The sequence below is a fragment of the Mya arenaria genome, chromosome 10, assembly GCF_026914265.1.
Source record: "Mya arenaria isolate MELC-2E11 chromosome 10, ASM2691426v1".
In the NCBI taxonomy this organism is placed as follows: domain Eukaryota; kingdom Metazoa; phylum Mollusca; class Bivalvia; order Myida; family Myidae; genus Mya; species Mya arenaria.
In genome coordinates this window covers 63,979,679-64,051,767 of record NC_069131.1, presented here as the reverse complement: position 1 = coordinate 64,051,767, position 72,089 = coordinate 63,979,679, and the positions used below count along the sequence as shown (strand labels likewise).

General features: G+C 35.3%; 3 protein-coding genes and 1 long non-coding RNA gene across 5 annotated transcripts in view; all 4 read right to left on the bottom strand.

The window, feature by feature from the left end:
- LOC128206901 (angiopoietin-2-like) overlaps positions 1–2,398 on the bottom strand; it is a 4,587-nt gene extending 2,189 nt beyond the window's left edge. The window contains exons 1-2 of the mRNA XM_052909635.1: positions 2,014–2,398; positions 1–123 (exon numbers count right to left, since the gene is read on the bottom strand). The exon at positions 1–123 is cut by the window's left edge and continues 45 nt beyond it. Of these exons, the coding sequence (XP_052765595.1) occupies positions 1–123; positions 2,014–2,392 (502 nt within the window). The 5' untranslated portion in view covers positions 2,393–2,398. The remainder of the gene's footprint in view (positions 124–2,013) is intronic.
- Positions 2,399–14,066: 11,668 nt separating this feature from the next.
- LOC128205139 (microfibril-associated glycoprotein 4-like) lies at positions 14,067–24,674 on the bottom strand. 2 transcript variants are annotated; one of them, XM_052906587.1, is made up of 7 exons: positions 24,258–24,674; positions 22,231–22,398; positions 21,907–22,037; positions 20,769–20,865; positions 20,381–20,545; positions 17,276–17,306; positions 16,569–16,585 (listed from the first exon to the last, which is right to left on the bottom strand). In XM_052906587.1, the coding sequence occupies exons 1-6, from the start codon at positions 24,634–24,636 to the stop codon at positions 17,296–17,298; spliced, it is 951 nt and encodes a 316-aa protein (XP_052762547.1). In that variant the 5' UTR covers positions 24,637–24,674; the 3' UTR covers positions 16,569–16,585; positions 17,276–17,295. The 2 variants fall into 2 exon arrangements, with proteins under 2 accessions (XP_052762546.1, XP_052762547.1); XM_052906586.1 differs by lacking the exon at positions 17,276–17,306 and having other exon boundaries at positions 14,067–16,585.
- Positions 24,675–39,166: 14,492 nt separating this feature from the next.
- Positions 39,167–45,433, bottom strand: LOC128206703 (uncharacterized). Its single transcript, XR_008256549.1, has 3 exons — positions 45,151–45,433; positions 44,763–44,927; positions 39,167–41,730 (listed from the first exon to the last, which is right to left on the bottom strand). It is a non-coding gene; the product is annotated as an uncharacterized LOC128206703 (long non-coding RNA).
- Positions 45,434–46,440: 1,007 nt separating this feature from the next.
- On the bottom strand, positions 46,441–66,199 carry LOC128204913 (fibropellin-1-like). Its single transcript, XM_052906315.1, has 15 exons — positions 66,013–66,199; positions 65,222–65,490; positions 62,328–62,478; positions 61,876–61,995; positions 60,517–60,669; positions 59,688–59,780; positions 58,910–59,041; positions 57,904–58,053; positions 55,882–55,998; positions 53,413–53,544; positions 52,429–52,578; positions 50,540–50,656; positions 48,013–48,144; positions 47,006–47,158; positions 46,441–46,448 (listed from the first exon to the last, which is right to left on the bottom strand). Exons 1-15 carry the CDS (start codon positions 66,197–66,199, stop codon positions 46,441–46,443), a joined length of 2,064 nt encoding a protein of 687 aa, XP_052762275.1.
- Between the last annotated feature and the right edge of the window lie 5,890 nt (positions 66,200–72,089).

Below are 72,089 nucleotides of genomic sequence, written 5' to 3'. Positions count from 1 at the left end.
CATGGCAATATCTCCCGTGACTTGAGGGTGTTGGGTTGTCACATCTACGCACGCGTGTTTGAAATCCCTCACCACATGCTACTGAGCAGGAACCCCACGACTCCCAGTCCGACCATCCTCCCCCTGAAATAAAAATAAAGTTCAGTTACTGGCTAACATTCATTCACGGTAGCTGGAGTTAGCACACTGTACTGGGGAACTAAATTGCAAACATTAGCCGCAAAAACTTTTACTGAACGCAGGGCTGTAATGATAACGATGAAAGATTAAGTTTAAAAACTCTGGCCGACAAACTTTCTCTCATCTTTCATATCTGCTAATGCAGTATCTTTATTTTACAATACAGCTTCGTTTAATACAGTTGGGGGTATTTTGTTAATGTAAACAATAAGTGAGTAAATTGTTCGGTTGCATACAAAATAGCGAATATAAGAAATAGTACCGATTCTGGTATACACTTTTGTTGACATATTCTCGAAAATAAGTGCGTCCTGTATGTGGAGATCGGCAACACACCATAGCATGCCCATTTACTGAATACATGTTAATCTTTTTTTTATTTGTTCACTTGAATGAATTTTAATTTAAAGTTAGTCCCTTAAAGCCAATTCTATTAAGCATGTTACAGGAAAGAATCAATGAATAAAGGTATAAATATTTTCTGTGATGGTATACATTTTACTTTGTAATCACATACATAAGGAAAATGACGCAGTGTTATAGTACATAACATATCTTTCTACAACAGTTTCTGAAATATTCCAATTGATACATGAGTTTACCTTCGTTTGCCGTTGCGTGATGTAGGCACTTGTTTATAACACTTTAATGCACATTGTTGTTTTTACGTTAAATCATAATTATATGCGTTAATTTGTTATTGGTTATATTAATACTATATTGAAAATGAAGAGATTATTTTGCACAGAAAATTGCAATCCAGGTACGGTATTCTAGCATAAATAGCACAAAAATCAGTTTTGATTACTTCTACCGATAATTCCCGTTAGTCAGTTAATTAGAACTGATTTATTATGTACAATATGGTCGGTTGGAAGAATTCTTTTGAATGTAGACAGAGTTTTTCTTCTTATAAATCCACTTTTTTGTTTGCAACCGAACATTTTTCTAGCATAATATTTCCATCATACAAACTTACACCATCCCCAACCCCTTTGTTTACATTTAATGGTTAAATATGGCAACAATTTTAGTTTTTCCATCGTTCAACGCTGATGATATTAAACCACTGACGGTCACAAACACAATGGATTAATGATGAATTAACGTGTTTTTATTTATATATGTATGGTCAGTAATGATTGTACGCTGTGTGTCTCTGGTTTAGTGTGGGTTAGTTCATAACATTTTGCCTTTCTAAACAGTTAGTCTTTGTTTAATTTTTTTGCTACTGAGCTTGTCTATGCAGCCTCCATTGTATTACTCATAAATTATATACACCAATGGACACTACATGGACGATCTTGTTATAATAAACACAACGAGGCCAAGCAAACAGTTAAAGGTTTATAACAACTTTTGTTCCATAAAAATATTCTAGTTAAAAGAAAAATGAAGTAATATTCTTTCAAGAAAATTAAGTTAATATGTACTCACAAATCTTATATTCATGTTCTGCAAGAAGACGTTTAATTTCACTCTTGTTTTCTTCAGTGTTATTTAAAATTTATAATGATTTCACGTATTTGTTTGCATGAATGGTCAGTATTGTTTGTACGTTGTCTGTCACTGGTTTAGTGTATGTAAGCATTTTGCCTATTCCCCTCTGTTAGTCTTTGTTTAAATTGTTGTTTAAATTGCTGTAGTCTCCATTGTATTTCGTATGAATAATAATGCACCGATGAGATCTACATGGAAACTCTTGCTGTAAGGTAAACACATCACAGCCAAGCAAAAGGCCAAATATTGATAACATTTTCTTTTCCGTAACAAGTTATTCTAATTAAAATTAGATAGAGAATATCGGTTTAAGAAAATTAACTTCATACGTACCCACAAAATTCGAGTCATGTTCTTCCGTGTTATTTATAAGTGATTGTATCAACAGTTTGACATCTTGAACACGTTTGTAGTTGTTTTCAATTCGCGAGTCATGTTTTGCAAAAAGATTTTTTAATTCACTCTTGTTCTCTTCCGTATTATTTATAAGTAACTTTATTAACTGTTTGACATCTTGAACACTTTTGTAGTTATTTTCAATTCCCGAGTTCTCATTCATTATTTCTTTGTTGTCCTTCAAAACCATTTCCAAAACTTTCTCTTCATAATTGAATGTCAATTCTTCTTTCATGTCTTCAGAAAGAACGAAACACACAATACTTGCAACTGCGCAAAGATTTACAAGAAACTTCATTTCTGCATTTAGCCTCATCTGATGTTAAGAACAATTTAAGTTACTGCACACGCGAGTATGGCTTGAGGTCTACCGAATGGAAACCTTTGCTTAAGTTGTATTTCATTTAAATGCCGTAGAATCCTTTCAATATGCGTACCATTAAACTTCAGAGTCGACTGATGATATTGTTTTAAAACTAAATAAAGAAAAATGGGACAAAGACAAAAATCACAAAGCTGAAGGTTTTACTCTAATTGCACTATAAGATTTATCATTTAGCTTGCTGTTAGAAAGTTAATAAATTTCGACACTAAGGTTGACAGAGACAACCGGAAAAAAGGATGTGAATGAATCATTTTAACAACAGGTTTTAATTTAACTATAGTGTCCTGTTCTGTTCCTTACCTACATACCGTTTCTCTCAACACCTTATAGAGGTTTTATTGAAACTATAGTGTCCTGTTCTGTTATGTTTGTATTAAATTTTATTATTCATTGTATATTAATTGAATGAACGTTCTCGATTGATAAATCGGTCCTGGTGAATGCGAGTTGTATTAATTTTTATGTTCACAAGATGAAATATATTGCGATTATTCACTGGAACTAACAATTGCTCTTTTTATTGTATGCCCAGAAAGGATTTGATATGGCATTAAATTGTAGAGTTTAAGAAATGCGCGCAAATTGCATGCGATAATGAACTTTATCCCATCCCTGTGTTTGCTGACGTTTGAGTTTGAAGTGAGAGCGGGCTGAAATTTAAAGACAGTTAAACATACATATATTTGATTAGGACAGAACGTTTGCTGTAGTAATACTCTACAACAAACTAAAAACGCATTTTATTCTATGTTTTTTTTTGAAAACTGATCAAAGAGCTCGTTAAATATTTTCGCATCGAAAAATAGCTAACATTTGGTTGTCATGTTCTTTTATGGCCATTGACGTAAGATGATTAAAGTTACATTCCAAGAAAACATTTTGTATATATTTATCAAAGATAACACTCTAAATTGCATTTTATCTGTCGGCCTGTTAACTCAAATTACACATTTCTGATTATTGCGACATATGTTGATTGTATATCTGATATAATGAAGTGTGTTTCTAAGAGTGTAGATAGCACACGTATGATAATACACAAATTGGCATAAGCTACGATACAACTTGATAGAATACAATTTATTCCAATTAAGTTCACTTAGTTCACTCCTTTCTTCATCTTCTTTGTTGATATGGATTTACCGTATTTATACTAGTTAAAAGGCATGTTTTGATGCCCAAACTTCTCTAAGACAAAAAACAAATTTGAAAAAAAGAATGAAAATAAAGTAATATTACATTTCATTCCGTTCGAGTTATGGGCAACATGTACTCGGAAAAGCACTATTGTATTAACTGTACCCGCTAACAGAATATTTGTTTCATGGTTATGCTTCTATACACATTGCGACATTGACGATGATTATCTTGACATTTTGTTGCTTAAATACAAATGGTAAGTGTAGACAAATTTGCCTGTCAAAATGCAATTACAGTTTCTGGGCGAACGTTGATCGAACTTTAAAATCCCTGGCACGAGGCTGAACTTAAACCACACGACTTCAATACTCCCACTGAGATATCAAAAACGTTAGCTAACTAAAACATAATGTTTTGTTTTATATCCCCGTTGGACGTTGCGCATACACTGCGAGCGGGCAACCAAATCAAAACCACCTTTACTTAACGCAGGGCTGTTTTATGTACGGTGAACAATTAATGTGTTTTTTTTTTATCGAAATACAACCTGGTTACGTTCACCAAATCTCATTTTTCTAATTTGAAGCGTATATCTATTTCTAACATTTTTAACAGTTTACTTCACAAGTGAAACTCTTCGGAACATAATTCTTGACGTTTTGAGAGATTCATATTCCCTTAAAACTGTAAAAAAACCAGTCCTCCTGTACCAGGGTTATACTCGGACTTTATCACCAACTACCTCTGTCAGTGCCACCGCATCTGCTGGCCTTTGCTGTAAAATTTGTTCCATTTTGGGTCTTCGAGAAATAGACTTTCATCCCCTAAAATGCTACGATATATAAACAGTGTAATGAATGGCAGGTCTGAAAATGCCTCATCCCCCCCCGTTTTGTAAGTCATTTTATATACGCTTAATGTATACAGCAATGTTTTCACAAGCATGTGATAATAATAATGAGCTGTAAAGGTTTCCAGTACATTTAATTTCGTTTCCACAAAAAACACCAACGTCATATTAATATATGTGGACAAATCAATAATTTTTAAATGTCTGATTTGCAAAATGCCAAAATTGCATCAATGCAGTAAAATTAAGGATCTCCTACGAATTGTATACGAAAATCGTGCGTATTATATGAAAATTAAAAAAGAACACACAAATCAAATTGGAAGCCTTGGCATGGTTTTCTTAGATATATCCATTCATTTAGATATAACGCTAAGAAAATCACCGAGAAACAACAACAGTATAAATCGATAGAGAAGGTATACATTGATTGTACAAAATGTGATGATGTTTGCTCTGTTTTGTTTTATGCATTCATTCTGGATTGTGTGCGTTTTTCCCCACTTTTCGGACAATGTAATGATAAGTAATGCATATAAATAATGTCAATGTACTCAACAGTGTAAATTGAAGAATAACACAGAATGCTGCTTAAGAGATTCATCTTCATATTGCGATGTTTGCTCAGAGAGGCATAATTCTAGGCCTCATGTTTTTGAAATGTTCAATAGACAATGATAGGCATGTTCAATATTTAAAAAGGTAAACAAATATCGCTAGGATCTGCCGATGGGACATAAACATTAATTATTTTAATAATAATTATCAACTTAAAATGGCCACAGTAGTCTCTTAAACTTGTTCGAATAATAAGAGGTATAAAAATAATTAAGCAGACAAAGTCATTCAAAATTCGTTAACTTTAAAGCTAGGACGAAATTATCAACACTATAACAATCTTTATAAATGTCTATTTTGGCCATACTTTACAAAACAGTTATTTGCACCTGAATCCACACAAACCAAGATAGTGACTATTGTTAGCTTCCATGACAGCTAGATGAGAGTGGCTATTTTAGGAATGTATGTGAGTCAAATTTTAGAACAGCAACAATATTTCAACATGCAGAAGATGCTTCAAAAGATTGTTAGGCAAACTATGGGCATTTATTATATGCCTATCAATTTCCGTTTCCATATCCAACATAATATACAGAATATACAAAAAAATACAGCACGTATGTCGTTTTTTGATCCAGTATCATGTTAATACGGTGGTTAGTTTAGTAACTACTCTACTTTCGCGTCGCTAATAACGCGTGACAAACATATCTGGTTAAACCTGTCAAATGTTAGATGCATAAAATTAACTAAGTTTACTCACACCTAAAGTAGCATGTAAATATTCAGGAACATGGTATTCAAAGATAGGCACGAAGCAGAGAACAGTTCATATCTATCTAGGCAACTACAGTAGTTGTTTGCCAATTCGAATATCAGCAATTGCAACATTATCATAAACGGCAGCTCGCCAATACAAAAAAGAAGGCAAATTCGCGTGATCGATAGTAATAGCGATTGACTCACGAACTTTCTTCAGTTCTGCAAACATTTCAAACATTCACTTTTAATAAAATTGCCGCGTCCCGTGTTCAGGAAATTACGATTTGTTTATAGTAGATAAATAAGTACCAGTTATGTTTGTCATAGTTTGTGCTGTGACATTTAATAATTGTTGCAGTTATAGCAATTTTTTGTTTGCTGAGATATACATTTTCTTCTTATTTTGCTTAATAAAGCGAATTCTGTAACTTTTGACTTGTTTCGCTTAAGTAGCTTTCCATGAGTTCAGTGCACAAAAGTAAGTAACATATTCACTACCGCAAGTCATTCCATATTTGGACATTTGACAGATAGCGGAAAACTTAAATCTACTTGAAATCGAAAATTAAAAATGAATACATAGTAAGGTATAATAATAAATAGACTATTACGAAATGACGATTTTCTGGTGACCTGCATCACTTCTCGTTCGGTGAGTAAACAAATATTTACACATCATAATCGACGAAATACAGGTCACCAGAAAAGCGTCCTATCATAATATTCCCTATAAATCAGTGATGGAAGCATGACTTATAAGCCAAATACAAATACATTTAAATATTACTATTCAATTAAACATTGAAACTGCATCGCTGTGTATTGGATTATTTATCTGAGCAATCTCTGTTTTGCCCTCATTTTTATTAAACTTACAAAACTCACCGTCTAAACTGATAATACATATAATACATCAATGAGATCCATTTTTGACGTCAATATTGTAAAGTAAATATTTCAAAATAATTCTTGTTCGGTCTGGAGTTAAACTGAGTCTGAGGGTATCGTCGAGTTTATTTCTTTCATGTAGCTTGTATTGCCGTTGTTTTGGGCAACATTTTTCGGCGCGGTCGTATGTGCAAGTGACGCAAATGACGACGCTCAGCTCCGTTGTGATGTGATGGATATCACGCAATGGAAAAGATATGCAACATGATAGCTGCGGCCATTTTGGGTCTCAGGAATAAATTTGGACGATATAGGGCATGGCAGCGCTTTTGTTGAATGCTTACTGCAAAGTGTATGCAAAATGATTTTGCTGATATAAGATACAAATTGCACCAATGCACATTTTTAATAATGCGAGCAAATAACTGGTGCTACATTTTGGTAAAATTTCATAAACACATGTATTTTTTTATTCACCTAGTTAAAATATAACGCCGTTGGTTGATGCAGAAAACAACAAACACAGACAGATGATACGCAAAGATATTACTTTAAGTAGGTAGAGCAAACAATGCATACATATTCTTAAAATTAAACATAGAAAAATAGACAAACACATATAGATATTGTCCAATGTCCTTAGATCTGGTTGTTCCAGTGGTTGGTGAAATACGGGATCAGCGACACACGAACACGACACTGCCTTAATAACCCTAGAAAACATTATAGATAAGAATTTTCCACTGGGAAGAACACTATTTGTAAGTTTAGGTTTATTGGCAAAATCAGCAAGGACATGACTTTGGCCAAACACAAACATCATAGTATATTCTTAGATGACCATACAAAAGAAAAACTAAACAGATTATGTCATAACATTAATTAAAAATATTGAAAGATTCCTAAATGTCCGACTGTTAATACTAGACACAATGGATGCACATTTATTCATAGTGTTAACAGATAGATATGTACATGGGCATGGCACTAACGGTTAATACTTACCAAAACAAAATGCAATTTTGGTGTGTATATAACGCATTTAAAGACTGACAAAAGTAAAGTTTATTCATAAAAAAATATTTAATAGCTGATGTTAAACAATGATACGCGATCAATTAAATTATTATATTATTATCATATCATAATTTTATATTATAGAAGTAATCTCCGAGACAATTTTCCATGCAGTGGGTCAAGAACAAATGAAAGAATTTTGATAGCGTTGCACAATATTTTCGTACAGATTAAAATACATTATTAATGCATTAGTTGTCTTCCTATGTAACGTGTTTTCACATAGTAGACGCGTCCGTGTATGCTTATATTAGAATGGGCGGTGTACCGAAGACTGGACTGCCGCAAACCCATAGGTAAGCAGTTGAAACAGTGTGGCAATGATCCATGTAACCAAGCCTGAAACATTGATTAAGACAGGTGTCTGTACTGCCGTTGTTCTTTCAAGTACAATTCTACGTTGAAATTCACTTTAAACTTTATTTATTTTTCAACGACTGTAAAGAAAGTTATAATTACTAATGCTAAGTCATTACGGTACATATATCTTTTTGTGTTAATGTACAGTTTTGTTATTTATCATAGACTGTACTTTTTACAAAACGATGTCATTTAAATTCAAATAAACCAAGGTTGTTGTCTTTTTATGAACGGCAGATTAAAGATCTAATGTCATATTAAAATGCGTTTTACATTTCCTGTAGATATGATCCAAACTAAAATTAAATTAAGAAAACCTGTATTCTCTTTCGCATTCTGTGAATAACAACAAAAAAATATCGCGATTGTCCGAGACCTACTACTGTCCGAGAACCACTACTTGTATCTGTGGATGGCAACAGTGGATATTGTCAACCTTGAATAACATTAACAGATAAATAGTGACTTTCTTGTTCCGTTTTCGGTTATTTTAAAGGGCAGGATAAAAACAAACAAATGTTTGGATTTATTTGTAAAGATCGGTTAGAAATATTAAAACAAACGACATTTATTTCAAATAATTTTATGATCTATAAACCACAACATAATTTATAGAGCCTATACTATAAAATGATCGTATCATCTCATCAAAATATCCTTTATCTCCTCAAGTGATCGTATAATGTACCCAAACGACATAAGTATGCCAAACAAAGGTAGAATTATCTACTGAAATGCTATTTATGCATATGTTACTACTTACAGTATCAATGCGAACATCATGTGACCTTTGGAGGTATTATCCAATTTTGTTGGCACATTCTCAACATTATATTTTCACAATGGACAAGTGAATAAACGCACGTGCTATAAATAAATTTATATCAAGTACTCAACGACTGGATACTTACACCACCTGTCAACGAAGGAATCAAGCCGGAGCCACAATGCTTGCTCTTTATAGTCATTCGAAGGCAAGGTTCAGCCCTAGCTCGCATGAACAAGGATATCTTTATTTATTCTATTAATGAGAGTATCATAGTACAAACTAGGAGTGAAAAATACAATGAAAATATTGTAAAACAATAACAAATATGTAAAATGTGCTGCATCTTCAGCATTCCGTAATGAACAGCATGTGAGTGTGACCTACACCTTTTAGGTATGGTATTGGCGTTTTGCACTAGCCACATTGACTTTATCTACCGAACACATGTGCCAATTTATTTTTAAACAAATCTATCTCAGCATGACAAAAATAGAACTCAAACACGACCAACTATATTGGGTATGCGCATCTGCAGCATGTCTCTATGATAAGACATTAAGTGTGACCTTGGAATTGAGATAGGGAAGTGGACCTTGTATGTGACACGTCTTCTTTATATGTAGCATACACACACTGCATGACAAAGTAACAGCCCGAACACGGATAATCTATTTATGTGCATATATAGAACAGTTAATAATGATTAAACTCAAAGTGTGACCTTCAATTTAGATGGAGTGTTTAGGGTCTAGTAAGCGGCACGTCGTGTTTATGTACCGAATGCATGTGCCATTTCATTTCAAAATCCCTTATATTAGTGCATGACAAAGTTTTGACTCTTTATTTGCACATATGGAGCAATCCATTATGATTAAACCTTCAATGTGACCCTGAACATTCTGGTGATTTTGAAGATAATTCCAAAGAGGTTTACATCTACTTTTGCACGTATTGATAATATTCGGGCAAGTGTATAGTTGGGTGTCGTTAAACCGGTGTTAACCCCAACGAGTCCTACCTTGTTTTCATTGACTGTGCAATCGTAGTTACCCCAACATTCACCTTTTACGATATTTTTTTTATTTGTGTTTTGCTTGATGTTTAACATTTAAATCAATCTAGTTTAGAAATTAGCTTCATATATATTTCATACAAATTGACAGTCATTGTTTTTCTTTATTGCAAGAATGTCATTGTCGAATGTAAACAAAACTTACATAAATGTACATCATATGTTTTAAAAACCTTGGACTTACCAATAGCAAAGCACCCTTGTCATTCCATTTGTTACATGATTAAAAATGTATTTTGTCAACTTTATCAGTGATTGATTTTTTTTGAGATATAGTTATGGTAGGCGTGTGTGTGTTTGCATCAGGGCAATCTTGTCCGGAGCATAACTTGCAAAGTCTTTGAGGTATCGACTTCAAACTTCACAAAAATATATATCTTATTGAGAAGAAGTGCAGTGCACTGGAACTATAACTCTGGGGCATTTTTTGTTAATATTCATTATGGCTCTTTGTCAATTAGTGTCCGGAGCATAACTTGAAGTCCCTCAGATACAGTTTTCAAACTTCATAATTTATACAGGAAGATCTCATTCAGGAGAGGTGGGGTGCACAGAAACCATAACTCGTTGGCATTTGTTTGTTATGGGGTTGTGTTAATTTTAGTACTCTTTTCTCTGCATAACTTTGAAAGTCTTTAAGGTATTCACTATAAACAGCAAATACAGATATATCTCATGAAGGAAATGTGCATAACACAGGAACCATTACTCTTGGGCAGTATTAGTTATTGCCCTTTGCTAATTTAAACACATATTTTTGTCCGGAGCATAACTTTAACAGTCTTTGAGGTATTGACTTCAAACATCATATACAGATAGATCTCAATAAGGATAAGTGCAGTTCACAAGAACCATAACTCTGGATGCAGTATATTTTTAGTTATTGTACTTTTATGTTTTTCAACTTTATCCTTTGTCAGGAAGATGATACTGATCTTAATTTGAAGGGGGGGGGGAATATGGTTGTCTGTTGCTGCTTTTATATCCCAATACTTGTACATAAGTCGCTGCACACCTGATTTTACTGTTTAACTTCATCACTGTAAAATCATGATGTTACAACATTTCTTTTTTTAAATGGTGACCAATAATTTCTGATATTTTTGTATGTTTTATTCAAGCGAAGTGTAAATTGTCGTAACCCTTGAAAACCATTTAAGAAACAAACTGACACTTGGTAAATAAGACAATCACAACACCTTTACGGTAAGTAAGGCCATTCCCCTGTATTAAACTATTCCCTTATATGAACATATAGCGTTGTTATTCTTGGCGTTGCTGTTGCTCATTAAGAGTGTATGTTACAGAAAGTTCTTGATAATATAAACAGAATGACTACTTTTAAAACTACCACCATTACGTCCTACAGCCTTTTCAGTGCTTTGATTTTATAAATGATTATATCATTTGCTATATTATGTCTGAAGGTCAAAATCGCGCAATGCGACTCATATATAACCTCCTACATTAATGAGATTTTCCGATCGGTTAACAGCGGTTACATGCTCAACGTGAATGATCCATATACCCCGTATTAAATTAAATTCCAAAGAAAATAGCTGACATTCCAGTTTTTAGGAAATTACAAGTAAAATACTCAGTAGTCGTCTTAGAAATGCAAACAGTAGAAAATGAGATATCATCGTTACACTGTTAGTAGCAGATGAGTTGTGGAGAATTAGGTAGGGAGATCTTAGGTTTTTTAGATTAAAGCCATTTCCTACGGCTTTGCCGCAGCCATAAGGGAAACTAATCATACTGATGAATGCTTTTTTCATTGAAGAGTTATTTCTTGTTGATCGTTTTTGAATAGGTGATTCATTGCCTAGTACACTGTACAATCGATGCCAGCCAATCATACATTCGTATACCTGATCGAGCTATTAACGTAACAAGAAGTTTCCGAGACTATCTCGCTTGTCTAGTAAACAAAAAAAGTAGACTTGAAAGCGGAGACTTTGATAACATATTTTATTCTTTTTTGCTCAAGGTATGTGTTTATGTCAAATGATTCTAATCAACAATGTATTGTGACTTCTTAAAGGAATATTTATTTTCAAATAACATTTTCGATTAAATTCAAATGCTTTTTATGCTAAAATCTGATAAAATCCTCTTTCCTAATAAAGTTGCTTTGTTCTCAAAACATCCACAGATGCATAAAAGTACACATGCGTTATATAATTACTTTTATATTCTTAAATGGCATTTCCGTATCCTTTAAACATACTTTTGCACTATCGAAGTTCCTTTTCCTATTATAGTATTTGCACTCCCAAAATCTATATATAGACAAATCTGGAACGTGATCTTAAGAATTTTATTTTTTATGCAACCACTGTCCGCATGCTACCACATGTCTAACACTTTTGATCAAAATAATCATCGTAACGACCGTGTATGTCAACGTTTTATGACAGCTTATACCACCAATATATGATGCAATAAATGGGCCTAATAACGCTCAATGCTTCATTCCCCGATATTGACATCAACCACGTAATTCCTTAAAAAATACTACAACAGAAAACAAACAAAACGGATTTTCTATGCGAAAAACCGCTTGAGCGAATTGTCTTTATTGTTTATACAATTATGCTATCATGCGTTTGTGTATGCTTGCTTGTACAAAACTAAAATTAAAATATTTATGATTTCTATCCAAAAGCCTGGCCATATGGATTATAATCGATCTTTCCTAATTATCGTTCTCAACCACTCCCGTTTTTGTCGACATACTGGCTGGTGATGGTGCTTCGATAAACAGTGAAATTGCATGTGAAGGTCACACATTGTCTTTTTTCATTGATGAACATCTCGCTTATTGTTGCTGCAAATTCCCAGGTTAAAAAGCGCCAAAATAAAGCTTATATTTTTTAATTTGTTCAGAATTGTTATATGCTTTTTTATCATTACAGTCAAATGATTTAAACACAACCATGCATACCATTGTGTGAAAACTTGCCCCATGTCGGGAGGTGGGAAAATTTTGCCCCCAGGAGCATTGCCATTTCGGCCTGGCTTTTCAGTAAATATTAAATATTATCATGGGTAGACAATTATTTTAAATACATATCTATTTATTCTGTCCAAACTTTTGTCGATAATCCGCGATTTAACGAGGATTAAGTGCTTTGAATATTCTTCTATATGAGGACTTATTTAAGCGATATATATTGGTATTAAAATATCCATATTGAAAGAACATACATGACACTCGCTTATTGCATAGGAGATCCATATATGGGCTGAAAGGTTTAATCCAGCAAAAACCGAATCATCTCCAAAAATTAGAGTCAATAGCCCCAATTAGGGATACCTACAATTTCGTTTTTACTTGTCCACTTGATTGTGCTCAAAGATATCATCTTTTCCTTGTTAAATACTATCAGGCCCTTGTGTCTTTGAGTTCTACTGTTTCGAACAGAAGAAGCCAGACAAAAATACGTTTTTAATGTTTGTAGAATAGTGTATAATTCAAGATAAAGATCCGTTGGTATTGTAACAGCCATTTGCATACTTGATAAATAAATATGCTTTACAATTATTGAAAGATACTGTACTATGAGCTCGTTTCTTTTTAAATCTTCTTATCGAGAACAGAATAAAACACTTGCAAAATATATCATATCATAGACACGACCTCGCCGAACTGTACACGAAATCATTTTGAAGTCCTTTTGATACGTAATAAGTGCAACACAAAATATAGTCAAATAAGAAGTTTGCTTAGCTTAATCCTGTTAACGTGTAACTTTATGGAACGTTACAAAATGTGTGGGCTATATCTCAACGGTTTGTGTAAATACCGCTTTAAATCATAAAATAAGCATTCATTTCATAAGATTAATATCCCATTCGTGGTCATTCAATATGAGGTTTATATAACTATTATATATTTAAATTGATAAAAACAAGACACGATTCGTTCCTTTTAGAACACTCTTTCAATGAAGTCGGTATTGAATTAACTCTCATGTGATATAATTTATAAGCAGCATTTCCAAATAATATGATTTGCCTATTAAGCAAAACTCGCTGGCGTCACGTCGTTATCACTTTGCAGACGAGGTGTCGTTTTGCTGAACTGTTCAACTTTAAAAAAGTAGTCATAGTGATATTTATTTATTTGTACAAAGTACATCGTTACTACATAATATTACAAACGAATATAACTAGTATAGCTACAAAAGTCTGAAGTTCTAAAGCAAGACTCTTCGTCAGAAATATGAATACTATAATATAAAATACAAGAAAATCATGATCCATATATATTTTGATGTCATCCATAATTGCTATCATGCAATGCATTTGTTGATGCATGTCCCTTATTTCTCGAAACATCTTATGTACTTACAGGATTCAGAACGGAACAGAACATATATTTCATTAAAATGTGTACGTCAAATTCTTTAACCACATATATAAAATAATTGAACACATAGTGAAAACACATGTAATTAGATAATACGTCAATGCGAGTACAGTTTTATGTTCATATTCAAATTCGGTGAGAATGAACAAAAAAACAACAACAACAAAAAAACCAATAAAACATTATTATAATTCAATATTTAGAATTGTTCGTCTTATACATAACGCTTCTTTGACAATAAATACTTTGATGAGTTCTTGTCTTATGTCGTATCTAACAGTTCAGTGAATTTTAGTACAGATGGACCGGTATAATAATGACGTTTCATGTATTTCTTTCTAATAAGAACAAAGCATGGACAGTGTAAAATTAATCAGATAAAGCTCAACTCAATGCTATTTTTGGCTATAAGTTTTGCTAACGTTAGGATTTCAGGATTTTTTGGAAAAATTCATTATAATGATCACGAAAAACTTTTTTTTTTATTAAGTAAATTCAGAATTGAGTAGGAATTTTGGTTTAAAAATATAAGCAACTTAAGCTTGTTAGGCCTAAGAACTTTGACAAATTGATGCCAGATTCTCAGCAATTTTGATTTAGAGTTGTTTGTTATTTCAACACCGTACTACTTGAACATAAGTGTAGGTGTGTCAATAACAATATAATACTTATATTTAATATTTAACTGGTACAAGGCCATTTATCATATTATTTCCGATTGTTATATAAAATTACTGAAAATAAATGATATTTCACTTATTCAGACAGTAAAATAACAATTATATATTTTTCACTGTTTTGAATTTTTAGCCCGCTCTCACTTCAAAATTAAACGTAAACAAGCACATGGCTAAGACATATTATACGAATGGATGTCATATCCAAAATGACGTTACGTTCGCATACATTTTGCTCGTTTTTCTGTTAAGACTACAATTAACGTTGTATTTCCATATAACAAAAATAAAATAATATATTTGTTTCTGAGTTAACTCGCAAATCTCCTCGTGAACGCCACTTGTATAATATATATTTCTGGTGCTTACTTGGTGAATGTTTTTACGATCTTGCTCTGAAAAAACAACAACAATTATCCTCTATAAACATTCTGCATAACTCGTGCCACAAATTAAAAAAATAAATCATTTTTTCAATGAAGTATATTCTGTCACTACATATGCACTTCTAGTTCGGATGTGTCCGGGTATACAAAATATGATAGTAGGCACAATGCAAGAGCGCCATAACTCGTCCAACTAAACTTAAACCATTGTGGGTTGTTCACATGTAATTAGTGTCATCTACTAATAAAACATTTCAAAATACCACATAATTAATAAATAAATATACTTCAAGTTGTTTGTATCACCAGCGTACATTTTAAAACGGTTTGACAAAATCAATATTGCGAATTTCTGCTGCCATTTTTTTTTTCTCATATTCCCAAAACCGATTCTAATGGGCACGGTGTACAGCAACCGAATTAAGTTAAGAAACATATATGTAATAAAAATGCACATGTTTAAATCATATGTGTCTCATTGTTATTAAACTTATAGTTGAAAAAAAATTGCGATACATTGCAATAAGTTTTACCAAAAATAACCTAAATAGTACCCATCTCTACTTATTTGCTCGTCTGCTTTATGTGGATGTGAAAATGGCCAGTAGGGTTTATAGTTAAACGTTGTCTTTAGTTCAGAATTAACGAGATTAATGTATTATGTCTTAAGTAAATATACACACTAAGCTATGTGTTATCTTTCGAATGCAACTTGTATTATAATGACTTGATATTATCTTTTTTTTACATATATGTAAATGCATTACCTTGCATGTTTACCATCATCATTATGTCTTTCGTTCGTTCTCATATTTGTAATTGTATGCAAACTGGACATAAAATAATGAACGTGTTTTCAGTTGAGTTGAGCAAATCAAAACCTTCATCTGCATAAATAATAGTTTACCCATTGTTCAAGTTATGGAAGTAGTTGAACCGTTAGCCTTTCGACTCTTTCATTCAACTCTTCGCAACATCATTCTTGATGTTTTGAGTGATTCGTATTGCTTAAAACTGTAATAAACCATTCCTCCCCATCCAGAGTTGTACCCGGACCTTGTCCCTGGCGGAGCGTAGTGTCCATTGAGGTTGATGTATGCACATTCTCCGTACCACCAACCACCTTTATCTAGGTTACCACATGTGCTTCCCTTTGCTGTGAAATCCGTTCCATTTTGGGACTTTGAGAAGTAGTGGCCGAAATCCCCTGCAATGTAACAATATATGATCAGTGTGAAGAATGGCAGGTCTGATACTGCCTACTTTTCCCTCGTTTTGTAAGTCATTTCAAATTCACTGAACGTTAACATCAATGTTCTCATACACGTTTGATTATAATGACAAACTCTTAAAATATATATTATGTTTCCACAGACCTCCCCCCCACCCCAATTAACGTGAGAATAACGAGTGTCAACAAATCAATCATTTCCAAATGTCTGATCTTCTACGAATTGTATACGAACATTGTGCGTATTAAATAATATTCCAAAACTATACAAAAATGATGACTTTGGTGAAAGCAGATGTTTTTGTGAACTCCGAATAACTTGGGATTATATCGTTAACCTCTGAATTTAAAATTTTTATGGTAATTTTAATACAGTGAATCGCATATATATATATCAAAAGTTTGTTAGTGTTAATTAATGCGTATTAGCACATAATAAAATAAAAGAGCATCTCAAGTATTGCCCACCGGTAAGTTAATGTCCGTGCTATACCGCGCTGGAATTATGAATTCAAAGCGGCAAACCGCAATAAAAGAATTGAAAGAAAGGAATGGCTGAATAACGGAGCTATCAGAATGAAAGGTGACTTTTTTATGACAATTATAAACAAGCGAAACTACAGTTGATTAATACGCAAAAGGATGCAATAAATAGCTGTAACGTACATTTCTATAATGACCCTTACTCAGCAACTGCCTGTAATAAACGTTTATTTTGATGAATGGGTCGCTGAATACAAAATTCGCAAAAGAATCAGTAAACGAAATCGAACACAATAACATTACACTTCGAGAACGAAACGGAACTGCAAATGCTTTTGGGCCTTATTTTAATGCAGAAGTATTAAATTCTAAACAAACCACAAATTACGACACGAATTTCCACGAGAAACTAAACGAGGAAACAAATACAAGACTTCTTAAATTCGAGCGACTACTCACAAGATAACATTTTAACGAAAACAGTACAGCCAAATAAACTTGAAAGCGCATTACGTAACCTAAAGAAACGAAAGGCACCGGGAAAAGACAAAATATTTAATGAACACTTGATACACAGAGAGCATACTCTTAATTCATACTTACAAACATTATTTACGCTTATGATTAAAGGTCCATACGATCCAAACGGGTACAACAAATGATTTATAATACATATGTATAAGAATAGCAAACCAAATGATTTTTGTAAGAGATTCAGCCGAATTACGCTACTACCTGTTATCTACAAATTATTGGAAATAAAACATAATGAACGCCTCAAACTTTGGTCCACTAAACATAACAAACAAGTCCAAAATAAACAGCAAAGCGAATATCAAAAAGAACTAGGGTCACTTACAACATCTTTTATACTACACTAAACTATTGCATATATAAACGGATCGAAGTCATACGTTGCAACACTTGACAATTCCTGAGCTTTCGAACGGGTGGTGTATTTTCTACATGGCTCTATTCATTATTTACAGACAAACTTCTGTGTGATCTTGAAGATTCTCATCAAGGCTCATGTATCGACAATCTTAAAACAGGAAATCCGACGCTAGCTGATGATCTCACGTTAATAGCGTCAAACAAAGCCGCCCTCCTATCGCAGAAACAACAAGTCACCAACTATGCATACACTTAAGTATATAAACTTAACGAAAATAAATGTGCATTTATGATATTTGAAAAAAATATAGTGAACATGACTTTTTAAATATAAACATAACCTTGCTACATTCGACAGATTCTACGGCACATGGCGGTATAACACTTCATAGAACAATGAAGTGTTCCCATGTTGTTAGCGCAAGAATAAGAAAATGGCCCGGCATAACAATTTTCATTAATGACTATACGGGACAACTCCTATGACATTAATCCTCTTATTATGTCCAGTTTGATCAAAAAGATATCAATATCACTACAGTCTTCTATGGCGCAGAATTATGGTCATCGCTAACATTGACTGACATACTAATGATTATGTGCAAAAACGTGCTATAATCTACCCATACGATCGCGAACTGACATGGTCTTGGGTCTCCTTGGATTGGATTTCCATTCTTGCCAAAATAGACATTCGTAAACATCGAATTTTTGTACACTAGGACCGCACATTCTCGTACGACGAGTATTTAATTAAAGACTTAAACTAGATCACATATAAGGAAACTAGCACAAATTGGATTCGTACCCGACATACATACTATATTAATAAAATACACTTTAGAGCACTACCTCCGTGAATACAGAGCTACGATGTGCATCGCACCTAAGTCTACATAGAAACATATCGTGCGAACTAAAGTCACAAACTATAATAATCACAGTGGCTTGACCGCATTACCGATGACCCAGAATTCAATAGATTTATAGACTTTCATCCTGAAAGACGTCCATCCGTTCTGTGGTTGAGTGCCACAACGGGAGACCAAATCCGCGATACATAAATATACGTATAATTTATTGAAACAACACCAAATATTTCCCCACACTTTACTGTCAAAAATTGTATTTGGTCGAGACAGACTCTATTAAAGAAGCACCCTTATTGCTTGTTTTTCGTTTTTTCTTATCAAACTATCATTAAATTTAAACTTGTGCGTGTTTTACTGATCTCAACGGACTAAAGTCACAAACTATAATAAATCACAGTGGCTTGACCGCATTACCGGTGTCCCAGAATTCAATCGATTTACGACTTTCATCCTGAAATACGTCCATCCGTTCTATGGTTGAGTGCAACCGAGGGATCAAATCCGCAATGCCTCTACAGTTGTCCGAATTATCATTGATACCAGATCGTCTATCGACGACGCTTTGTGCCTACATTGTGGTGAACACAGTGATGGCATCGTGAAGCATGCATCGACGAATAGCACTGCATTTATGCATGACAGGCGACATTTGCTAGATATGTTACCCATACCGCAAAATCATGACCGCTGATAATTTGAAACTATTGCTATCTCTCATGATACAATACGTACAGTCGATCAGAATAATCTAAACAGTTTGGTATTAGCATCTTGTGACAATAATCATCAACTCGTAGCCAGCACTGTCTACTAACTCATAATTATTTTATGAAAACAATCACTTTTCATATTGCTTTGTTACAAACATAACTAAACCATACATTAATATATGTATAATTTATTGAAATAAAATAAAAAAAAATCACATACTTTACTGTCGAAAATTGTATTTGGTTGAGACAGACTATATTGAAGAAGCACCTTTATTGTTTGTTTTTCGTTTTTTCTTATCAAAACTCACTTGAATTTAAACATGTGTGTGTTTAACTAATCTCAACGTTAAAACGTAAAAAAATGAACGTTAAAATGTTACTATATATAGTAACATGTGTATTAAAACGTAATAAATGAACGTTTAGTAGAATGTTTAGATGCATCCATTTTCAGAACCTGAACCTAATTCTCGAAATTATAAATACATTTATCATGAACCAAGTGAGCACCTCGAACAACTAATATATTTGCTCGCCATTTTCTAAATAAGTGCGATTATAACAAAACGTTATTACTTATCTTTTACTTTTTTCAGAAGTTTTTCTCGATCGTTTGTATGCTACATCGCACGACGAGTGTGACAAGATTTTACGAACAGTTATAATACTGGGTCAAACCATCGTGATAAATATGGTACATATAAACTCATGCTTCGAGCTCATTGTTTTTAACTCCGGTGTTGGGTGCAGTAGCTTTTACTTATTGCTACAAATTGTCTGATAATAATGTCAAGATAAGGTAACTCTACCAGCGGTTCCCGTGCCTTTCCCTCCTACGTGCAATTTGTAACCCGGTGCCTCTCCTAACTGGAAGTCCGGCCACTCTTCGTAAGCCTCGCTTCCGTCGGCGGCACCTACCTCCATGCGAAGAGTAGTATTCCCCTGATCCGCGAGCTCTTTTATGTATCTTAACCCTTAAATAGAAACATAACACTAATAAAAGTTAGAGGAAAAGTGGGAACGATTTAAAGGCAATATGACGACAAGGAAATTAGTCCAAATATTTCAGTATTTTTTATGATTATTATTTATGAGCGAATGGCATTGGGTATAATACATGTGATGTATAGATACACGAAGCGTCTGCTATATTTGGTTAATGGTTGTCAAGTGCTTGTTGTTATTCTCGACATTTACCAAGCCAGAATTCGGCTGATGTATTTCCAAACCCTTCAGTGTAAGCCTTGAGATCTAAGTAAAACTCCTCCGATCCGTCATACCGGTTTTGGAATACCTAGAAATACAGGAAGGCTTCTATTACAAAAAAACACCTAGAGATAAGGGAAAGCTTTTACTGACCAGTATACTAAAACTATTCAAAATACAACAATGTCTTAAGAATGGACAAATGTGTAAAAATGTTGATATACTTTATACGTTAATGGTTTTATTTGTATATAAAATACTCATTTGAAAATAAGCGATGAGATAAGGCGTTCAAACTTCGTGCTAGTTGATATCATTTATGTGTCATGGATATTTGATGTGATAGGGTAGAAACTCATATTTTGTTGGTTGTATTTTTCCCTATTTGTATGTTTTGTTATTTTTGTACACGCATCATTTTCCTTGTCCTTACGATGTAATCTAATACACCTTATTACCCATAATACGGAGTCATTTGTAGTTATATACAAAAATCAGTACATGATTACTGTTTGATCAATCTTAAATATCATCCGATTATTTATGATATTCAAAAAAATAAATATGATATAATATAAATTCATTTTCACCATTTTATTCCCAGAAACTAAAAAATCAAATAAGTTTATCGAATAATATGATATGTGTTAAAATTGTTGCATGCCATATATATATGTTTTTGAATGTATATGTGTTATTGTGACGATAAGCTTGTTATGCTTAAGTCTAATAAATATTCTGTTTTGTATATGAAAAGCTCAGTTGTCGAAAGTTTAAACATAGACCCCGTTTAATGGCGCAATTGATTTCGCACAGTTACGGCATGAAATAGTTAATTTCCACTCCAATTTCTGTTAAAGACTGTAATATGTCACTTTTTCATACTGTTACATTCCGTTTTAATTATAGAATGATACGAATAAACTAAGGAAATCGAACAAATAAATAAATTCCATTTACAAAGTACACAAATCTTTTATCCCCGATATTTGGACAATTTAAACGCAATTTTATTTCAGATACAAGGTATACCGTTTAAGCGTATAAAAGCTCACATTTTAAACTAAGATATTCTCTTACTATCTTTCCACGTACAAACCCCTATCGGATAACATAACACTTAACAAACCGTCCATCCTCCGTTGCTTGACGTCATGTCGCAGTACACACTGATAGCCGTCTTGGATTTCCACAAGTTGACTCGATACACCCCGTCAGGTGAGGATGGATATTTACGATAAATATCCAGACAATCTGTCACTGAAATTTAAATGGTCGTAAGAGTAGACTGATTTGCTTGCAAAATGCAAAAATAAACAGTTTGTGGTTAAACATTATCCACCAATTGAAACTAATTAACAGTATGTACATAATACCTTCAATATATAATAAAATGACTTAACAGAAAATGTGTGATTTCCCGAGTTTAAATCCCTGATGATTAAAAGTTTACCTTTTGTTTGAGCCCCATCGCACATTCGCCATTCTTTGGCGTCACCATGGCAATATCTCCCGTGACTTGAGGGTGTTGGGTTGTCACATCTACGCACGCGTGTTTGAAATCCCTCACCACATGCTACTGAGCAGGAACCCCACGACTCCCAGTCCGACCATCCTCCCCCTGAAATAAAAATAAAGTTCAGTTACTGGCTAACATTCATTCACGGTAGCTGGAGTTAGCACACTGTACTGGGGAACTAAATTGCAAACATTAGCCGCAAAAACTTTTACGGAACGCAGGGCTGTAATGATAACGATGAAAGATTAAGTTTCTATCATCTTTCATATCTGCTAATGCAGTATCTTTATTTTACAATACAGCTTCGTTTAATAAAGTTGGGGGGGGGGGTATTTTGTTAATGTAAACAATAAGTGAGTAAATTGTTCGGTTGCATACAAAATAGCGAATATAAGAAATAGTACCGATTCTGGTATACACTTGACATATTCTCGAAAATAAGTGCGTCCTGTATGTGGAGATCGGCAACACACCATAGCATGCCCATTTACTGAATACATGTTAATCTTTTTTTTATTTGTTCACTTGAATGAATTTTAATTTAACGTTAGTCCCTTAAAGCCAATTCTATTAAGCATGTTACAGGAAAGAATCAATGAATAAAGGTATAAATATTTTCTGTGATGGTATACATTTTACTTTGTAATCACATACATAAGGAAAATGACGCAGTGTTATAGTACATAACATATCTTTCTGACACAGTTTCTGAAATATTCCAATTGAGTTTACCTTCGTTTGCCGTTGCGTGATGTAGGCACTTGTTTATAACACTTTAATGCACATTGTTGTTTTTACGTTAAATCATAATTATATGCGTTAATTTGTTATTGGTTATATTAATACTATATTGAAAATGAAGAGATTATTTTGCACAGAAAATTGCAATTCAGGTACGGTATTCTAGCATAAATAGCACAAAAATCAGTTTTGATTACTTCTACCGATAATTCCCGTTAGTCAGTTAATTAGAACTGATTTATTATGTACAATATGGTCGGTTGGAAGAATTCTTTTGAATATAGACAGAGTTTTTCTTCTTATAAATCCACTTTTTTGTTTGCAACCGAACATTTTTCTAGCATAATATTTCCATCATACAAACTTACACCATCCCCAACCCCATTGTTTACATTTAATGGTTAAATATGGCAACAGTTTTAGTTTATCCATTGTTCAACCCTGATATTAAACCACTGACGGTCACAAACACAATGGATTAATGATGAATTAACTTGTTTTTTATTTATATATGTATGGTCAGTAATGATTGTACGCTGTGTGTCTCTGGTTTAGTGTGGGTTAGTTCATAACATTATGCCTTTCTTAACAGTTAGTCTTTGTTTAATTTTTTTGCTACTGAGCTTGTCTATGCAGCCTCCATTGTATTACTCATAAATTATATACACCAATGGACACTACATGGACGATCTTGTTATAATAAACACAACGAGGCCAAGCAAACAGTTAAAGGTTTATAACAACTTTTGTTCCATAAAAATATTCTAGTTAAAAGAAAAGTGAAGTAATATTTTTTCAAGAAAATTAAGTTAATATGTACTCACAAATCTTATATTCATGTTCTGCAAGAAGACGTTTAATTTCACTCTTGTTTTCTTCAGTGTTATTTAAAATTTATAATGATTTCACGTATTTGTTTGCATGAATGGTCAGTATTGTTTGTACGTTGTCTGTCACTGGTTTAGTGTATGTAAGTATTTTGCCTATTCCCCTCTGTTAGTCTTTGTTTAAATTGTTGTTTAATGTGCTGTAGTCTCCATTGTATTTCGTATGAATAATAATGCACCGATGAGATCTACATGGAAAATCTTGCTGTAAGGTAAACACATCACAGCCAAGCAAAAGGCCAAATATTGATAACATTTTCTTTTCCGTAACAAGTTATTCTAATTAAAATTAGATAGAGAATATCGGTTTAAGAAAATTAACTTCATACGTACCCACAAAATTCGAGTCATGTTCTTCCGTGTTATTTATAAGTGATTGTATCAACAGTTTGACATCTTGAACACGTTTGTAGTTGTTTTCAATTCGCGAGTCATGTTTTGCAAAAAGATTTTTTAATTCACTCTTGTTCTCTTCCGTATTATTTATAAGTAATTGTATTAACTGTTTGACATCTTGAACACTTTTGTAGTTATTTTCAATTCCCGAGTTCTCATTCATTATTTCTTTGTTGTCCTTCAAAACCATTTCCAAAACTTTCTCTTCATAATTGAATGTCGATTCTTCTTTCATGTCTTCAGAAAGAACGAAGCACACAATACTTGCAACTGCGCAAAGATTTACAAGAAACTTCATTTCTGCATTTAGCCTCATCTGATGTTAAGAACAATTTAAGTTACTGCACACGCGAGTATGGCTTGAGGTCTACCGAATGGAAACCTTTGCTTAAGTAGTATTTCATTTAAATGCCGTAGAATCCTTTCAATATGCGTACCATAAAACTTCAGAGTCGACTGATGATATTGTTTTAAAACTAAATAAAGAAAAATGGGACAAAGACAAAAATCACAAAGCTGAAGGTTTTACTCTAATTGCACTATAAGATTTATCATTTAGCTTGCTGTTAGAAAGTTAATAAATTTCGACACTAAGGTTGACAGAGACAACCGGAAAAAAGGATGTGAATGAATCATTTTAACAACAGGTGTCATTGAAACTATAGTGTCCTGTTCTGTTCCTTACCTACATACCGTTTCTCTCAACACCTTATAGAGGTTTTATTGAAACTATAGTGTCCTGTTCTGTTATGTTTGTATTAAATTTTATTATTCATTGTATATTAATTGAATGAACGTTGCTCGATTGATAAATCGGTCCTGGTGAATGCGAGTTGTATTAATTTTTATGTTCACAAGATGAAATATATTGCGATTATTCACTGAAACTATCAATTGCTATTTTTATTGTATGCCCAGAAAGGATTTAATATGGCATTAAATTGTAGATTTTAAGAAATGCGCGCAAATTGCATGCGATAGTGAACTTTATCCCATCCCTGTGTTTGCTGACGTTTGAGTTTGAAGTGAGAGCGGGCTGAAAGACAGTTAAACATACATATATTTGATTAGGACAGAACGTTTGCTGTAGTAATACTCTACAACAAACTAAAAACGCATTTTATTCTATGTTTTTTTTGAAAACTGATCAAAGAGCTCGTTAAATATTTTCGCCTCGAAAAATAGCTAACATTTGGTTGTCATGTTTTTTATGGCCATTGACGTAAGATGATTAAAGTTACATTCCAAGAAAACATTTTGTATTTATTTATCAAAGATAACACTCTAAATTGCATTTTATCTGTCGGCCTGTTAACTCAAATTACGCATTTCTGATTATTGTGACAGAAGTTGATTGTATATCTGATATAATGAAGTGTGTTTCTAAGAGTGTAGATAGCACACGTATGATAATACACAAATTGGCATATGCTACGATACAACTTGATATAATACAATTTATTCCAATTAAGTTCACTTAGTTCACTCCTTTCTTCATCTTCTTTGTTGATATGGATTTACCGTATTTATACTAGTTTAAAGGCATGTTTTGATGTCCAAACTTCTCTAAGATAAAAAAACAAATTTGAAAAAAAAGAATGAAAATAAAGTAATATTACATTTCATTCCGTTCGAGTTATGGGCAGCATGTAATCGGAAAAGCACTATGGTATTAACTGTACCCGCTAACAGAATATTTGTTTCATGGTTATGCTTCTATACACATTGCGACATTGACGATGATTATCTTGACATTTTGTTGCTTAAATACAAATGGTAAGTGTAGACAGATTTGCCTGTCAAAATGCAATTACAGTTTCTGGGCGAACGTTGATCGAACTTTAAAATCCCTGGCACGAGGCTGAACTTAAACCACACGACTTCAATACTCCCACTGATATATCAAAAACGTTAGCTAACTAAAACATTATGTTTTGTTTTATATCCCCGTTGGACGTTGCGCATACACTGCGAGCGGGCAACCAAATCAAAACCACCTTTACTGAACGCAGGGCTGTTTTATGTACGGTGAACAATTAATGTGTTTTTTTTTTTTATCGAAATACAACCTGGTTACGTTCACCAAATCTCATTTTTCTAATATGAAACGTATATCTATTTCTAACATTGTTAACAGTTTACTTCACAAGTGAAACTCTTTGGAACATAATTCTTGACGTTTTGAGAGATTCATATTCCCTTAAAACTGTAAAAAAACCCAGTCCTCTTGTACCAGGGTTATACTCGGACTTTATCACCAACTACCTCTGTCAGTGCCACCGCATCTGCTGGCCTTTGCTGTAAAATTTGTTCCATTTTGGGTCTTGGAGAAATAGACTTTCATCCCCTAAAATGCTACGATATATAAACAGTGTAATGAATGGCAGGTCTGAAAATGCCTCATCCCCCCCGTTTTGAAAGTCATTTTATATACGCTTAATGTATACAGCAATGTTTTCACAAGCATGTGATAATAATAATGAGCTGTAAAGGTTTCCAGTACATTTAATTTCGTTTCCACAAAAAACACCAACGTCATATTAATATATGTGGACAAATCAATAATTTTTAAATGTCTGATTTGCAAAATGCCAAAATTGCATCAATGCAGTAAAATTAAGGATCTCCTACGAATTGTATACGAAAATCGTGCGTATTATATGAAAATTAAAAAAGAACACATAAATCAAATCGGAAGCCTTGGCATGGTTTTCTTAAAAATATCCATTCATTTAGATATAACGCTAAGAAAATCACCGAGAAACAACAACAGTATAAATCGATAGAAAATGTATACATTGATTGTACAAAATGTGATGATGTTTGCTCTGTTTTGTTTTATGCATTCATTCTCATACCGTAAAGGAAACCAGAACGCTGAACTCTTACCGTGCAATAAGTAGAATGCGGATACATTACCCACGATTTTTCGATATACGCGTGCTCAATATTGCACGACAAGTGTGACTAGATGGTACAAAAAGTAACAATACTGCACCCGCCTTCGTGATTGGAATCGTACCAACAAAACTCATGCTACGAGCTCATTTTGTATTATCTGAATAACTCCGGTAGTGTGTGCAGTAGCTTTTACTTATCGTAACAAATACCTTATAATTAAGCCAATAAGGATATAAAACCACAAATTGTCATTAACATTACTTATTTATGATGAATATACGTAATTAAATGTGTGAATGGTCAGTGTTGTTTGTACGTTGTGTGTCTCTCATTCGATGTCGGTAAGGCTTTCGCATTTGCCTTTAACCTCCTATTATACTTTGTTTAACACCCACATCGAAGTCAAGCAAACGGCCAAAGCATCAGAAGAACAATTTATTATAATACAAAAACAATTTGAAGTGAACAAAAGTTTGCTATGGTCATGTAACGATTGAAAATTCATAATGCCGCTATAAGAAATGCTCCAAAATAGTATTCGACCAACAATTTTCACTGTCGTATCCTAAGTCGTCATTAAATGCAGGTGTTGTCACAATTCAGAAAAAGAATGGTTTTAATTTTTATATCAAATATATACCCCGCCTTCTCATCAGATAAACGTTCCTCTTTTAAAAACGGTTATATGTTTATTTTAACGTAAAAACGTAATTCCTTTTGCAGAATGTGCAGCAATTGCCAAAGTGACTTGATCTTTGCTCACATTTTATTTCATGCCTTGTCGATGATTAAAAAGGTGTCATGAACAAGTTGGATTCGAGCGACAAATCAAACAAGACCTATCACTGAATGTGATGAATACACAGGTCCCTGCATCATCGCTTTGGCACCAAAACAATCTTATATTTCATAAAATAACATACCTATAATAACTCTTGACAGGGCCTCGCAAAAAATATGTCTTGCACAACTAGTTTTGATACGGATAAAATGAAATTTTAATTGGGTGACTTGAAAACTATGGTTAAACTTTGGGACGCAAGTTTTGTACATAAATGCGGTATTTAGCAATTAAATAAAAGGGGTATAACTTTGGAACACTTGGAATGGGCATCACAAAACATAAGTCTTGCACATATTAACTTAATATGGATCAAGTGGCTGACTTGGAAACTGAGAAAGAAGTCCATAACAAGTGAGCTAAAGTCTAGAACGTGTTTATGTCAGAAAACCCTATGTCTTCCCTTCTCCAATTTGTGTAGGATTGAAAGTAAAATTATTGCAACAGGACATAAATCAGTCAGATACCATCTGAGCTGAACATGGAGATAATTTTTAGGGTAATCATCATTATTGATCATATTTATATTGATGATTAAGGATAATTGAAGAAGACTTTTGATGATGATTGAAGATTATCGATTAATTAAAGTCATTGATGATGAAATGATGATTCATGAATATACCTGATTTTGATTGATGATGATTGAACGCCAACTGAAAGAGAACAATTGACTTCTGATGAATACTTGATAATGATGAATGAAAGTGAAGGTTTGATCGACATTGATAATTGATTGACGATAATAATTATTGGCAATGATGATTGACTCATGATTGGGACTGAATATTATTAATATTTTTCTTGATTGACGGTGATTCTTGATGATTGGCAAAAGTGATTGATGATAATAATTGATGAAAAGAATTCACTACTGGTGCTTGATGGTGACTGTTTAAGTACAACATTTGATACTGATCAATCCTGTTAAGTTTCCTTGAAATCCAACAATGTGTATAGGACATGAAGCGTAGACAAATATTTCTCTGCCATTTTATGTTTAAAAATATCCTTTTTAAAGTTTCATTGAATTCACGCCAGAGGTTTTGTAGATGAAGTGCAGACACTTATCTCTAAGCCGCTATTTTATTAGAATATCTAAGGGCAATGTTTTTATCAAGACATAAATTACCCGATTGGAACTTGCTGACTGGCTTTGTACAAAGATTGTTCCAAGTGTTATGTCCGTGATCCTATCTTATTTTAAGTTAACTCTCTGTTTATACAGTGTGTTATAATGGATATGTTTTACGCTCATGCCAAATTCTGCTGATTCAATGCTAGCATAGCAACATTTGTTTTTGGTAAAAATTCACAGCCAGGTTGTTTTATCTTTGATTTTGCGGGAGAGCTCTATAGCCCTTTTTGGGGGATTGTGTGCGTTTTTTCCCCACTTTTCGAACAATGTAATGTTAAGTAATGCATATAAATAATGCCAATGTACTCAACCGTGTAAATTGAAGAATAACACAGAATGCTGCTTAAGAGATTCATGTTTCTATTGCGATGTTTGCTCAGAGAGGCATAATTCTAGGCCTCATGTTTTTGAAATGTTCAACAATCCGGGAGTTCAATAGACAATGATAGGCATGTTCAATATTTTAAAAGGTGTACAATTATCGCTAGGATCTGCCGATGGGACATAAACATTAATTATTTTAATAATAATTATCAACTTAAAATGGCCACAGTAGTCTCTAAAACTTGTCCGAATAATAAGAGGTCTAAAAATAATAAAGCAGACAAAGTCATTCCAAATTTGTTAACTTTAAAGCTAGGACGAAAATGAACTTGTGGAACATATATTCCTTAGAATTTACCAAAAAGTAGGGCTACTTTGCTTCCATTGTTGTTCAGACAGACCTTTAATGCAACTTCATTATGCACTTACTTTTCAGTTCTGTTTAATACTCACTTCCTTTCGACGAGAGAACGATCTTACACCACCACCGCCCCCCCCCAAAAAAAAAAAACAAACACAAAAAACCACAACAACAACAAAACAGCCACAACAACCACAACAACGTAAATCAACAATAAAACAACAATAAAAAACAACAACAACCCACCATTGAATTTATTTCCATCTTATGCTTTGTTCCGACATATGGTTTACTGTAAATAACATTCCAACAATTAAATATTTATTTTCTAAATTGAACGTTACTATAAAACTCTTTAAATTATAAATAACATACTAATATACCTTGTATATTCAGCTGGACCCTGAAAATGAACTTTTACCGTTTACAAAAATCCTGCATTCATAAAGGATCAGCTCGATGTCCAACTAATAGCGAAGAAATTCATTATAAATTATAACTTAATGCAAATACGTCTTCCGAAATTATCCACACTATTACAATCTTTACAAATGTCTATTTTGGCCATACTTTACAAAACAATTATTTGCACCTGAATCCACACAAACCAAGATAGTGACTATTGTTAGATTCCATGACAGCTAGATGAGAGTGGCCATTTTAGGAATGTATGTGAGTCATATTTTAGATCAGCAACAATATTTCAACATGCAGAAGATGCTTCAAAAGATGGTAAGGCAAACTATGGGCATTTATTATATGCCTATCAATTTCCGTTTCCATATCCAACATAATATACAGAATATACAAAAAATACAGCACGCCGTTTTAAAAATCCCTTTAATTAAACTGTCGTTTTCAGATCCAGTATCATGTTAAAGTGACACTCTTATTCACAATCAATACATACACATATATAACAAACTTCAATTTTGACTGATAAATCTTTAACTACTGGCTAAATAATGCATTTATGGAAAATATTAATTACTGATAACAATATTGTAACCGTGTATTCAATAGCAGAAAGCGCAAAAAATATTAAATGATTGGTGAATGCTAAAAGATTTACTGTGATCTACTATAGTCTCATAAGGTAGAAATACCATGTGAAATGCTTATTTCTTTCAAATTAAACTCAGTATCCTTCATAAGAACCATTGTTTTTTTACATTTATTCATCCTATTTAAAATATTAAAACAATATTATTATTTGTGGTAAATCTGATCTGGGAGTAAGAGTGCATCTTTAATACGGTGATTAGTTTAGTAACTACTCTACTTTCGCGTCGCTAATAAAGCGTGACAAATATAACTGTTTAACCTGTCAAATTTCAGATGCATAAAATTAACTAAGTTTACTCACGCCTGTAGTAGCATGTAATTTCAGGAGCATGGTATTCAAAGATAGGCACGAAGCAGAGAACACTTCATATCTATTTAGGCAACTACAGTAGTTGTTTGCCAATTTGAATATCAGCAATTGCAACATTATCATAAACGGCAGCTCGCCAATACAAAAAGAAGGCGAATTCGCGTGATCGATAGTAATAGCGATTGACTCACGAACTTTCCTCAGTTCTGCAAATAATAAACGTCAAACATTTCTAAGAGCTTTTAATAAAATTGCCACGTCCCGTGTTCAGGAAATTACGATTTGTTTATAGTAGAAAAATAAGTACGGTTATGTTTGTCATAGTTTGTGCTGTGACATTTATTAATTGTTGCAGTTTTAGTAATTTTTTGTTTGCTGAGATATACATTTTCTTCTTATTTTGCTTAATAAAGCGAATTCTGTAACTTCTGACTTGTTTTGCTGGTGTAGCTTTCCATGAGATCAATGCACAAAAGTACGTAACATATTCATAACCGCAAGTCATTCCATATTTGGACATTTGACAGATAGCGGAAAACTTAAATCTAATTGAAACCGAAAATTATAAATGGATACAAAGTAAGGTATATAATAAATAGACTATTACGAATTGACGATTTTCTGGTGACATGCATCACATTTCGTTCGGTGAGTAAACAAGTGTTTACACATCACAATCGACGAAATACAGGTCACCAGAAAAGCGTCCTATCAAAATATCCCCTATATATCAGTGATGGAATCATGCCTGATAAGCGAAATACGGTCTGGAGTTTAACTGAGTCTTAGGGTAACATCGAGTTTATTTCTTTCATGTAGCTTGTATTGCCGTTGTTTTGGGCAACATTTTTCGGCGCGGTTGTATGTACAAGTGACGCAAATGACGACGCTCAGCTCCGTTGTGTTGTGATTGATATCACGCAATGGAAAAGATATGCAACATGATAGCTGCGGCCATTTTGGGTCTGTAATAAATTTGGACGATATAGGGCATGGCAGCGCTTTTGTTTAACGCTTACTGAAAAGTGTATGCAAAATGATTTTGCTGATATAAGCTACAAATTGCACCAAAGCACATTTTTAATTAGCGAACAAATAACTACATTTAAGTAATATTTCATAAACACATGTATTTTTTTATTCAACTTGTTAGAATTTAACGCCGTTGGTGGATGCAGAAAACAACAAGCACAGACAGATGCTACGCATAGGTATAACCTAAAGTAGGTAGAACAAACAATGCATACACATTCTTAAAATTAAACAAACACATACATATATTGTCCAATGTCCTTATATCAGGTTGTTCCAGTGATTGGTGAAATACAAGATCAGCGACACACGAAAACGACACTGCCTTAATAACCCTAGAAAACATTATAGATTAAAAGTGTCCACTGGGAAGAACACTATTTGTAAGTTTAGGTTTATTTGCAATATCAGCAAGGACATGACTTTGGCCAAACACAAACATCATAGTATATTCTAAGATGACCATACAAAAAACTAAACAGATTATGTCATTACATTAATTACAAATATTGAAAGATTCCTAATTGTCCGACTGTTAATACTAGACACAATGGATGCACATTTACTCATAGTGTTAACAGATAGATATGTACATGGGCATGACACTAACGGTTAATACTTACGGAAACAAGATGCAAGTTGAACAAGTACGTTTTAATATATTATTTAATTACTTTCTAATGTTAGATAGGAATACGAAATAGTCTGAAGAATACTTCTGAATACTCAAATATGCGTTTATAGGTAAATAAATCAATTTAAGTGTGTATATAACGCATTTAAAGACTGACAAAAGTAAAGTTTATGCATAAAAAACATTAAATTTAATAGCTGATGTTATACAATGATACGCGATCCATTAAATTATTATATCATTATCATATCATAATTTTATATTATAGAAGTAATTTCCGAGACAATTTTCCATGCAGTGGGTCAATAACAAGTGAAAGAATTTTAATAGCGTTGCACAATATTTTCGTACAGATTAAAATACATTATAAATGCATTAGTTGTCTTCCTATGTAACATATTTTCACATAGTAGACGCGTCCGTGTATGCTGATAATACAATGGGCGATGTACGAGTTTTAACCGAAGACTGGACTGCCGCAAACCCATAGGTAAGCAGTTGAGACAGTCTGGCAATGATCCTTGTAACCAAGCCTGAAACATTGATTAAGACAGGTGTCTGTTATGCAGTTAATCTTTCAAGGATGACTCTGCGGTAAAATTCAAACTTTTTTTATTCTTCAACGATTGTAAAAAAAGTTATAATTACTAATGCTAAGTCATTACTGTTCATATATTTTTGTGTTAATGTACAGTTTTGTTATTTATCATAGACTGTATTTTTACAAAACGATGTCATTTAAATTCAAATTAACCAAGGTTGTTGTTCTTTTATAAAAAGCAGATGAAAGATCTTATGTCATATTAAAATGCATTTTACATTTCCTGTAGATACGATCCAAACTAAAATAAAATTAAGAAAACCCGTATTCTCTTCCGCATTCTGTGGATAACAACAAAGGAAATATTTAAACGACATTTATTTCAAATAATTTTATGATCTATAAACTACAACATAATTTATAGAGCTTATACTATAAAATGATCGTATCATCTCATCAAAATATATTTTATCTCCTCAATTGATCGTATAATGTACTCAAACGAAATAAGTAAGCCAAACAAATGGTAGAATTATCTACTAAAATGCTATTTATGCATATGTTACTACTTACAGTATCAATGCGAACATCATGTGAAATTTGGAAGTATTATCCAATTTTGCTAGCACATTCTCAGCATTATATTTTCACAATGGACAAGTGAATAAACGCACGTGCTATAAATAAATAAATATAAATTTATATCAAGTACTCAACGACTGGACACTTACAACACCTGTCAACGAAGTAATCATGCCGGAGCCACAATGCTTGCTCTTTAAAGTCATTCGAAGGCAAGGTTCAGCCCTAGCTCGCATGAACAAGGTTTGAGATTATATCTTTATTTAGTCTATTAATGAGAGTATCATAGTACAAACTAGGAGTGAAAAATACAATGAAAATATTGTAAAACAATAACAAATATGTAAAATGTGCTGCATCTTCAGCATTCCGTAATGAACAGCATGTGAGTGTGACCTACACCTTTTAGGTATGGTATTGGCGTTTTGCACTAGCCACATTGCCTTTATCTACCGAACACATGTGCCAATTTATTTTTAAAGAAATCTATCTCAGCATGACAAAAATACATCTCGAACACGACCGACTATAGTGGGTATGCGCATCTACAGCATGCCTCTATGATAAGACTGTGTGACCTTGGAATTGAGATAGGAATGTGGGCCTTGTATGTGACACGTCTTCTTTATATGTAGCATACACACACTGCATGACAAAGTTACAGCCCGGACACGGATAATCTATTTATGTGCATATATAGAACAGTTAATAATGATTAAACTCAAAGTGTGACCTTCAATTTTGATGGAGTGTTTAGGGTCTAGTAAGCGGCACGTCGTGTTTATGTACCGAATGCATGTGCCATTTTATTTCAAAATCCCTTATATTAGTGCATGACAAAGTTTTGACTCTTTATTTGCACATATGGAGCAATCCATTATGATTAAACCTTCAATGTGACCCTGAACATTCTGGTGATTTTGAAGATAATTCCAATGAGGTTTACATCTTTACTTTTGCACGTATTGATATTATTCGGGCAAGTGTATAGTTGGGTGTCGTTAAACCGGTGTTAACCCCAACGAGTTCTTACCTTGTTTTCATTGACTATGTAATCGCAGTAACCCCAACATTCATCTATTACGATATTCTTTTTATTTGTGTTTTGCTTGATGTTTAACATTTAAATCACTCTAGTTTAGAAATTCGCTTCATATATATTTCATACAAATTGACAGTCATTGTTTTTCTTTATTGCAAGAATGTCATTGTCGAACGTAAACAAAACTTACATAAATGTACATGATATGTTTTAAAAACCTTGGACTTACCAATAGCAAAGCACCCTTGTCATTCCATTTGTTACATGATTAAAATGTATTTTGTCAACTTTATCACTGATTGATTTTTTTTTAGATATAGTTATGGTAGGCGTGTGTGTGTTTGCATCAGGGCAATCTTGTCCGGAGCATAACTTGCAAAGTCTTTGAGGTATCGACTTCAAACTTCACATAAATATATATCATAATGAGAAGAAGTGCAGTGTACTGGAACTATAACTCTGGGGCAGTTTTTTTTTTAATATTCATTATGGCTCTTTGTCAATTATTGTCCGGAGCATAACTTGAAGTCCTTCAGATACAGTTTTCAAACTTCATAATTTATACAGGAAGATCTCATTCAGGAGAAGTGCGGTGCACAGAAACCATAACTCGTTGGCATTTGTTTGTTATGGGGTTGTGTTAATTTTAGTACTCTTTTCTCTGCATAACTTTGAAAATCTTTAAGGTATTCACTATAAACAGCAAATACAGATATATCTCATGAAGGAAAAGTGCATAACACAGGAACCATTACTCTTGGGCAGTATTAGTTATTGCCCTTTGCTAATTTAAACACATGTTTTTGTCCGGAGCATAACTTTAAAAGTCTTTGAGGTATTGACTTCAAACATCATATACAGATAGATCTCAATAAGGATAAGTGCAGTTCACAAGAACCATAACTCTGGATGCAGTATATTTTTAGCTATTGTACTTTTATGTTTTTCAATTTTATCCTTTGTCAGGAAGTTGATACTGATCTTAATTTGAAGGGGGGAGGGGGGTATGGTTGTCTGTTACTGCTTTTATATCCCAATACTTGTACATAAGTCGCTGCACACCTGATTTTACTGTTTAACTTCATCACTGTAAAATCATGATGTTACAACATTTCTTTTTTTAAATGGTGACCAATAATTTCTGATATTTTTGTATGTTTTATTCAAGCGATGTGTAAATTGTCGCAACCCTTGAAAACCATTTAAGAAACAAACCGACACTTGGTAAATAAGACAATCACAATACCTATACGGTAAGTAAGGCCATTCCCCTGTGTTAAACTATTCCCTTATATGAAAATATAGCGTTGTTATTCTTGGCGTTGCTGTTGCTCATTAAGAGTGTGTGTTACAGAAAGTTCTTGATAATATAAACAGAATGACTACTTTTAAAACTACCACCATTACGTCCTACAGCCTTTTCAGTGCTTTGATTTTATAAATGATTATATCATTCGCTTTATTATGTCTGAAGGCGCAATGCGACTCATATATAACCTCCTACATTAATGAGATTTTACGATCGGTTAACAGCGGTTACTTGCTCAACGTGAATGATCAATATACCCCGTATTAAATTAAATTCCAAAGAAAATAGCTGACATTCCAGTTTTTAGGAAATTACAAGTAAAATACTCAGACAGAAATGAGTTGTGGAGAATTAGGTAGGGAGATCTTAGGTTTTCTAGATTAAAGCCATTTCCTAGGGCTTTGCCGCAGCCATAAGGGAAACTAATCATATTGATGAATGCTTTTTTCATGGAAGAGTTATTTCTTGTTGATCGTTTTTGAATAGGTGATTCAGTGCCTAGTACACTGTACAATCGATGCCAGCCAATCATACATTCGTATACCTGATCGAGCTATTAACGTAACAAGAAGTTTCCGAGACTATCTCGCTTGTCTAGTAAACAAAAAAGGAGGACTTGAAAGCGGAGACTTTGATAACATATTTTATTATTTTTTGCTCAAGGTATGTGTTTATGTCAAATGAGTCTAATCAACAATGTATTGTGACTTCTTAAAGGAATATTTATCTTCAAATAAGATTTTCGATTATATTCAAATGTTTTTATGCTAAAATCTGATAAAATCATCTATCCTAATAAAGTTGCTTTGCTCTCAAAACATCCACAGATGCATAAAAGTACACATGCGTTATATAATTACTTTTATATTCTTAAATGGCATTTCCGTATCCTTTAAACATACTTTTGAACTATCGAAGTTCCTTTTCCTTTATAGTATTTGCACTCCCAAAATCTATTACTATATAAAGACAAATCTGGAACGTGATCTTAAGAATCTTATTTTTATGCAACCACTGTCCGCATGCAACCACATGTCTAACACTTTTGTTCAAAATAATCATCGTAACGACCGTGTATGTCAGCGTTTTATGACAGCTTATACCATCAATATATGATGCAATAAATGGGCTTATAACGTTTAATGCTTCATTCCCCGATATTGACATCAACCACGTAATTCCTTAAAAAATACTACAACAGAAAACAAACAAAACGGATTTTCTATGCGAAAAACCGCTTGAGCGAATTGTCTTTACTGTTTATACAATTATGCTATCATGCGTTTGTGTATCCGTGCTTGTACAAAACTAAAATGAAAATATTTATGATTTCTATCCAAAAGCCTGGCCATATGGATTATAATCGATCCTTCCTAATTATCGTTCTCAACCACTCCCGTTTTTGTCGACATACTGGCTGGTGATGGTGCTTCGATAAACAATGAAATTGCATGTGAAGGTCACACATTGTCTTTTTTCCATTGATGAACATCTCGCTTATTGTTGCTGCAAATTCCCAGGTTAAAAAGCGCGAAAATAAAGCTTATATTTTTTAATCTGTTCAGAATTGTTATATGCTTTTTGATTATTACAGTCAAATGATTTATACACAACCATGCATGTGAGAAAATTTGCCCCATGTCGGGAGGTGGGAAAATTTTGCCCCCAGGAGCATTGCCTTTTCGGCCTGGCTTTTCAGTAAATATTAAATATTGTCATGGGTAGACAATTATTTTAAATACATATCTATTTATTCTGTTCAAACTTTTGTCGATAATCCGCGATTTAACGTGGATTAAGTGCTTTGAATATTCTTCTATATGAGGACTTATTTAAGCGATATATATTTGTATTAAAATATCCATATTGAAAGAACATACATGACACTCGCTTATTGCATAGGAGATCCATATATGGGCTGAAAGGTTCAATCCAGCAAAAACCGAATGATCTCCAAAAATTAGAGTCAATAGCCCCAATTAGGGATACCTACAATTTCGTTTTTACTTGTCCACTTGATTGTGCTCAAAGATATCATCTTTTCGACTAGTTAAATACTATCAGGCCCTTGTCTCTTTGAGTTCTACTGTTTCGAACAGAAGAAGCCAGAAAAAATACGTTTTTAATGTTTGTAGAATAGTGTATAATTCAAGATAAAGATCCGTTGGTATTGTAACAGCCATTTGCATACTTGATAAATAAATATGCTTTACAATTATTGAAAGATACTGTACTATGAGCTCGTCTCTTTTTAAATCTTCTTATCGAGAACGGAATAAAACACTTGCAAAATATATCATATCATAGACACGACCTCGCCGAACTGTACACGAAATCATTTTGAAATCCTTTTGATACGTAATAAGTGCAACACAAAATATAGTCAAATAAGAAGTTTGCTTAGCTTAATCCTGTTAACGTGTAACTTTATCGAACGTTACAAAATGTGTGGGCTATATCTCAACGGTTTGTTGAAATCATAAAATAAGTATGCATTTCATAAGAAAAATATCCCATTCGTGGTCATTCAATATGAGGTTTATATAACTCTTTAAATTGATAAAAACAAGACACGATTCGTTCCTTTTAGAACACTCTTTCAATGAAGTCGGTATTGAATTACCTCTCATGTGATATAATTTATAAGCATCATTTCCAAATAATATGATTTGCCTATTAAGCAAAACGCGCTGGCATCACGTCGTTATCAATTTGCAGACGAGAGTGTCGTTTTGATGAACTGTTCAGCTTTAAAAAGAGAAGAAGTCATAGTGATATTTATTCATTTGTACATAGCACATTGTTACTACATAATATTACAAACGACAAATATAACTAGTATAGCTACAAAAGTCTGTAGTTCTAAAGCAAGACTCTTCGTCAGAAATATGAATACTATAATATAAAATACAAGAAAATCATGATCCATATATATTTTGATGTCATCCATAATTGCTATCATTCAATGCATTTGTTGATGCATGTCTCTTATTTCTCGAAACATCTTATGTACTTACAGGATTCAGAGCGGAACAGAACATATATTTCATTAAGATTTGTATGTCAAATTCTTTAACCACATATATAAAATAATTGAACACATAGTGAAAACACATGTAATTAGATAATACGTCAATGCGAGTACAGTTTTATGTTCATATTCAAATTAGGTGAGAATGAACAAAAAAAAAAACAAACAAAAAAAAACAATAAAACATTATTATAATTCAATATTTAGAATCGTTTGTCTTATACATAACGCTTCTTTGACAATAAATACTTTGATGAGTTCTTGTCTTATGTCGTATCTAACAGTTCAGTGAATTTTAGTACAGATGGACCGGTATAATAATGACGTTTCATGTATTTCTTTCTAATAAGAACAAAGCATGGACAGTGTAAAATAAATCAGATAAAGCTAAAATCAATGCTATTTTTGGCTAACGTTACGTTTTCAGGTTTTTTTGGATGATCACGAACAACTATTTTTTTTTTATTTAGTAAATTCAGAATTGAGTAGGAAATTTGGTTTAAAAAAATAAGCAACTAAAGCTTGTTAGGCCTAATTGATGCCAGATTCTCAGCAATTTTGATTTAGAGTTGTTTGTTATTTCAACACCGTACTACTTGAACATAAGTGTAGGTGTGTCAATAACAATATAATTCTTATATTTAATATTTAACTGGTACAATGCCATTTTTCATATTATTTCAGATTGTTATATGAAATTACTGAACAGTAAAATAACAATTAGATATTTTTCACTGTTTTGAATTTTTAGCCCGCTCTCACTTCAAAATTAAACGTAAACAAGCACATGGCTAGGACACATTTTATACAAATGGATGTCATATCCAAAATGACGTTACGTTCGCATACATTTTGCTCGTTTTTCTGTTACGACTACAATTAACGTTTTATTTCCATTTTAGGCATATAACAAAAATAAAATAATAAATTTGTTTCTGATCGCAAATCTATTTCTCCTCGTGAACGCCACTTGTATAATATATATTTTTGGTGCTCACTCGGTGAATGTTTTTACGATCTTGCTCTGAAAAAACAACAACAATTATCCTCTATAAACATTCTGCATAACTCGTGCCACAAATTGAAAAAAAAAATCATTTTTTTCAATGAAGTATATTCTGTCACTGCATGTGCACTTCTAGTTCAGATGTGTCCGGGTATACAAAATATGATTTGGCACAATGCAAGAGCGCCATAACTCGCCCACCTAAACTTAAACCATTGTGGGTTTAATTAGTGTCATCTACTAATAAAACATTTCAAAATACCACATAATTAATAAATAAATATACTACAAGTTCTTTGTATCACCAGCGTACTTTTTAAAACGGTTTGACAAAATCAATATTGCGAATTTCTGCTGCCATTTTTTTTTCTCAAATTCCCAAAACCGATTCTAATGGGCACGGTGTACAGCAACCGAATTAAGTTAAGAAACATATATGTAATAAAAATGCACATGTTTAAGTCATATGTGTCTCATTGTTATTAAACTTATAGTTGAATATAAATTGCGATACTTTGCAATAAGTTTTACCAAAAATAACCTAAATAGTACCCATCTCTACTTATTTGCTCGTCTGCTTTATGTGGATGTGAAAATGGCCAGTAGGATTTATAGTTTAACGTTGTCTTTAGTTCAGAATAAACGAGATCAATGTTTTATGTCTTAAGTAAATATACACACTAAGCTATGTGTTATCTTTCGAATGCAACTTGTATTATAATGACTTTATCTTATCTTTTTTTACATATATGTTAATGCATTACCTTGCATACCTTCATCATGTTTTATGTCTTTCGTTCGTTCTCGTATTTGTAATTGTGTGCAAACTTGACATAAAATAATGAACGTGTTTTCAGTTAAGTTGAGCAAATCAAAACCTTCATCTGCATAAATAATATTTTACCCATTGTTTAAGTTATGAAAGTAGTTGAACCGTTAGCCTTTCGAATAAATGGTTAAGAGATATGTATACAAAAACCTAGGTGATTTTAATGAACGTGTCAAACAACCACACCCACCATTTTGACAATTAATGATTGATTCATCCAACTCTTCGCAACATCATTCTTGATGTTTTGAGTGATTCGTATTGCTTAAAACTGTAATAAATCATTCCTCCTGAACCAGAGTTGTACCCGGACTTTGTCCCTGGCGGAGCGTAGTGCCCGTTTAGGTTGATGTTCGTACAAAACTTGTACCACCAACCACCTCTGTGGTTGTTACCGCAGCTACTGCCCTTTGCTGTGAAATCCATTCCATTTTGGGCATTTGAGAAGTAGAGACTTTCATCCCCTGCAATGTAACAATATATGATCAGTGTGAAGAATGGCAGGTGTGATACTGCTTACTTTTCTCTCGTTTTGTAAGTCATTTCAAATTCACTGAACGTAAACATCAATGTTCTCATACACGTTTGATTATAATGATAAACTCTTAAAATATATATAATGTTTCCACATACCTCCCCCCACCCCCATTAACGTGAGAATAATGAGTGTCAACAAATCAGTCATTTCCAAATGTCTGATCTTCTACGAATTGTATACGAACATTGTGCGTATTAAATAATATTCCAAAACTATACAAAAATGATGACTTTGGTGAAAGCAGATGTTTTTGTGAACTCCGAATAACTTGGGATTATATCGTTAACCTCTGAATTTAAGTATGGTCATTTTAATACAGTGAATCGCATATATATATCAAAAGTTTGTTAGTGTTAATTAATGCGTATTAGTACATAATAAAATAAAAGAGCATCTCAAGTATTGCCCACCGGTAAGTTAATGTCCGTGCTATACCGTGCTGGAATTATGAATTCAAAGCGGCAAACCGCAATAAAAGAATTGAAAGAAAGGAATGGCTGAATAACGGAACTATCAGAATGAAAGGTGACTATTTTTATGACAATTATAAACAAGCGAAACTACAGTTGATTAATACGCAAAAGGATGCAATAAATAGCTGTAACGTACATTTCTATAATGACCCTTACTCAGCAACTGCCTGTAATAAACGTTTATTTTGGTGAATGGGTCGCTGAATACAAAATTCGCAAAAGAATCAGTAAACGAAATCGAACACAATAACATTACACTTCGAGAACGAAACGGAACTGCAAATGCTTTTGGGCCTTATTTTAATGCAGAAGTATTAAATTCTAAACAAACCACAAATTACGACACGAATTTCCACGAGAAACTAAACGAGGAAACAAATACAAGACTTCTTAAATTCGAGCGACTACTCACAAGATAACATTTTAACGAAAACAGTACAGCCAAATAAACTTGAAAGCGCATTACGTAACCTAAAGAAACGAAAGGCACCGGGAAAAGACAAAATATTTAATGAACACTTGATACACAGAGAGCATACTCTTAATTCATACTTACAAACATTATTTACGCTTATGATTAAAGGTCCATACGATCCAAACGGGTACAAAAAATGATTTATAATACATATGTATAAGAATAGCAAACCAAATGATTTTTGTAAGAGATTCAGCCCAATTACGCTACTACCTGTTATCTACAAATTATTGGAAATAAAACATAATGAACGCCTCAAACTTTGCTCCACTAAACATAACAAACAAGTCCAAAATAAACAGCAAAGCGAATATCAAACAGAACTAGGGTCACTTACAACATCTTTTATACTACACTAAACTATTGCATATATAAACGGATCGAAGTCATACGTTGCAACACTTGACAATTCCTGAGCTTTCGAACGGGTGGTGTATTTTCTACATGGCTCTATTCATTATTTACAGACAAACTTCTGTGTGATCTTGAAGATTCTCATCAAGGCTCATGTATCGACACTCTTAAAACAGGAAATCCGACGCTAGCTGATGATCTCACGTTAATAGCGTCAAACAAAGCCGCCCTCCTATCGCAGAAACAACAAGTCACCAACTATGCAAACACTTAAGTATATAAACTTAATGAACATAAATGTGCATTTATGATATTGGAAAAAAATATAGTGAACATGACTTTTTAAATATAAACATAACCTTGCTACATTCGACAGATTCTACGGCACATGGCGGTATTACACTTCATAGAACAATGAAGTGTTCCAATGCTGTTAGCGCAAGAATAAGAAAATGGCCCGGCATCACTATTTTCATTAATGACTATACGGGACAACTCCTATGACATTAATCCTCTTATTATGTCCAGTTTGATCAAAAAGATATCAATATCACTACAGTCTTCTATGGCGCAGAATTATGGTCATCGCTAACATTGACTGACATACTAATGATTATCTGCAAAAACGTGCTATAATCTACCCATACGATCGCGAACTGACATGGTCTTGGGTCTCCTTGGATGGATTTCCATTCTTGCCAAAATAGACATTCGTAAACATGGAATTTTTGTACACTAGGACCGCACATTCTCGTACGACGAGTATTTGATTAAAGACTTAAACTAGATCACATATAAGGAAACTAGCACAAATTGGATTCGTACCCGACATACATACTATATTAATAAAATATAGTTTAGAGCACTACCTCCGTGAATACAGAGCTACGATGTTCATGTCTACATAGAAACATATCGTGCGAACTAAAGTCACAAACTATAATAATCACAGTGGCTTGACCGCATTACCGATGACCCAGAATTCAATCGATTTATAGACTTTCATCCTGAAATACGTCCATCCGTTCTATGGTTGAGTGCCACAACGGGAGACCAAATCCGCGATACATAAATATACGTATAATTTATTGAAACAACACCAAATATTTCCCCACACTTTACTGTCAAAAATTGTATTTGGTCGAGACGGACTCTATTAAGGAAGCACCCTTATTGCTTGTTTTTCTGTTTTTTCTTATCAAAACTCCCTTGAATTTAAACACGTGCGTGTTTTACCAATCTCAACGTTAAAACGTAAAAAATGAACGTTGGGTAAAATGTTTAGATGCATCCATTTTCTGAACCTGAACCTAATTCTCGAAATTATAAATACATTTATCATGAACCAAGTAAGCACCTCAAACAACTGCTATACTTGCTCGCCAGTTTCTGAATTAGTGCGATTATAAAAAAACGTTTTTACTTATCTTTTACTTTTTTCAGAAGTTTTTCTCGATCGTTTGTATGCTACATCGCACGACGAGTGTGACAAGATGTTACAAACAGTTATAATACTGGGCCCAACCATCGTGATAAATATGGTACACATAAACTCATGCTTCGAGCTCATTGTTTTTAACTCCGGTGTTGGGTGCAGTAGCTTTTACTTATTGCTACAAATTGTCTGATAATAAGGTCAAGATAAGGTAACTCTACCAGCGGTTCCCGTGCCATTCCCTCCCACGTGCAATTTGTAACCCGGCGCCTCTCCTAACTGGAATTCCGGCCACTCTTCGTAAGCCTCGCTTCCGTCGGCGGCACCTACCTCCATGCGAAGAGTAGTATTCCCCTGATCCGCGAGCTCTTTTATGTATCTTAACCCTTAAATAGAAACATAACACTAATAAAAGTTAGAGGAAAAGTGGGAACGATTTAAAGGCAATATGACGACAAGGAAATTAGTCCAAATATTTCAGTATTTTTTATGATTATTATTTATGAGCGAATGGCATTGGGTATAATACATGTGATGTATAGATACACGAAGCGTCTGCTATATTTGGTTAATGGTTTTCAAGTGCTTGTTGTTATTCTCGACATTTACCAAGCCAGAATTCAGCTGATGTATTTCCAAACCCTTCAGTGTAAGCCTTGAGATCTAAATAGAACTCCTCCGATCCGTCATACCGGTTTTGGAATACCTAGAAATACAGGAAGGCTTCTATTACAAAAAAACACCTAGAGATAAGGGAAAGCTTTTACTAACCAGTATACTAGAACTATTCAAAATACAACAATGTCTTAAGAATGGACAAATGTGTAAAAATGTTGATATACTTTATACGTTAATGGTTTTATTTGTATATAAAATACTCATTTGAAAATAAGCGATGAGATAAGGCGTTCAAACTTCGTGCTAGTTGATATCATTTATGTGTCATGGATATTTGATGTGATAGGGTAGAAACTCATATTTTGTTGGTTGTATTTTTCCCTATTTGTATGTTTTGTTATTTTTGTACACGCATCATTTTCCTTGTCCTTACGATGTAATCTAATACACCTTATTACCCATAATACGAAGTCATTTGTAGTTATATACAAAAATCAGTACATGATTACTGTTTGATCAATCTTAAATATCATCCGATTGTTTATGATATTCAAAAAAATAAATATGATATAATATAAATTCATTTTCACCATTTTATTCCCAGAAACTAAAAAATCAAATAAGTTTATCGAATAATATGATATGTGTTAAAATTGTTGCATGCCATATATATATGTTTTTGAATGTATATGTGTTATTGTGACGATAAGCTTGTTATGCTTAAGTCTAATAAATATTCTGTTTTGTATATGAAAAGCTCAGTTGTCGAAAGTTTAAACATAGACCCCGTTTAATGGCGCAATTGATTTCGCACAGTTACGGCATGAAATAGTTAATTTCCACTCAAATTTCTGTTAAAGACTGTAATATGTATATTTCCGGGGGAACTAAGAGAACTTGCTGTTTATTTTTAATTAAGGACTCGAAATAGAAACACACTACTTAGTAGCTTCCTATTCCTAAGAATGTTTTGATAAAGGCATACAAGATTACATGTTATATTTCAGCAGCTACATACTTTTAGGATGCAATAACTTCCAGCTAGTCCTCGGAGCGAGAAACTCTACTTAGATGCCTTATCTTTTCAGAAGCTCCACGGAGCAGAAAAACACACATTAGATGCCGTAATATAGTAGCAAACATACCTTAATTAAATGCCTTAAAATTTCAAGAACGCTTTGGGGCAAGCAAACACTTTTTAGATGGTCTCCGTGGAGAGCTCGCAGAAGATGCCTTATATTTACACGAATGCCTCGGAGCAGAACTTCTAGGTTATTTCGTCTATTTCTCTAGTGTGGATCATACATAATAGTCCTGATATTACTAAGTTGGCCTGTGAGCAGATCTTCAGTTAAGACCGAATGATTTAACGAAGGACTCAGCGTCTTTCTTAAACCATGAAGGCCTAATATTTCAAACTAGGGCTCGTAGGTAATCTTAATGCAGGTGCCTCATATTTCAACAGATAACACAGAACCGATATAAGTAGATGCCGTATATTTGCAAATGGTCATTAGAGCCGATTAAAAGGCAGATGCCGAATATTTAAACAAACGAAGCGAAGCCGATCGTAAAGAAGATGCCGCATGTTTTAACGTGGCCTCGGACTCGATATGTATATATGCCGTCTATTTCCATGCAGGCCCCTAAGCCGAACTTACAGCAGAAGCCGTATATTTCAAGGTAGAATTTTTGAAGCAGACATACGCTTTACACAGGTTGTTTTGATGCATTGATTGGAACTGATACAGCGTGCGCTAAACATATGCCGTCAGGTATACGTACTGTTCGTAACTCATACCTACCATATACGTATTTGCTTCAAAGACGGTTATGAAATACTTACCACAGATGCCGTCTTTTAGAGTGTATGGTTGGGAGCAGCTACACACCGGGTTGCCATCCCCGTCACTGACACACTCGGTACGATTGTTTTTGAGTGTGCATAGGTCGGGTTCATCATTGTCATCGTCGCATGGCTCACCGAGGTCATCACCCACTAAGGAATACATATGTGTGATTATCTTAAGCAATCTTGTTACTTTGTTAAGGGTATTTCTTTAATGATGTACATCGCAGGTATTAAAAGAACAACGAATGTATTCAACTCTCATCTTCAATTTAAAAGTAAGTGATTACCAAGAACAAAAGGCTATCTGACGAATGTTTTTCTAACGACAGGAGCCATATTTAATAAGAACATAAGATTTAATGTAACGATACAAGTAAATACCCATGTGTTTATTTGACATTGGCAAGACTTGGCCACCTCATTAACAGTGTTTAGGTCTGTCTATAGATGAGCATGGACCAAAGCGATTGTATTTAACTCTTTTACTTAATGGTCTATGCAATGCATGAATCATTTTATATAAGGATATTTATTAGTTTCATCTTATCTATAATGGGTGGAAGAGTATCCAAAAGGTCACGCTTTTAATTGCCTATTTCGAAAAAAATGTTATTGATAAATAAACACTTTTGAATATAATATGAATACCGATATAAACCCTAGGCTCTAAAACCCATTGGCCGAGCCCGTGGGAATCAACCAACTCTGCACTAAATTCTAAATATTGTTATGACACTATGGTATTAAAAATAAGAAGAATACACCAAAATATTGTATTTTAAAATGATATCAGTCTTTTTTGATTTTATATCAGTAAACCTTCCATATCAAATTTAAACGGTATGCATTGAGGGGGTGACGATAAGATTTGTACCCAAAGAACCCAAAGTAATGACCCTCATCCGATAACATCAAATTCTCGATCCCGCCCTTTGGTGGGACAATCTATTCTGACAAGCTAAACCTCTATCCTATTTTAACAGTAATAAAGAAAAACCCACAACACTTGTCTTCATCCTCGTCGTTTTGGAGACCCACGTTCACACATTCGCATTTGTCACTCATGCATGCGAGATCGTCACGGCAACAACCGTCAGGGAACAGCGTGCAGTCGTCTCCGTGACCGAGTTCCACTGAAATTATAATGTTAGAGTGAACAACCTAAAGGATTTCGAGTTGTAGTCTACTCCTACATTTATTACAGATGTAACCCGATAACCTCCATTCGTGTAAAACGCACCCACACACACGCACGCGCGCGCACGCACGCACGCACGCACGCACGCACGCACGCACACATGCACGCAAACACACACGCACTGCATTGTCAAGGAAAAAATTGTTGGCGGGCGTTTAAGTGTCATAGTTACAATTTATACTAAAAACTGTCCTTTCTTTATTTCAAGTTTGCTTCGGGGGAAAACAGAGTCATTCCCTTAATAAGGTATGCTATTTCACTTGAATTCGAATCATTAATATGTTCCTGAAATAATTATTTTCTATTGGTCTGATTCAAAATGCATAATAAAGTCTTGAAACCAACTTATTTCTCATTTTAAATTGACTACGAACATTCTAGGAAATTAACATAAATTCAGAAATGTCTAAGATGTTTTATGAATACCGCTCCCGTTTTATTTTCGTCCCATCAAAGATATATGTAAATATACGTTCTCTTGGAAAGTACCATATTATGGATTTAAGAACACATTTCCTTATATGTTTGGGGGTTTCATATTTAGTTTTTATGACATGCCTGTTTCATTACATATATTATTATGCTTATGTAGCGACTGATGATAATGATAAATATGCAAAAATCTAACATATGTTCACGCACATGTATAATTGAAAAGTAATCGCTTAACTTTTTAATGGAAACTGATAATTGAATTCGTTTCTGAAATTCAATTGATAAGTTTACCAAATCGCTTTGCATATATATAAGAAATGCGTTGAAGAATTATCGTTGCCAAATTCGTAAAATGATCTAACATACATTGTCTCTCTTTCGAGGCAATTGGCAATCATTTTTAAATTTTCATTGAAATTTGGTGAAGATAAAACTAACAACAATCGAACCCCGTTGGCTCAAACTCCTATGGACCGGCAAAAATACCTCAAGCCTCGGAAAATTCGAGTCAAGCGTATACGCTTACATTGTGTTAAAAGAAATAAGTTCTTTACATACACTTCGAGTCAACGAGATAATCGAGCAAAGCAAATTCGAACCAACGGGTTTCGACTGTAATAATTAAACACATCCAATACTGTTGCAAAACATTATTAAAAATAATTGAAAAGAAAACCCCATAAACTATGCATCATAAGTATCTGCGAAGAGTTCGATGCAATTTAATACTTTCTGTGCTGGCGTTTTATTATTTAAGTGCATCAATTACATAAAAACACAGAATAAATGTAAAAACTCAAACATCTGCTAACGCTCAATTCCATAGATATCGTTTATGCATCAGTCTATTATAACCACACCACGAGGTCCGGGGGTATACCGGAAATATCCGGGGAAATGGGCCTTGTTTTTACATTTCAGGTGGCCCCGCAGTGCCGGGTGAATGCGGTGGTTTCGTCTTCGCTCAAAATATAGCGGGGAAGTTGCCTTACCTATGATCCCTGGGCTGCGGGGGCATTTGGCGGGGAATAGACAAGAAGTTCGTCCCCGCAGGGCGGAGATTTGACCCGGGGTTTGCTGGACCGGAAGTCCACGCTATTACCCGGATTGGGGGGAGGCATGGTTACAATTGACTGGTGCATTAATATGTACATTCATAAGCAGTCGTGTGATATAATAATCACAGTATTAAATCGAAAATATCATTTGCCAAGAGCATGGAAACAGACGAATTGAACCCTAAACTAACCCAAACATTCAATATACGAACGTTTTAGGGATATCTACAAACAGCTCATAGAAATATGTAATTTACATACAAGTCAATTTATTTCATATATCAGTGAACGCACATTCCACATTGTATGTATTTTGAAAATTCACACATTCATTGTCTTCAGCACCCACAAGAAGACGGCACGTGCATACAACACAAACCTCCCAGCCATGCGCACCTCTCACTTCACGTTTTAGGACGCACTCGACATATATGCACTCCAACAACGGTAAGTAGTTGCCATGAAATGCTAGTTGCAAGAAAACGGTATTTACTTAAATCACCAATCGCAAGCGCATCCGAAATCCGCTTACTTTCTGAACGCCCCGCCATATATACACTCAACCAAAGCAAAGCAGTCGACATGAATTTCAAATATCCTTTCCGGGGAAAGCGTACCCAACCTCCGGTGTTTTCGAGCACGCCCTCGTATTAAAACAGTACTTCAAAGGTATGTCAATGGTTATATTCACAATATCATTCACTTGGACAGCGCACCCAACATCAAGTTCATTTCAGATGGCACTTTTTATTTAAAAATATATCGGAGAAGTGTAACCTCAAGAATTCTTTATTTATAGACTCATTTAAAATCAGTATGTTGACGGGTTTAACTTACCACATTCGCCTCCGGGCATGCGCACTTCACATCCGACGCACTCGGGAACGCATTCTCCATTTATACACTCCTGACCATTGCCGCAAGGGCAACTATCTCCATCGTCACATGAACACTCTGAAGGATAAAGAATATTAATCACAGAGTTGTTGAGAAAAAATGAATATAGAAGTAAAATTTTGGTCATCCAAGTATGAGTAAATCTCGAAAGACATTTCATTGTTCCTAAACCTTTCAGATACAACATAATTTAACCAACCAGCTAGTACAAAACAAATACATCACGACTTAATCACATTCGGCAATTGATGTGTTTGGTATTTGAATATTGATATAAGAGACGGTAGAGGTTTCGGTTAGTATCTGTAGCTATGTATTTATGTATCTTTTTTCAGGAAGTCTTTATTAAAAGCTAACACTTATAAGATGGTGTCGGAGGAGAACTCACAGAAAATGCCTTAAAATTTAAACGAAGGCCGCGATCAGAACTTTCAGCTGATTTTGTCTATTTACATGGTACATATATTATAACAGGATATTCTGCATATTACTAAAATGGCTTTGGGACAGATCTTTATTCAATATGTTTCAACGAAGGATTCAGAGCCGATCTACAGCATTTGCATCACACTTCAATCTATGTTTTGGTGCCGATCCTTATGCAGATGCCGTATTTTCCAACGTAAAACTCGGAGCATATATCAGTGAATGCAAATTAAATGCAAGTTGTCCTGGGAGCCGATGTTAAAGTAAATGCCAAATATTTCAACGCAGGATGTGAAGTCAAAAAAGCATACAGCTTATGCCTAATGTTTCAACGTTGGCATCGGAGATGCCGTTTTTTTCATGTAGGCTACGAAGCTGATCATAACAGCAGGCACAGTTCATTTCAACGTAAGACTTGGACCCGATCTATCAGCAGATGTGGCATTTTTTTAAGTAGGTCTCGAACCAGATCTCGCAGTTTATACCGTTCATATTAACATTGGACTCCGAACGGATATTACAGCATATGACGTATGTTTAAAGCAGTAGGTGCCGTATATCTAAACGTTATCCCCGGAGCAGAACTGTGTTAGATACCGTATAATTCAACATTTTACAAGGAGCAGATCTAACAGCAGATGCCACTTATTTCAATGTAGGCCTCGGACCCGATCTAAAGGCAGATTTCGCATATTTTTACGTAAGACTCACAAACCGATTTTTCAGTAGATGTCACATATTTAAAAGTAAGACTTAGAACCGATATTTCAGCAGGTGCCGTATATCTTAGGGAAGGTTTCGGATAAGATCTTACAGCAGATGCCGTATGGTTCAAACTATGACACGGAACCGATCTAAATGCAGATGTAGAAATATTTCAACGCTGACCTTGGGCCTTATTTAACACATATGTCGGATCGTTCAAGGTACGACTACGAGTCGATCTTACAGCAGACATCACATATTTCAACGTAAGACTCCGAGCCGATATGTAAGCAGATGCCGATTATTTCAACGTTTAAAAACGAACATTTACAGCAGATAATTACTGTTTGAACGTTGGCATCGGAGCAGATACCAATGGAAGCCATCCATTATCGTGTTCACGTCGAAGAAGATTTTGCCGAAGTTGCAGTCTATTTTCACGTAGGCACTCGAGCAGAACAACCAGCAGGTATCGTCTATTCAAACTTTATTCCCGGAGCAGAACTACATTAGATGTCATCTTTCTCGTTGAAAATTCGAAGCAGACATACGCTTTATAAAGGTTGTTTTTTTGCACTGATTGGAACTGATATACCGTGCGCATGAAATATGTCGTGATTTGCACGTACTGTTCGTAGCTCACACCTACCTACCTACCATATACGTATTTGCTTCAAAAACGGTTATGAAATACTTACCACAGATGCCGTTTTCTTCAAAGAATGGGTCAGAGCAGCTACACACCGGGTTGCCATCCCCGTCACTGACACACACGGTACGATTGTTTTTGATTGTGCATAGGTCGGTTTCATCATTATCATCGCAAGGCTCACCGAGGTCATCACCCACTAAGGAAAACATATGTGTGACTATATTAAGATATCTTGTTATTTTGATAAGGGTATTTCTTTAATGATATACATCGAAAGATTAATATAACAAGAACCGTATTAATTTCTCATATAAAATTTAAAATAAGTGATTACCGAAAACAAAAGGCTATCTGATGTGTTTTTAACGATAGGAGCCATATTCAATTATAACTTTAGATTTAACGTAACGATACAAGTCAATCACCAATTTTGTTCATTTGACGTTGGTAAGTATTGGCCACCAAATTGAAATCTTTTAGGCCTTTCTTTGGATGAGCATGGACCATGTGATGATATTAAACTCCTTTACTTATTGGCCAATACAATGATGAAATCATTGTGTGAAAGGATATTAATTTATTTATCTTGGCTATAATAAGCTCAGGAGTATCCCAAACATCACGCTTCTAAGTGACTATTTCGAAACGAATGTTATTTATAATACACTGTTGAACATAACATGAATACCAATATAAACCCAAGACTCTAAAGCCCATTGGCCTCCCAATCAACTCCGCTTTAATTTTCAAAATGAACTTGTTATTATGACACTATGGTATTAAATATACCAAAATTATATTTTAAAATGATATCGGACTTTTTTTGAGTTGGTATCGGTAAACCTCCCATATCAAATTAAAACGTTATGCATTGAGGGAATGAGGATAGGATTTGTACCCAAAGAAACGACCCTCACCCGATGACATCAAATTCTGGATCTTGCCCTTTGGTCGGACATTGGTTGTACTTGCAATCTTATTCTTACAAGCTATATCTCATTTTTTTCAACATTAATTAACAAAAACCCACAACACTTGTCTTCATCCTCGTCGTTTTGGAGACCCGCGTTCACACATTCGCATGTGCCATTGATGCATGCGAGATCGTCACGGCAACAGTCGTTAGGGAAAAGCGTGCAGTTGTCCCCGTAAAGAAGTTCCACTGAAACGATAATGTAAAAGTTTACAGCCTAAAAAACTTCGAATATGTTGTTAAAACCTTCATTCATTACAAATGTTACCCTGACACCTGCTCTAGTTTTTAACACACACACACGCGCGCACGCACGCACGCACGCACGTACGCACCCACCCACACCCCTCCACACACACAAACACAAACACGCACACGCACACGCACACGCACACGCACACGCACACGCACACGCACACACACACACACACACACACACACACACACACACACACTCACACACACACGCACATGTATAAACGAAAGTAATCGTTGAATGTTTTAATGAAAACTGATTATTGAAGTCGTTTCTGAATTAAAATGATAAGTTACCCAAAGCGCTTTTGATATATATATAAATGTGTCGAAGAAATATCGTCGCCAAATTCGTAAAATAATCTAACATACATCGTTCCTCTTTTGAGGCAAATGGCAATTATTTTTGACTTTTCAATGAAATTTGGTGAAGATAAAACTAACTACAGTCGAACCCCGTTGGCTCAAACTCCTATGGACCGGCCAAAATACCTCAAGCCTCGGAAAATTCGAGCCAAGCGGATATGCTTACATTGTGTTAAAAGAAATAAATCCTTTACATACACTTCGAGTCAACGAGATAATCGAGCTAAGCAAATTCGAACCAACGGGTTTCGACTATGATAATCAAACGCATCCAATACTGTTGCAAAACATTATAAAAAATAATTTAAATGAAAACCCCATAAATTATGCATCATATGTATCTGCGATAGAATTCGATGCATTACAATACTTTCTGTGTTGGTGCATATTATTCAAGTGTATCAATTACATAAAAAAACCACAAAATAAATGACAAAAACTCAAACATCTGCTAACGCTCAATTTCATAGATATCGTTTATGCACCAGTCAATTGTGACCACGCCCCCCCCCCTCAGATTCGGGGGGATAGTCGGAGAAACGGGCCGTGTTTTGAGATGGCAGGTGGCCCTGCAGTTGTGACGTAATACCGTAATACTTTAATCAAAGTTATATTTAAGATATAATTAAGATTTAATTAAATGTATATGTGTCTACATACTGTATGTTTAGTAATGTAGGGCATATTTGATTGTCATTTGAATATGGAGATGGTTGACAGCCGACCTGGTACAAATGTACAAAATGGTCATGTTAATTACAAAAACGGCTGTATTCCTGTGGTTGTAAAGCTGTCATATGTAGACAACAAATTAGTATAAGAGAGATGATTTGGGATGTGAAAACAGAGTTGGGTTAGGCAAGGCAAGTGAAAGTGAAAGTGGCCCCATTTATAATTAATAACTGTATCTGCGCGTAAGTGTTCGTATGTTTGATTTAATGAATGTTTGACCTAAGTTTTCTGTGAACGTTTTTTTTTTCATGAACAGCGTTTTGATCTTAATATTCAGAACACATTTTCTTTTTATGCAATATTTTACAAAGCTTATATGTTACCTTTACCACACTAAAACACCCTTTCATTCAACATGTGCATTAATTCCGTTCTGTCCTGCTTATCAGCAGATATCTAACACAGTTATTTAGGCCCAGATTGAAGATTCGGTATGTTTATTATTTGACAACTTTTAATTTCATAATTATTCCATTATTTTAAGAAAACTAATACGTAAGTGATTCAATTAATTTATTAAATAACTCACATCCTAATAATCAGTTTTACAAGTGACTTCACAGGAGTCCAACAATTTTGTTGAAATTCAATATCTTGAACATATCATCTCCAATCACTTTTAAGAAACCTGGTCTTTCTTGACCACTATCTTTGTTTATCTTTGTACAACTTTGTACATCTTCATAGTTATAAGAAAGCTAAACTCTAGCTTAACATGTTACCGTCATGCTTATCATCTGATAACTTACAACCTTGTAATTGATTCATTAGTTTTACCAAACTAATCTGTGAGTTACTTAAATAATTTAATTAGATTACTTACTACCTAACAAAGAATTTAATTAGTGATTTCGAAATTGGAAATAACTTGCCATATTCAGGCGATACACTTCATTTAATGACATCTAAGAAATTACTTTTCGTTTTGCACGCTTATGGTTATGATTACAATATCCTTCACTTGGACAGCGCACCCAACATCAAGTGCATTTCAGATGGAACTTTTTATTGAAAAATTCATTCACAGTCGTCAATCCTTCACCACGTACTTTTCACCATCTTATTTCAAACACGCGTTTATTTCACCCGTCCATTCGGATAAGTGTTACCTCAAGAAAAAACTCTATATTTATAGACTCTTTTCAAATCAGTATGTTTACGGGTTTGACTTACCGCATTCGCCTCCGGGCATGCGCACTTCACATCCGACGCACTCGGGAACGCATTCTCCATTTATACACTCCTGACCATTGGCGCAAGGGCAACTATCTCCATCGTCACATGAACACTCTGAAGGATAAAGAATATTAATCACAGAGTTGTTCAGAAAAAATGAATATAGAAGTCAAATTTTGGTCAAGTATGAGTAAATCTCGAAAGACATTTCATTGTTCCAAAACCTTTCAGATACGACATAATTTAACCAACCAGCTAGTACAAAACAAATACAAGACGACCTAATCACATTCGGCAATTGATGTGTTTGGTATTTGAATATTGATATAAGAGACGGAAGAGGTTTCGGTTATTATCTGTAGCTATGTATTTTTGTATCTATTTTTAGCAAGTCTTTATTAAAAGTTAACACTTTTAAGATGATACCGGAGGAGAACTCACAGAGAATACCTTATAATTTAAACGAAGGCCGCGGAGCAGAACTTTCAGCTGATTTTGTCTATTTACATGGTGCAGATATTATAACAGGATATTCTGCATATTACTAAAATGGCTTCGGGACGGATCTTAAGTTTATTCAATATGTTTCAACGAAGGATTCAGAGCCGATCTATAGCATTTGCATCACACTTCAATCTATGTTTTGGTGCCGATCCTTATGCAGATGCCGTATTTTCCAACGTAGAACTCGGAGCATATATCAGTAAATGCAAATTAAATGCAAGTTGTCCTGGGAGCCGATGTTAAAGTAAATGCCGAACATTTCAACTCAGGATGTGAAGCCAAAAAAACATACAGCTTATGCCTCATGTTTCAACGTTGGCATCGGAGCCGAACTCAGTAGATGCCGTTTTTTCATGTAGGCTACGAAGCTGATCATAACAGCAAGCGCAATTCATTTCAACGTAAGACTTGGACCCGATCTAACAGCAGATGCGCATCTTCGAACGTAGGACTCGGACCCGATCTATCAGCAGATGCGCATCTTCGAACGTAGGACTCGGACCCGATCTAACAGCAGATAGGGCATAGTTTTAAGTAGGTCTCGAACCAGATCTCGCAGTTTATACCGTTTATATTAACATTGGACTCCGAACGGACATTACAGCATATGTATATGTTTCAAGCAGAAGGTGCCGTATATCTAAACGTTATCCCCGGAGCTGAACTGTGTTAGATACCGTATATTTCAAAGTAAGACTCGAGGCTGATATTACACTAGATGACGCATATTTCAACGTTTTACACGGAGCCGATCTAACAGCAGATGCCACATATTTCAATGTAGGCCTCGGACCCGATCTAAAGGCAGATATCGCATACATTAACGTAAGACTCAGAACCGATTTTTCAGTAGATGTCACATATTTAAAAGTAAGATCTAGAACCGATATTTCAGCAGGTGCCGTATATCTTATCGAAGGTTTTGGATAAGATCTTACAGCAGATGCCGTATGGTTCAAACTATGACACGGAACCGATCTTAATGCTGATGTAGAAATATTTCAACGCTGACTTTGGGCCTTATTTTTTTTTTGATCGTTCAAGGTAAGACTACGAGTCGATCTTACAGCAGACATCACATATTTCAACGTAAGACACCGAGCCGATATGTAAGCAGATGCCGATTATTTCAACGTTTAACACCGAACATTTGCAGCAGATAATAACTGTTTGAACGTTGGCCTCGGAGAAGATACCAATGGAAGCCATCCATTGTCGTGCTCACCTCGAAGAAGATTTTGCCGGAGTTGCAGTCTATTTTCTCGTAGGCACTCGAGCAGAACGACCAGCAGGTATCGTCTATTCAAACTTTATTCCCGAAGCAGAACTATATTAGATGTCATCTTTCTCGTTGAAAATTCGAAGCAGACATATGCTTTATAAAGATTGTCTTTTGCACTGATTGGAACTGATATACCGTGCGCATAAATATGTCGTGATTTGCACGTACTGTTCGTGGCTCACACCTACCTACCATATACGTATTTGCTTCAAAAACGGTTATGAAATACTTACCACAGATGCCGTTTTCTTCAAAGAATGGTTTAGAGCAGCTACACACCGGGTTGCCATCCCCGTCACTGACACACACGGTACGATTGTTTTTGATTGTGCATAGGTCGGTTTCATCATTATCATCGCAAGGCTCACCGAGGTCATCACCCACTAAGGAAAACATATGTGTGACTATATTAAGCAATCTTGTTATTTTGATTAGGGTGTTTCTTTAATGATATACATCGAAAGATTAATATAACAAGCACCGTATTTAATTATCATATTAGATTTAAAATAAGTGATTACCGAAAACAAAAGGCTATCTGATTAGTTTTTAACGATAGGAGCCATATTCAATTATAACTTTAGATTTAACGTAACGATACAAGTCAATCACCATTTTAGTTCATTTGACGTTGGTAAGTATTGGCCGCCAAATTGAAATCTTTTAGGCCTTTTAATGGATGATCATGGATCAAGTGATTGTTTTTAACTCCTTTACATATTTGCCAATACAATGAATGAAATCATTGTGTGAAAGGATATTGATTTCTTTTATCTTGGCTATAATAAGCCCAGGAATATCCATAACACCATGCTTCTAATTGACTATTTCGAAATGAATGTTATTAATAATAAACTGTTGAATATAACATGAATATCAATATAAGCCCTAGACTCATAGGCCGAGCCAGTGGGAATTAGGGCGCCCGTTCTCCCAATCAAATCCGCTTGAATTTTCAAATTGAACTTGTTATGACACTATGGTAATACGAATATGCAGAATAAACCAAAATATTATATTTTTAAATGATATCGGACTTTATTTAGTTGATATCAGTTAACCTTCCATATCAAATTTAAACGTGATGCATTGAAGGGATGACGATGAGATTTATACCCAAAGTAACGACCCTCATCCGATTACATCAAATTCTCAGTCCCGCCCTTTGGTGGGACATTGCAATCTATTCTGACAAGCTAAATCTCTATCCTATTTTAACAGTAATAAACAGAAACCCACAACACTTGTCTTCATCCTCGTCGTTTTGGAGACCCGCGTTCACACATTCGCATATGCCACTCATGCATGCGAGATCGTCACGGCAACAACCGTCAGGGAACAGCGTGCAGTCGTCTCCGTAAAGAAGTTCCACTGAAATTTAAAGTCAGGATTTACAACCTAAAGGATTTCGAATTGTAGTCTACTCCTACATTTATAACAAATGTAACCCGGCAACCTGCATTAGTGAAAAACGCGTACACACGCACACGCACACACGCACACACGCGCACACGCGCACACACGCACACACGCATACGCACCCGCACACACACGCACACTCACGCAATTACACAAGCACACGCTTGCACGCACGTACGCAAGCACACGCTTGTACGCACGTACACAAGCACACGCTTGCACGCACGTACGCACGCACACACATACGTACTGCATTTAACACTGATGCATCCTAGTTGTATTGTTTTTTTCAGAAAAAGTTTGAGAGGCTTTAACATGTCATAGTAACAATACTATAAATATCAAAGCAGCTCTGATGCGGTAATCATAAAACATCTTAAGTCCTTTCTGTATTCTTTCGGGGCATGCGCACCCAACTTCCTGTAAATTTGATAACGCTCTCGTCATTAGAAACATTACTTCGAACGGCATGTTTTTACAATACCATTCACTCTCTATCCATATATATATTACACCCGTTCATTCGGATAAGTGTTTACTCAAGAAATCTCTCTATTTCACTCTCTTTAAATCAGTTATGTTAACGGCAAGTACTCACCGCATTCGCCTCCGGGCATGCGCACTTCACATCCGACGCACTCGGGAACGCATTCTCCATTTACGCACTCCTGACCATCCTCGCAGGAACACTCTATAGGATTAAGAAAAATAATAAGGACACTTTTTAACAATCAACGAGTGGTTGAAAAACATGAATACCGAAGCGGAGTATTGGTCATCCAAATCAGTGCAATTTTCGAACGACATTTCATAGTTTCCAAATCTTTGAAATACACATGCACGTGCTGAATTAAACACACCAGTTTGTATTAAACAATAAAAGCACAATTTAATCAGAATCAGTAACTCATGTGTTTGAATATTAATAAAAAGGACGGTAATACCCGTATAGAATTTTCAGGTATTATCCGTATAGAGTTATATGTACCCAAAGATCGGGCCCCAATTTCTCGAAACTTCTTTAGTCCCTTATAACAGGATTAAGCTAATCTCACTATTTTTGCTGTTCTATAAAATGTGTTATATTTACTTCTTCAAGAATTTTTAGGAATTATGTAGGAATAATCTGTATGATTATCAGAATAAACACTTTTTTATTAATCAAAATCCTTTTTCAGTATGTATCTTGGCTAATTGAAATAAGCGACTTAAGCCTGTTAAGAGAAATTGGGGCCAGAAGGCTGGAATATAATAATTGAGATATCAATATTGACTTATTTTTGTCAGAGTATTACAACGAAATTTTAGGTAGACATCTTTTAATTCCAACTGTGTTCGCTCTAAAAATAAACATCACGATAAAAACACATTTGCACTCAATTAATGCATGTAACAAACACTTTCCAAAGTTCCACACTTTTACTCACCTGGAAGACACTGTCCACATTGAAAGGCTCCGTTCTTGACAAACGCGTAACCCGGCTCACACATACAGATGTTGAAACAGCCGTACTCCTTACAGATAGCATGCGGGTCGAAGCAGCTTCCGCACCCGGAACAGTCGCCGCCGACATGAGCAGCTTTGAGTAAGGAAATCATAGATTAAAGGTGGCCTAGCTTTGTTTATACGTCTCGATGTTCAGACAGGTTTAAACTGAGATACAGTCAAAACTCGTTATGTCGAAGTCGTAGGGACCTCGGGGAAATACTTCGAGGTAACGAACATTCGTAAAAAAACACAGTTTTTTATCGTTTTTATATGTACATTTGATGACGAACGTGACGAGTGACATAACACGAGGCTACATGAGGAAAACACTTGACACACGTTCACTTGTCAAATTATTGTATGACGTACACTGAGAAATATATCCTATATCGAGCGCTGGTGGCAGAGAGAGATGACGTACACGGAGAAATAAATCCTATATCGAGCGCTGGTGTCAGAAAGATGACGTACACGGAGAAAGATATCATATATTGAGCGGATGTGCTAGTCGATAAAGTTTACGAGGCAGTCTGTAACATATCGAGCGGTGGTGACAGAAAAATGACGTACACGGAGCAATATTTCATTTATAGAGCCCGTGTGGCATAAGATGACGTATACTGAGCAGAACATCGTATATCGAGTGGGTGTTTTAAGAAACTTAGAGATTGGAAATGTTTGTGTATTGCTTATACGTACGATAAATGCCTTGACACGAATTGTTGGTAAAGGTTTTGATATTATCATTTTGTTTCAACTGAAATCGGCAGCAGGCTTATCTGTTTTGTTATAGATTAATACACGGCGTAGTGATACTTGGTCCACACTGGTTATCGAACACTAGCATATCTTTCTAAACTGGTTCGCGCTTGCCTCCCTTTAGGATTTTAATAATAAAATATCTTCAAGCAGTTCAATAATTTTTTATTTATTTAGTCAAGATATTATTTTAAGATCGCCAACATTGGTTTTAAGGCGAAAATTGAATTCACGGGCGAACTTTCTACGGGCCGAAAAATAATAATCGAAAATCGGCCCGGGCCGCAAAACTGATAATCGCTGAGTCATGCTAATAATCGCGAAATCCCTGAACAAATTTGTTATAATATATAGTTACATATGTATTAACAATATGTTTATAATAATGGTTTCGATGTAATATTGTTTTTGATTTATTTTAACACATTGTAGTCATGTTGTAAAGCCCAATCTTATTATAATAAAATGTCTGAATGCATCCATAATTCAAATCATTGGTTAAAGGATTCGTAAAAGATTCTTAATGAAACAAACATACGGCCAGAATGCTGTCCGCCACTGCCGCCGTTCCCACCGTCAACACCTCCAGCACCGCCAGCACCACCAGCACCACCATCACCGCCATTTTCGCCCGTCCCGCCGCCATTAATATCGCCATCTTGAAAATAAAAAGGATGGCGTGAACTTTATTGTTTACAGAGAACTCATTCATACAAAATACTAAATAAAATATTATTTATATTAAATATTTTTAAAAAGACTTGAACTAACGATTTTAGCTTTATAACTTTCACATATAGCCCGTAACGTAGCCGGAATATTCAAATCAGATTAAATTAATACCATGTCCTTTGCTGCTACTGCTGCTGCTGCTGTCGTCACTACTTAAAATACTGCTACACAGGCTGCAATGAGGATCGGTACTGGTGCTTTGCACACCCTCGCTACTACTGTCACTACTGCTGCTGCTGCTGCTGCTACTACTACTACTGCTGCTGCTGCTGCTGCTGCCTCTCGTTAAGTCCGACAGGCTAATTCTGATACGGCCTTCCGATGATGATGATGATGAAGATGATGAAGAGCCCAGGTCAAAGACATTAAGACCATGGACGTTCAACAACTGCACGGCCAAGCATGCAACCTGTGAACAAAGAAGTTATGGTTATATCTATGAACTAACGGATATTGTTATCGCATTTTGTTATTTAAGACAATAGAAACAAAGTTTACGCTTTTTAATACTTTATTTCATGCTTATATTGTTTTGTGTATGTATCACTACAGTGATTCTTTGGTGCAATTTACTGCCTTCCTAATGTTGTTTCCTTTGCGTAAATCTTCATTTTTCCTAAAAGAATATTTTATTCCAAATTAGTCAAACGCAGAAATATAACACAATCCTGTAAAAAGGCGTAATCTTAAACACCATACAGTATGCATGCAAAATATATAAAATGTGTTTTTGACATTATATAAAGTAAAGTAAAGTGTTTGTTTATTATAGTGTCACCCTCTTAGTTAAGGGCCAGCCCGTTGGGCTTATGAGACACCTACATTCGTGAACATCTTTACCCCGATTCCTTATCCCAAATGCCAGGCGCCTGGCAGGAAGGCAATCGGTACCTCTCGATTTAACTAGCTGCTGGGCCGGCAACCGGTCATGTCAGAACAAGCCCCTTTTAAGACTCGAGCCTTCGACCTCCCGCTCCGTAGGCGGACGCCTTAACCACAAGGCCACGGAGACATTATATAAGCTTTTTTTTGCCTGATTTTGTAACTTGAACAAATTTCTTTTTTTACCCATTTTGCAAGGCACAGGCGGTAACAATAATTAAAAAATTCAATGCTCTATTCTACAGTTTAATTATTTTCACAGTAAGTCCTTTGATTATGTATATTGAATATAATACTTAATTAAAAATTGTTTAAGCAAATATGATTGTGTTAGTCGGATGAGTGTTATTGTATCATTTGCAAACGTTATTCCGTTCAAATAATCATTCACTCACGTTCACATAATATATTCATGCAGAGGCGTACCTAGGCCTTAAAAACATGTAGGCCCGATGGATCTATGTGAGTTCGGGAATAAGCCCCCCTCTCTTCCCCAATTTTTTTTTCTAAATAAGAAGCAAAATGGTGAAATTAAGAAGCATTTCAGGAGAAAAACCAAAAGCACAAGTGCATCCATTTTATATGCAAATTACACACACTCTATCAAATATGCAATGACTAAAATAAAATCACCTTACACATAGTTAAAATAAGCACCGAACTTGCATTGGCCATAATTAAACAAACTCTTGAGTGTTTTAGTTTTTATTGCTTTGTCGGGTTATTTGATTTTGTCATTCTCCAAAAAAGCTGTATACCGAGGCTTACAAGGCCTATATGTAGCTACGCCACTGTTCATGAACGTGTACAATCAGACATAAACGAGAGTTTAGAATTAAACATTCTCGAAATTGAAATGATGTCTGTTACAATATGAGTTTGATATATCAACCGCACATATTGAAAGACGCTCGATTTTCCTTTCTGATACCATACAATATCTTTGGTCATACGAATTGCAAACTGAGCGTTAAAATTTGAAAAGCGATATTTCCTTAGTATCATTATCATTAATGTACAAGAAACAGATGTAGGTATTTCTCTTCCCCTCCGGTAACATTTAATATTAGTCAGAATGAAATGAAAAAAAGTATTTAACTCACCAAATATACCCTCATCTTTGAATTATCCGTCGTATTCAAAAATTGTGACTTACTAAATGTTGGCTGGTAAAATATATAGCTGTAATTATAGGAGAAAAAATATTGATTTGAAACGTGGAGTTAACCAATGTCGTTTCAGCTGTCGACACAAACATGATAAAACAAAAATTGTTCATTGGATAGCCATTGTATAAATATATATTAATATCATACCTTACATAAATTATCCCTTCTTTGTGTGATAAAGTTGACCGGTCCGTATATCAATGTATTTTAATAAAAATCCAGTTTTTATGACGTCAGAGGTCCATATTATGTTTTTGGCCGGTCCGGACCTCGCCAAAAATATAATATGGACCGCTGACGTCATAATTATAACAGTTGAGTGCTGCCTGCAAATTTTACAACGACATTTTTATCGCAAGTAAACATTATTAGATTTGATAAATAAAACACATCAAGACGCTTTAAAATTATTAAATGGTAAAAACAGTGTTCGGTATAATATAAGAAATATAACACACCACTTCGGGCCATATGGCATTATAAGGACCGGCCAGTCAGCCCCCTAAGTTGAATGGACCGAGGCTAACGTATACACTTTCGGTGGCTGACTGGCCGGTACTTATAATGTCCTAGGACCAGCAACAACATAATGTGGATTGCTGACGTCATAAAAACTGGATTTTTATTAAAATACATTGATATACGACAATTAACTTTATAAACACATATAAGGGACACATTTATGTAAGGTATAATATAAAAAAAAAAAAAAAATTGAGAAAAAAAGTTTTGCTCGTCTGAGACAGTTTGGTAACACATTTTGTACGTACAGTTAGCATAAGGTAGTTTCGTGAATTTCTCGTAAGAGTGACCATTTGATTCAGTTGACAATGGGAAACAGAGTGACCAAAGGAGTCAGGGTGACAATCATAGCTAAATGTGACCATAGTTGTTTGAGTGACCATAGTAGTAAGAGTGACCATGGGAGTCAGGGTTTCCATTATAGCCAAATGTGACCTTAGAAGGTAGAGTGACCATAGGAGTCAGAGTGACCATAGTAGTCATGGTGACCAAAGGAGTGAGAGTGACCTTAGGTGTCAGGGTGACCATAATAGTTAGAGTGACCATAGGAGTCAGAGTGACCATAGTAGTTAGACTGACCATAGGAGTCCGGGTGACCATAGGAGTCAGTTTGACCATACGATTCCGGTTGGCCATAGGTGTAAGTGTGACCAAAGGAGTCAGAGTGAACATAGGGGTCAGGGTGACCATAGGGGTCAGGGTGACAATAGTATTCAGGGTGACCAAAGAAGTCAGGGTGACCATTGGAGTCAAGGTGACCATAATAATAGGTCTGATCATTGAAGTCAGGGTGACTATAGGAGTCTGTGTGACCATAGTAGTCAGGGTGACCTTAGCAGTGAGGGTGACTAAAGTGTTAGAAGGTACAATAGTTGTTAGGTTGACCGTAAAGGTCAAGGCGACCATAGTAGTCAGGGTGAGCATAGTAGTCAGGGTGTCTGTAATGATCAGTGCGACCATAGTATTACGAGTGATAACAGTGATGAGGGTGATCATATAAGTTATGGTAATCATAGAAGTCATGTTGACTGTAATGGTCACGGCGACCATAGAAGTAGTACGTGATCATAGTAGTCATGGTGACCATATGAGTCAGGGTGTTCATAGTAGTCAGAGTGACCATAGTAGACAGGTTGGCCGTAGTTCAGGGCGACCATAGTAGTACGTGTGATCATAGTAGTCAGGGTGACCATAGTAGTCTGGTTAACCGTAGAGGTCTGGGCGACCATAGTAGTACGTGTGATCATAGTAGTCAGGGTGACCATAGTAGTCAGGTTGGCCGTAGTAGTCTGGGCGACCAAAGTAGTAGGTGTGATCATAGTAGTCAGGGTGACCATAGTAGTCAGGGTGACCATAGTAGTCTGGTTAACCGTAGTAGTCTGGGCGACCATAGTAGTAGGTGTGATCATAGTAGTCAGGGTGATCATAGTAGTCAGGGTCACCATAGTAGTCTGGTCTGTTAACCGTAGAGTTCTGGGCGACCATAGTAGTACGAGTGATCATAGTAGTCAGGGTGACCATAGTAGTCAGGTTGGCCGTAGAGTTCTGGGCGACCATAGTAGTACGTGTGATCATAGTAGTCAAGGTGACCATAGTAATCTTGTTAACCGTAGAGGTCTGTGCGACCATTGTAGCAGGTGTTATCATAGGACCCAGTGTGATCTTTGTCAGGGTGACTATAGTAGTAGGTTTGAACATAGAAGTCAGGGTGACCACAGTAGACAGACTTACGCTAGGAGTCATGGTTACCATTAGACACAGGGTAACACTTGAGTCCGGGTGATCTTTAAAGTCAGGGTGACCATAGACGTCAGTGTGACCATAGGAGTCTGGATGACCGTAGAAGTCCGGATGATCATTACAGTCAGGGTGACCGTTAAACGTACCGATTAACTTTATATACACAAATAAAGGACACATTAATGTAAGGTTTAATATTAAAATTTAAATTATGAGAAAACAGTTCTGCCCGTCTGAGACTTAAAGGCTGGTAGCACATTTTGTACCTGTTAGCAAAAGGTAGTCTCCTGAATTCCTCGTAAGAGTGACCATTTGGGTCAGTTGACAATGGAAGTCAAAGTGATCAAAGGAGTCAGGGTGACAATTATAGCCAAATGTGACCATTGTAGTTAGAGTGACCATAGTAGTAAGAGTGACCATAGGAGTCAGGGTTTTCATTATAGCCAAATGCGACCGTAGAAGTTAGAGTGACCATAGGTGTCTGAGTGACCATAGTAGTCATGGTGACTAAAGGAGTCAGGGGGACCTAAGGTGTCAGGGTGACCATAGTAGTTAGAGTGACCATAGGAGTCAGAGTGACCATATTAGTAAGAGTGACCATAGGAGTCAGGGTGCCATACGATTCCGGGTGACCATAGGTGTTAGGGTGACCAAATAAGTCCGAGTGACCATAGGGGTCAGGGTGACCATAGGGGTTAGAGTGACTATTGGAGTCAGAGTGACCATAGTAGTAAGAGTAACCATAGTAGCCCGGGTTACCATAGGAGTCAAGGTGACCATATTAGTTAAGGTGGCCATAGAAGTCAGGGTCACCATTTGAGAGAGTTTGATCATAGAAGTCAGTCTGACCATTAGAATCAGAGTGACCATAGAAGTCAGAATAACTATTGTAGTCACGGTGGCCATAGTGTTAGGTGTGACCAAAGTAGTAGGTGTGACTATTGTGGTATATGTGACCACAGTATTCAGGGTGACCATAAGATTCAATGTGACCAAAGTAGTAGGTATGACCATAGTAGTAGTAGTTGGTTCGACCATAGTAGTAGATGTGACCATAGTAGTCAGGGTGACCATAGTAGTGAGGGTGACCTAAGTAGTCAGGGTGACCATAGTAGTAGGTGTGACAATATTAGTCAGGTTGACCATAGTAGTCAGGGTGACTATACGAGTCAAGGTGAGCATAGTAGTCAGGATGACCAAAGTAGTCAGGGTGACCAAAGTAGTCAGGGTGACCATAGTATAAGGTGTGACCATAGTAGTAGGTGTGACCACTTTAAACAGGGTGCCCATTGGAGTCAAGGTGACAATAGTTGTCAAGGTGACTATAGTAGTCAGGGTGACCATAGTAGTCATGGTTACACTAGTAGTCACGGTGATCATAGAAGCAGGTGGGACCAAAAGAGTAGGTGTGAGCATAGTAGTCAGGGTGCCCATAGGAGTCAATGTGACCATAGAAGTCAGGGTGAGCATAGTAGTCAGGGTGACCATAGGAGTCAAGGTGACCATAGTAGTCAGAGTGAGCATAGTAGTCAGGGTGACTATAGGAGTCAAGGTGACCATAGTAGTCAGGGTGACCATAGTAGTCATGGTTACACTAGTAGTCACGGTGATCATAGAAGCAGGTGTGACCAAAGTAGTAGGTGTGACCATAGTAGTCAGGGTGCCCATAGGAGTCAATGTGACCATAGAAGTCAGGGTGAGCATAGTAGTCAGGGTGACCATAGGAGTCAAGGTGACCATAGTAGTCAGAGTGAGCATAGTAGTCAGGGTGACTATAGGAGTCAAGGTGACCATAGTAGTCAGGGTGAGCATAGTAATCAAGGTGACCAAAGTAGTCAGTATGACCATAGTAATTAGAGTGACCATAGGAGTCATGGTCACCATTAGAGACAGATTTATTATAGTAGTCAGTGTGAGCATAGGAGTAAGGAGGACCATTTAAGTCAGGGTAATCACTTGAGCCAGAGTCACGATAGGAGTCCAGGTGACCATTGGAGTCAGGGTAATTGTTTTAGCCAAGGTGACGAACGGAGTCCGGGTGACAATAGGAGTAAGTGTGACCATAAGAATCAGGGTGACCATTAGAGTTCGGGCAACCATAGGAGTCAAGGCGACCGTAGGAGTGAGACAGACCATAGTAGTTAGGGTGACCGTTGAACTCAGGATAACCATATGAGTGATGGTGGATATTAGAGTCCGGGCAACCATAGGAGTACAGGCGACCACAGGAATAAGGCAGACCATAGGAACCAAAGTGATCGTTCGTAGATTGGAGTGCAGATGACAAGAGATGTCCGAATGACCATAGGAGTCAGAGTGACAATAGTAATCAAGCTGACCATAACTGTCAGTGTAACTATTGATCTAGGGAATGATCCGACCATAATCATCCCCACCCTTGTTTTGCCCTGCATACTGCAGGTAGCATGAATCAGGCTATCTATTTAACCTTATGTGTCGTCCACTGCATACTACAGGTAGCAAGAAAGAACACACCATATAAAGACCATTTTGTTTTCCCCTGCGCAATGAGCCAAACATAATTGTTCCTGCTTGTGTCGTCCCCTGCATATTACGGAGAACCGTCCATATTCCCCCTATCACCCCTTTTCATTTTCTGCCTACTTAGGATAGCAAGAATGAAGCCTTAAGTCGTACCCTACATACTGCATGTAGCAAGTACGAGCCGATCATAATTAAACTTCCTTTGTCGTCCCCTACATGTCAAGGGTGGCAAAAATTAGCCGACATAAATTATCCCCCCTTTTGTCGTTCCCTGCATAGTAGGAGTAGGCGACTTTAATCTATTCCCCCTTCTGTTTGAAAATATTGTTTTATTTAAAGGGTTTTGAGCATTGTCTGACCGTTGGTTGTGTTCAACATTTATCTATCACGGGAACTCCAATATGTGCTACATCGAATACTGACAATTCTAACGTACCAATGAAATACTTATAACTAAAGGAGGTGAAGTAAAATGGCAAATTATCCATCCATTTAAAGTTTGTATGTGTTAACATAAACTGGCAATTTACTCGAGACTTTTAATAAACCCCTGTGAAGGATAGAAAACCTCACTGAGCGAAATTTCTAGTTTGTTATAAAAATGAGTACCATTTGATTTCAGAGAGGCATTATGATCGTGTTTTTAAGATTTTCTTAAAAAATTGCAAACACATGAAAAATTCTTTTTTACCTGAAATTATTCCATTTCGATCCATATGTTATCTGAAATTATTCCATTTCGATATATAAAAATGATAATATCAAACATAACAAGCTGCTACCTGAAAATAATCCATTTTGATATATAAAAATGAGAATATCAGAAAAACAAGCTGATTTACCAATTTTTAAACACCCACCATCCCATTATTTTACGGTCACTTTTTTAATGGTCAGGGCGAACATAGTAGTACGTGTGATCATAGTAGTCATAGTGACCATATTAGTCAAAGTGTTCATAGTAGTCAGGTTGACCATAGTTGTCAGGTTGGCCGTAGAGTTCTGGGCGACCATAGTAGTACGTGTGATCATAGTAGTCAGGGTGACCATAGTAGTCAGGTTGGCCGTAGAGTTCTGGGCGACCATAGTAGTACGTGTGATCATAGTAGTCAGGGTGACCATAGTAATTTGGTTGGAACCATAGGAGTCAAGGTGACCAAAGTAGTCAGTATGACCATAGTAATCAGAGTGACCATAGGAGTCATGGTCACCATTAGAGACATATTTATTATAGTGGCCAGTGTGAGCATAGGAGTATGGAGGACCATTTGAGTCAGGGTAATCACTTGAGCCAGAGTCACGATAGGAGTCCAGGTGACCATTGGATTCAGGGAAATGTTTTTAGCCAGGGTGACGATAGGATTCCGGGTGACAATAGGAGTAAGTGTGACCATAAGAGTCAGGGTGACCATTGGAGTTCGGGAAACCATAGGAGTAAAGGCGACCGTAGGAGTGAGACAGATTATAGTTGTTAGGGTAACCGTTGAACTCAGGATAACCATACGAGTCATGGTGACCATTAGAGTCCAGGCAACCATAGGAGTACAGGCGACCACAGGAATAAGGCAGACCATAGGAACCAAAGTGACCGTTCGTAGATTGGAGTGCAGATGACAAGAGATGTCCGAATGACCATAGGAGTCAGAGTGACCATAGTAATCAAGCTGACCATAACTGTCAGTGTAATTATTGATCTAGGGAGGCAATACTGAACTTACAAATATTATCCCCCCATCTTTTGTAGTCCCCTGCATACAACGGCTAACAGATATGATCCGACCATAATCATCCCCACCCTTGTTTTGCCCTGCATACTGCAGGTAGCATGAAAGAACATACCATATGAAGCCCATTTTGTTGTTCCCTGCATAATGAGCCAAACATTATTTACCTGATTGTGTCGTCCCCTGCATACTTCGTGGAGCCGTCCATAACTAACCCTATTCCCCTTTTGCCAATCCCTTGAGACTAAGAATAGCCGAACATAACTACCCCTTCCCCCTCTGCTAACCCTTCATGCTACGGAGAGCCGTCCATAACTAACCCTATTCCCACTTTCCCAACCCCTTTATACTACGGAGAGCCGAACATAATCCCCCCTTTTCATTTTCTGCCTACTTAGGATAGCAAGAATGAAGCCTTAAGTCGTCCCCTACATACTACAGGTAGCAAGTACCGGCCGATCATAATTAAACTTCCTTTGTCGTCCCCTACATGTTACGAGTGACAAGAATTAGCCGACATAAATTATCCCCCCTTTTGTCGTTCCCTGCATACTAGGAGGAGGCGACTTTAAATTATTCCCCCCTTCGTCAATTTCTGTATACTACGGATAGCAAGTATGAGCCCACCATATTCAACTCTTTGTGTCGTCCCTTTGCGGGTAGTAAAACTCAGCCGACCTTAATTAAGCCGCATTTTATCGTCTCTTGCATAGTGCGAGGAGCCGACCATCATAACCCCTTGTCAATCCCTTGTCAACTTAAGGATAGCAAGTATAAACCGGCAATATTGAACCATTATTGTTGTCTCCTTCATACTTTGACACTGATTAACCCCCTTTTGACGTTACCTGCGTTCTGCGGGTAGCAACGCTAATAATGATGAGCCTACCATATTATCCCCCAACCCCACCACATGTGTCCTCAACTGCATTATATGGGTAGCAAGATTGAGTCGACCATAAATCAAGCCCCTTTTGTTGTCCCGTGCATTTTAGCGTTAGTAAATGTTTTTTTTTTTTTTTAATAATTCCAGCTTTGTTCTATTCCTTCTGTTTGAAAATATTGTTATTTAAAGGGTTTTGAGCATTGTCTGACCGTTGGTTGTGTTCAACATTTATCTATCACGGGAACTCCAATATGTGCTACATCGAATACTGACAATTCTGACGTATCAATGAAATACTTACAACTAAGGGAGGTGAAGTAAAATGGCAAATTATCCATCCATTTAAAGTTTGTATGTGTTAACATAAACTGGCAATTTACTCGAGACTTTTAATAAACCCTTGTGAAGGATAGAAAACCTCACTGAGCGAAATTTCTAGTTTGTTATAAAAATGAGTACCATTTGATTTCAAAGAGGCATTATCATCGTGTTTTTAAGATTTTCTTAAAAATTTGCAAACACATGAAAAATTCTGTTTTACCTGAAATTATTCCATTTCGATCCATATGTTGTCTGAAATTATTTCATTTCG

Coding starts and splice junctions, on each gene's coding strand:
- LOC128205139 (XM_052906586.1), bottom strand. CDS start 24,636: ATGAGGCTAAATGCAGAAATGAAGTTTCTTGTAAATCTTTGCGCAGTT. Junction 22,399..24,257: donor ACATGACTCGAATTTTGTGG/GTACGTATGAAG, acceptor TTTTTATTTCAG/GGGGAGGATGGTCGGACTGG. Junction 22,038..22,230: donor CGATGGGGCTCAAACAAAAG/GTAAACTTTTAA, acceptor TTTAAATTTCAG/TGACAGATTGTCTGGATATT.
- LOC128204913 (XM_052906315.1), bottom strand. CDS start 66,199: ATGGTCGCCCAGAACTCTACGGCCAACCTGACTACTATGGTCACCCTG. Junction 60,670..61,875: donor TGGCGGACAGCATTCTGGCC/GTATGTTTGTTT, acceptor CCTTACTCAAAG/CTGCTCATGTCGGCGGCGAC. Junction 55,999..57,903: donor TGAAGAAAACGGCATCTGTG/GTAAGTATTTCA, acceptor TTTATCCTTCAG/AGTGTTCATGTGACGATGGA.